Source organism: Pinus tabuliformis, chromosome Q (assembly GCF_031772625.1).
Source record: "Pinus tabuliformis cultivar Carrire ecotype Pingquan chromosome Q, CPIR1, whole genome shotgun sequence".
NCBI lineage: Eukaryota > Viridiplantae > Streptophyta > Pinopsida > Pinales > Pinaceae > Pinus > Pinus tabuliformis.
This window is the reverse complement of record NC_142296.1, coordinates 249,507,652-249,579,740: the sequence shown is the minus strand read 5'-3', so window position 1 is coordinate 249,579,740 and position 72,089 is coordinate 249,507,652.

Genomic DNA, 72,089 nt, shown 5'->3' with positions numbered 1-72,089 from the left:
GGAATTACCCTTTCAGAAATACGGGTCTTGCTTCTAAACTCAAGCACAGTTGTTGCTAATTTGTCTAAGAGGATAGTGGCCCAATCCATAATTACATTGTTGCATGCTGCTTCCATTAGGGGAACCATTTCTATGGTAAAATTAGCAGAGTCATGCAATCCCCACAATCTACACATCATTATTCCAGCATAGCAATAAGGAGAGGCCAGGGAATCAACTGAGTACTTACCAGACGACTCATGTTTGTGCTTGGCTGGATTTTGTGTCCAATCCCGGATGGGTTCGGATTCAACTTCATTTTCGTTTGCGAATTTCTCCAGGAACGCCTTATTATATATCTTCTCTGGCTCGGGCAAATGATAAATTTGCCTTAGATCATCTGCCCTGAATGACTCGAAAATTCTCCCATCTCTCGTGTTGAAGGTTCTATCCAGGATTGGGATTTCTTCAATCGCCCACCGCACTACGTCTCTGTATGGGAGAATTTGCTCCCTGGCTGCTATCCTGTGAAGGAAAGAGTCGGCTAAGTCCTTTAGAGTACTCTCAGATTTCCGAGTTAAATCCACAGTAGCTTCTACTGTTGTCACTGCTGGTTCTTCGGCTTCAATCAGGTTGTAGGTACCTTACCAAGTAACTTTGACGAGACCCGTACATGTAGTATCAGATATCAGTCCCTTCTTTTTGTCCAAGACAGCTTGTCCTGTAGCTGGTGTAGCGGAAGCGCCTGTGGTCTTCTTGGATTTCTTCCCCATTTTGCTTGAGCTTTCTCCTTTGGATGAATTTTGCACAGCGGCGAAAATAAACGTAACACAGAGATATGCCAATGAAAATCCAATATGGGAAGGATATATTGATCAAAGCGTGCTGAGAGATTAACTCTAAAAATGGCCGCGGATACAATCCATGGGAAGATCTTACAATTACATTAAATGGCCGTTTAAAACCTGCGACCCCTTAAATACCCATTATACCATTATTCGGCCGAATGACCCGTTTAAGCGTGCTATAGATGTTTTGGCGGTTGGGCGCAGGTGCATCATTGCTTAGCAGATTAAGCTTTAAATATGATTTGATCATAATATCCCTCCATTTAACGGCTTTTTTGAAATCCACGCTATATCATAATCGGGCGTCGGGAACACTTAAATCCTTATGTTGACAATTTTGAAACCCCGATCGCCGATAGTGATATCGCATCGCATCGGGAGAATTGGTATTATATAAACATATGGATAGCATACCACCGATCGCCGATAGCGAAATCGCATCGCATCGAGGTGAATGGGCATAACAATGTGCATAGATAGTGTATCGCTGATTGCCGATTGCGATATCGCATCGCATCGGGGGTATGACCTGGGCGCCTTATTATTGGGCATAGGATATTTCCGATTGCTGATTGCGATATCCCATCGCATCGGGGTGAAAGGCTTGGGGTGCTTTAAGACTGCGTATAGGATATCGCCGATAGCCGATAGCGATATCGCATCGGCTGGAACCCATATGTCACTTATTTGTGTTTTCTATGTCATTGCGATATGCGATCTTGCGATCGCTTTATCGTAATGATAAAAGATTGTTTTATTTGATCAAAAATGGGTTTTTCAAAAGGTTTTATATAATGTCTTCATTTGGTTTGCGGACCTTTTTCAAATAATGCAATATTGATACCAATTAACTTCTAAAGGGACCCATTTCATATGATAATTTTGTAAATATAAATGATATGAAATGGGGGGTTGTTGTAGGGCACAACAGGTTCATAACATGAATTTGCTTGAGATTTAAATCCATTATTTTCATTTTATTACAAATGAAGATACTAAGATCGATATAGTGAACACCATTAGGTGGTTTATAATGTTTGGAATAAATTATTTTTATATATGGAGTCAAGTGTGAACTAGGTATCTATCCTCTACTATTGTAATTCTTTTGTATGTGTTTGATTTAGGTAGAATTAAATTGATTTTCAAATTCTTGAAATGTAGAAAAATATTATTTCGATAAGTTGATGAAATATATTTTCTATTGGCTTAAGATAAATTAGGTCTAGGAAATGCCATAATAGTCTTCTTAATGATTTATCAATTGCATATTGGTGGAATTCTATTTAACTATATTAATTAGAAAAATTATGAGGATTGAAATCATTTAACTATTGTTAGTTAGCTGATCGAGTCAAAATTCATATTGTTTGCTGACTCGATGAATTGCTTTCTTGGAATTTGATTAACTTGTAAATTGTTAAGAGAATAACATGTCTAGAAGATAAACATTTTTTGTGGTGAGAACTTTGTTTTATTTGAAAATGTATGTGATTAATGAAAAGCTTATTTGAGTTCTTGTTTTACAAGAATATGTGCTTATGATATTTTTTTGAGGGAGAGTGAGATCACATTTTGATGAATTGGAATTCTTGCATGATTTAGAATCCTAAGATGATTGCATTTTATGTGGAATGGAAGAGATTGTTGAAATTAGTAATTTGTGCTTGGATGTATAGTTGTATGAGTAGTTATTAGTACTAAAAAAGGTTGTAATCTTTTGAGAGGGTGGTAATTCTCCTTACAAAAAAAAAAAAAAAAAAGCCTTAGCTTTAGGATAGAAATTTCCTTGTGATAGTCTAAGTCTGATTTAAATTCAACAAGATTGTTCATATTTTGAGAAATGTATGGTTTTCATAGCTTCTTTTGTGTATGTATTAATAGTAAGGAATAAGACCTAAACCAAATTAATTGATTAATTATTGAATATAAATCATGAGTGATTTTATAGTTGGAAAACAAATGGACTTATAGTTATCAAAAGTAGATTCAATAATATAGATATCATAATTATATAATGATGAGAGTTGTTCTTTATTAGAAGCCGCTTTCGAAAAGATATCATTAATTTTCTTTTGGAATGAAGATATTGTAACAAAGTCATTCATAGTTGATTCTCAATAATAATGAATATTACGGGAACAAAGGAATGGTCTATAATACATAAGTGGATCAATGAGGATTGTATAGAACCTTAGCTTGTTAGTTAAAAAAAAAAATGGTGCCTTGAACCTCAAATTGTGATTTTTCCTAAAGAGTAAACACTTAGTAAAAACTATAGGTAGATCCTAAATATTTTTATTGTAACGATGTCTTATGGAATGAGAAGGGGAAACTTGGATAGAGAAGACATAAATTAAGTGGGATGTAACAGTGGGTTTTATATATGACATCAGGTTTTGTTGTGTAGTTTCATTGGCAATTGTATGTGGATGATTTTATGATTCTTGTATGCAAATTTGATTTTGAGATGGGATGGACCCTAATTGTTGTTTATATAATGAGTGTGTGAGCTATTTATAGCTTGTCAAGCTCAACATATTATAGAACCAAGAAGATGACAGATGTAGAATTCATGCAGACTATGAGAAAGAAAAACATCTATAATATCAAATTGTTATAGACAAATTAAGTAGATTACATAAAATAGTATTTTGATATGGTATTATAAATTGTATGGTTGGTTTTGATATAGATTTATTTGGCATTTTGTTTCAAAACATGCCTAATATGGCATGGATATATTCTCTACCTAATTATGAATGGCACGTTTTGGTTTTCATGGAGTTGCTTCCAATTTAGCAAACATTAAACTATGGATTGGCATGAAGAAAAATAAATCAAATAAATATACATAAGGTTAACACCTTATTGATAGGAGAATCGAAAAGAGTTACTAAGTATCTTATGACTGTAGGAAAAACTTCGGGCCAAGTTTAGCCCAAGAGGGGGAGTATGAAGTGTCCCACCTTGGCAAGGTTAGTTTTCCAACACCTAGAGAGGGTGATTTTTGATGTAATGATATAAGATTATACATGAAATACTTATGTACATGCTTATATGCTATAGACCTAATTTGGGTCACGTGGTTTCTATGTGCTTATGATAATATCTATGGTTGTGTGTATAAGAATTGATTTTGGTTAACATCAATTATTGATGTTTTATCTTTTGGTATCCTAATTCGGACATATGTGTATGACATGGACGGTGATCCAAGATCTATACACATAGATCCATCAATGATCATGGTTATGTGGAATATATGGTTAATTATTATTAATGGATGACATATGATTTCTATGATTGTATATGCATAATCTTGTACGGATGTGGCAGGGGGCCTGGTTATTTGTAAACTAGGATGCTAAATTATAAATGATTGTGGAAGTCATGATACATGATTTGTATGATTATATATTCTTAATCTTGTATTGAGAAAGATGTGGCAGGGGACATGGTTATTTGCAAACAAGGATGCTCAAATTATAAATCACTGTGGAAGTCATGATACATGATTTTTATGATTATATATGCTTAATCTTGTATTGAGCAAGACATAACAGGGGACATGGTTATTTGCAAACAATGATGTTCAAATTATAAATGGTTGCAGAATTCATTTCTCCAAAACCAAAGTGACTGTGGAAGTCATGCACAATCTTTGGTAAAATGTGAATAAGTTAATTATGAAATTCATTTGATTCCTTTGAACTATGAGATTCTTATGTGTGCAGGTCTTGGAACAAGGCCTTACCAACAAACCATTAGATGGGTATGAGATCACAATCAGTACCTTAAGGTGAAGCGCAGAGTTTCAAAGTAGAGTAGATGATAATCCATGGAAATTAGGGCGCGGAGTCCTAAATCCATGAAATATAAAGACATGGAGTCTTGGATCTATAATAAAAGGATTAGGGTGTGGAGTCCTAAATCCATGAAAGATAAAGACATGGAGTCTTGGATCTATAATAAAAGGATTGGGATGCAGAGTCCTAAATATTTAAAAGATCAAGGTGTGGAATCTTGGATCCTTGGAGTAGATCAGGGCGCGAAGTCCTCAATCTACTAAGGCACAAAGATGTATGCAATAGGGATGCAAAATCCCTATTCTCCGGAAGAAAAATACCACTCATGGGTAGCTCAGGGATGAATTTCCTTAATAAAATCTCATTTCTGACAATTTTAGAGTGACTTTCTAAAAATAGAAAGTCATGTCTAGCATCTCAAGTATGACTTTCCAAAAATAGTAAATCACCTTCAATCAATGGGTAATCAAGTATAGTTGAAGGAAAATCACTTAACTTATCATTACTTAATCCTAATAGTTCAATCTCGACTTAATCCTCAATATTATTAATATTATTATCTTTTATGAAACTATGATATTATTATTAAAAGGGAATTACAAGTCACCTTCATCTCCTCAATCACTTCACACCTCTCTCCTTGATGACTCTCATGGCTCTATGTAAATCTCTATCCTTTTTTAATAATACATTACACTCTCTTTGATGCACTCATCAAAGAATGGCATATTCCTCTTACACTCATTAAGGACATGTCATAAAAAATCCCTCTTACACTCTCTTTAATGCATATGTTACACTCTCCCTAACTAAGGAATGCATACCTCTCCTTAATGGCATGAGTTACACTCTTGTAAATGGAATACAAGGCATGCATATTACTCATATTTTATGAAAAGAATTTTCTGCTCCTCCTATATATGTGTCTCATGTATTCTCACTTGGGAGAGGTGCATGGTGATACAAAGAGTTTGAGAGATTTGAAGAAGTTTGTGAGATGGAGAGATTTGGAGAGTAGCCAAATGCTAATATAAATTGGGAAGTATCTATACCCAATGGAGTTGAACATGAATGGTATTGAGAGGAAGTAAATCTTATCTTCCTCTGGTTGCCTTGTATATCTCTCTACTGCTATATTTTGGTACTGTTTGTGAGCTCTTACAACTCAAGGGTTCTAGGGGGAGAAATTCTCCCTGGAAATGGTTCGTTTGAAAACTGAAAGTCTCAAATGAGTTGGTAAAGGAATCAGAAATGGATCATATTCTCAGTGCTTGGAGTTGTGCATATGATCAGGTATAAATTTAATTGTCTTGAAATTTTAGTGTTGTAAGAATCTAATTTGGTTTAAGTTTATGTTACTTAGAATATTATTGGAATTATTATTGGTGTAGTTTATGGTACTAACCTTGGTATTGTAGCATTTGAGAAAGGAAAGCCAAATATTGCTAAAGATAATTCAATAAATAATTTACAAATGACTTGGGTAAGAGTTTCATGAGTTATGGTTTTGTTCCATTTTAATTAAAATAGGTAACTAGATACATGTTTTAGAAATGGTTTCAGGATATGTTGCAAAGTGTTTGGAAAAATACGTAAATGAGAAATGCTATAATTTTTATTATATATAAAATTGATTATGCATGAATAAGTGCTAACTTGCAACGTACGAGAGAAGTAAGGAAAGTGACACATACCCAACATATACCTAGAGGAATCATTGGATCAACCCTTAGAATAAAAATGTAAAATAATGACAACCAAGAGTTTCAAGGAAAGTAATTGAGGTAATTTTCTATCATTATGTGCTTACAATCCTTGCAAATGTAGATGACAAGTAAGGATACATAATGCATTAAAATAATCATCACTGGTAAACTCTTATTTTGGAGTGATTCTTAACAATTGAGGATGCTTGTCATGTGCTTGATGGAATGGTTGAATGAAAATAATACTTGATGAATCTGAAAACCCTTCAACTCACTAAAAATAGATGAAATGATTCAGAAAATTATTTTGGAAATACATAAGTAATTATAACTTAATTCTGTGTTACTATTTTTTCCATTCATGGTTGTAGATGCAAGTTTGCATGCCATCTGTTTGACAAAATCTATAAATGCGATTGTAGGAGTTAGAAGATTTGTCAGTTTAAACAATTGCATCCACGGATGTTTTCGTAACAATGAAGGACAACATTAGGGGGTATCCATTCCTTTGGAGCCTGTAACCCATGAATTGATTTCAAAAAAATTATTTCAAAACCCAGATCATAAATCTAGGCGATTTTGTAGATTGTTGCTGCCAACTGTGTGCGCCTGTTGTCAAGTTTCGGGTGAAAGAATAAGATGATTTAGTCCCTGTTTTAATATTTTTCTCATTTGAGAATTAATTTATAAATTTTATGAGATAAATAGGTTGAGGAAGAATCTTATATTCATGTCAAATTGCCTTAAGAGATTATAAATTCCAACTATTTGACAAAATGCCTCAATGGATGTAGATTGCATGCTTGCAAGTGTTTGTCAAAAGGCCTCAATGGTTGTAGATTGCATGCTTGCAAATTGTTTTCCAAAAGGCCTCAATGGTTGTATCTTGTGGATTTTGTGCTTGCAAAGTGTTTTCCAAAACTTCAATGGATGTAGTTTTTGTGCATATGATTGTTAAAGTAAATGCCCTACTTACTATAGCTTTTATGTACTAGAAAATTTATGAATAGATTATTTAATGGATGTAGCTTCCTATGTCTGGAAATTTTTGTATGAATGTGCAAATGAATTTAATAAGTTGTTGGAGTTTGAATAGAGAATAGGATAGTTGTTACTTTTATTATCTAAATATTTTATTTAAAAGAGGGTTGTTGTTGGAAACGATATTATAGTGACTAATTCTATAGTATTTTTTGCAAATAAGCATAATAAGTTTCATCTGAGCTGCATGTATTCATGGGTGCAATATTATGTTTTAATGGTTGTATCAAACAACTAGTGTTCCTAATTTTGGAAAGTCCACTTTTTTATTTGGCACTTTTGAAGAATAATATGCTTATGAATTTGTAACAGTGGTTGCTCTTGCTGCAACATTCATTATATGAGTCTCATGAATGAAGCAAAGTTATTGGGATTTTTTAATTGATGAATCAATAAAAATATCATATTTATTATATTTACTGATGTAGATAGACATATTCCTCATTTAGTTATCTTGTTACAAGTAGGTTAATATTGACACCCTTATAAGTGATAGAAGCATAATATTTTAGGTTCTTGTGGCATACTGTTATGGTTATGATGTCAAGAATAAATAAGTAGAACTTATTTAGCATAATCAAGGAGATCAAATAGGTTGATCTAGCTTAATGATCACACATGGAATTATGGTGGAATTTATTTCTAGTGTTACTTAGAGCTCACATATAAGTATGAAAAGAGCACATGCTTCTTTTAAAATTCGAGGAGAAATGTGTTTTGGAATTGGTTTTAAGGGAAAGATAACCCCGACTTCTTATGTGATATTGTCATATTGAAATAGATGAAGGAACATGATTACATGATAACTAAGTTAGTAATGTTATAAAAAAAATGAGTATTAGGGGTTAATGTGACCTCTATTTCTCTATACATCCGTGAAATTTTGTAAAACTGGGTACTTGTTCAAGACATCTGTATTCTAAACATCCTTACACTTATCACTAGAAATGTGTACTGTGAATAGCTTGTGCCCTTTCCTGCAGCTACACTTTTCTTGCATAGTTTTAACCATCCTAACTAATGTGGCCTTCTTATTACCTTGTAAGAATCTTGGTTCTCCATCGTCATCAACACACTCAATAGCTTTCTCAGAGTAGTCTACCTTGGTTCTATGAAGATACAACCAATCCATACCCAATAAAATATTGTATGGACCCAATGGTAATACATTCAAATGTTTTGTGGTAGGCATACCATTCAAATCAAATGCACAAGCTCTTACCCAATGATGAACTCACTTCTTCGTACCTGGAGCCAACTGTACTAACCAAGATTTTGCATGCAATTTCTTACTCAAGCCACACTTGTCCAGCAAGTCAATACTAACATAGCTATAATTAGATCCAAGGTTAATCAAAATAGAAATAACTTGATCACAAAGCTTACCATCCATCTCAATGATAGATGGCTTATGTTCCACACGTCATTTTTCTATTGCTGCACAGATATGAAAAATACTCTAATCGACATCCCCAATAGTCTGCGCCTCATGTGCATTTTATATCTGAGGTCTACCATCCTGATTCTCTAGACAATATCTCCTGCGACAATCTTTGCCACAAGTCTAACACTCCATAGGCTTCCAACCTCTGTCCTTATTCTTCTCTTCAGATCAAAGTCCTTGTCCTCTATGTGATGCATTGGACCTATTAGGTGGTGTAATACTCTCCTTGTTATCTATACCATGTGGTCTTTCTCTCTTTCTGTCCCATTTTCCTTTGTTCTTTGCATTACCTCTCCAGTTTGGCTCAGTCTTACTTCTATGCTTTGATTATTCATAGCAATGCTTTAGCTTCCAAATGGCCTCCTCCATTGATATAGGCTCATCGAACTCAATCCTATATTTAAATGCAACTAGTAACCCACTAATGAACCTCTGAATATTTTCCTTATCCTCTATGAGGCAAGGCACATACCTCAGTAACTCCAAGAACTTACTAGTGTACTCGTCATCTATTATAGAACCCACCTTTAGTTCATAAAATTCTTTTGCCCTGTCATCAAAGTATCTTTCTAACAAGTAATTCTTCTTAAATAGCCAGTCAAACTAACTCCAAGACAAATCTTCCTCATGAATACATGTGAAATTCTTCACATCTTCCCATCAAATGTCTGCTTTACCTTTGAGACTAAAGGTAGCTACTCTAGCTTTCGTGTTCTATGAATAATCATGCAACATGAAGAAGTTCCTCATGCCAAGCAACCATGCCTTTGCATCCTATGGTTTTTCCATTTCCCTGTCAAAAGTAAGTGGCTTCGCTCTCTTAAATTCATCCGGAAAGTATCGCTATCACTCCTCATGTAAGGATAATACCAATGATGATCATAGTGCCTATCTAAATCATAACTAGAATCATACATGTGTTTGTCCCTTCTCTTCTCTGTAGGGTCCAACAATATGCCATCTTGGATTGTGTCCTCTCCATCTGATCAGTGACCACCATGTGATCTACTGCCATATGTGAAATTATTTTTTCTCCTGCTCATGACTTATCCGAAGTGGCCCCTATCACTGCAAATCTGAGTAGCTCTAAAGTATGACTGCATTTACCTCTGCTAGCTTTTCCTGTGACTATATGATTCTCTCATTATCTGCCTTACAACTCCTTATCTCTTCCTTTAAGATTCTTAGTGTCACTACCAAATCGGAAGAGTTCCCAACACCACACTACTCTTTAGATACATAGAGAGAATCTATGTAGTCAACCATCTTGCTAGCCATTAGATGTTTCTCCCTACAAGGTATATCATGTCATCTAAACCAAATCACAATAAACCAACGTAACTTAGTATAGCGCGTGGAGTATAGCTTATCTGCAATATCAATAGATCAACAAGATACATGTATAACATAATCATAACAAGATATAAAAATAGTACATAAGTATATAACCTTGTAGTTGTCATTCCAGCTAGGGTCCAGTCATCAATGCATGACCTTAACACCACACACACTACAACCTCATGCATGACGACATCCACTACATTAAGGTACACTTGACCACATGAAAACATGAAAATGCATAAGCATTACATAAACACACATAATGCATATAATCAAGCGTAAATGAACAACACTCGTATGTAGAATCATGTAACCCAATACACAAGAATGATACATATGACAAAACATACAACAATGTAACCAAGCAACCACATGATACATGTAAGAGATATATAACAACACATATCCAGTCATATAATCACAACGATGCATCCCAAAAAATCACGCTAAGTTCCTCATGACAACATCACCACAACAATGATCAACATCATGCAATTTCAACAACATATGTAATGCAAGTGTGAGAGACACACGTGCAACTGACATGCATGCATGACCAACACATAACCCATCTAGTCTGAGGGGTGAACCATGCTTTGATATCACATTATAACACCCTCTTTCTCTACCCAAGCAACTGGCTATCTGGGGTAAACATGCGACGAGAGGCCACTATGATATGATTCCACCTCCTAAGAAACGTTAAGGAAGTTGAAATGACGCAAACACACCATACAGATATCCAAAATCATTAACATAACACTCAGAAGACAAGTCAATGACTGAGATAGCCTACCCCTGGGTCCCACTAGTGTTTTAGGTCTCTTAGGCCATAGTCGCTCTCATTGTATGGGAAAGGGAGCGGCGAGCAACTTAAAGTCGCTCTCACAGTTCTGAGCATAGGACTCTCATACTTAGTTGAGGATCACTAAGAACCATTGATGCCTCAACACATAAACTTCCATTCCATCCATTAGGTCATCGATGCATTAATCATTCAATTATAAGTAAAAACATGAGAGCCACACATGGCTGCTGTCACAAAACACATACATAACTAGTATAATAGACACAAAAAATACTCATGAAAGTACAACCATATAGACCACATATAATCCATCAAAATTCTCATAGAAGTACAAGCAGAAACAACCTTTCATTAATGATGCACAATCCAAACTCAGGATGGGACTACTACATTCCACTTGACTATAGAATGGCTGAGACAAATCTCTCTTCATCAATTCACCCCTGTGCCATATTCCAAGCATGAATTTGGGATCTCATAGAACATATCAACCAAACTCATCCAGAGCTTCCAGAGGCCATCCACCTCAACCCATCAAACAGTGATTCCACCTCATGGTCGAAAATCACAAAACCATCATCAGATTGGTCTCCATCCAAGCCTTCCAGGGCTTCCAGAGAGTTTGTTCCAACCAAGGCTTATAGGACTAGTAACTCAACCCATAGTTGTCATATGTCTTCTAGAGCATTTATCCAACCAAGGCTTTGAGGACAAGTAACTCAACCCAAGCTATTACAGGGCTTCTAGGAACTAATAACTCAACCCAAGCTAAGGAACCATCAGAACCAACAAAAACAAAACAAGGAAATAAACTGACAAACTCCATGATTATTCAAGAAATGGCAATGCTAGGAAATCCACTTTCAATCCAGGCAATTTTTCATGCCAATGACAGATCATGACCAAAAATCCACATGCATATGCCATGCATGCTAAAACTAGTGAAGAAATCATACATGCAACTTATTACCTACAAGAAAATCTGATGTAGATGCTGGTCTCGATGCCTCCTTATGCTTTACTGCTTTTCCTTTGCTTTATTGCTCCAAGAATCCAAGTATGCCACACCCTCCAAGAGTGCTCCAAGAAAACTCAAAGTGTCCAAACGTATGAGAGAGAGAATAATGAGAGAAAGCTCCAACACTGAACTAGAAAAATGTTACCAACTGATCCTTAGAAACCTTTTTATGGATGAGGCCTCTATTTTCTTCATTTTCCATTATTTTCCTTCATTTTCCTTCTCCTAATTTCCATTATTTTCATAAATAAATGTGCCAAAAATTCCATTTTCCTTCAGAAAGCCTAAGCCATTGCCTTTGCCAACTTCCTTAGCCATAAAAAACCAAATGAACACCCTTAGGATATCTTGCCCAACATTCAACTTGGAATAAGTTCCCCATCATCTGTGGTTGTTGTTTTTTTTTAACTTTTATTACATGGAATTTTCACCAGGGCTGTTACAGAACCCTCCCCCTTGGGGGACACCGTCCTTAGTGTTCAATCACACATATACCTCAAAAACCTACTGAAAGAAGATATACTGTTCATGGAGCTTTATAACACAATTCAATGCAATATTTACAATGAAAGACGTGCTCAAAATAAAAAATCATGACAACATGACAACATAATGCACAATGGAGCTTTATAACACAACTTGTTATAGTATTTATATCTAGTCACACATGTACATGTAGTAACATCATCAAAATATATGTATACCAGAACATATGCCAAACTCATACACCAAAACATATATCAAAGCATATACTGGACACCATTTCTAACCATGAAACAAAACATCACAAATCATATACTAAACCATCATAAAACATATATCAAACCATCATAAAGTATATATCAACCATCATAAGAAAATACTAAACCAACATAAGCAATTACTAAACCACCATTAGGCATATACCACACCACCATATCAACCTGCTTTGCCTCAACTGGCAAACAAGGAAGGATATATGGCCGGCATCTAATCTGCCATCTCTCATGTAGATTCATCTGGCCCAAAGTGCTTCCATTGCGCTTTAACTTGCTCGATTTCTCGGTTCTGGAGCATGAGCACCTTTTTCTGCAATATACACTAAGGCTCCAACTAGAATTCTCCATGTTGTTCCACCTGTAATACAAACTAGTCAATTACATGATCAACATATTTAACATACTTCTTAAGCAATGAGACATGGAAAACATCATGGACATTCATTATCGAAGGTAGTGCAAGTCAATAGGCTACTCACCCAATCCTCTTAATAATGTTGAAGGGTCTAGAAAACCATGGTGCCATCTTGGCACATGATCCAATCCGCAAGGAGATCTTCTTTAGTTTGATGTGCAAGTACACTTGTTCCCCAACCTGGAATGCCTTTAACAACCTGTTCCTATCAGCATAGCTCTTTTGCCTATCCTGTGCTTCCTTAAGATTTTTCTTGATCTCTTGCCTTTTTTGTTCCATGTCTACCAACATATCTGGTCCAATCAATACTATGCTAACTGGATCACTCAAACTAATGGGAGTGTTACAACTTTTCTCATACAATGCCTCAAAATGACTCATCCTCAATGACTCATGATAATTGTTGTTGTATGTGAACTCTACCAATGGGAGATGCTCTTCCCACTTCCGTTACTGATGCATCACACAAATCCTCAACATGTCCTCTAATATGTTGTTGACCCACTCTATCTATCCATCTGTCTGTAGATGATCAGTTGTGTTGAAGGCCAACTCTATGGTCAAACCTGCAAATAACTCCTTCCAAAACTTGGAAGTGAACTTTTCATCCCTATTTGACACGATATTCTTTGGAACTCCATGTAGTATAACCACATCTCTTATGAATACTTATGCTACATCACTAGCTAAGAATGTAAAATTCACTGGAATAAAGTGTGCAACCTTTGTCAACCTATCCACAATGACCATGATGGAATCATGCTGCTTAACTATCTTTGGCAACCCTGTGGCTAAATCCAATATGGAGATAACCTCTCATTTCCATTCTGGAATCAAAATAGGCTGTAGCAGTCTACGTAGATGTTTACATTATTCTTTCACTCACTAAAAATCGAAACATCTCACCACAAATTCGGCTACATCCTTCTTCAAGTTCGGCCAATAGTCATATCCCTTCACTACTATCAGTGTCTTTTGGCAACCTGGGTGACCTGAATATGGTTTCACATGAAACTCCCTCAAGATCGCCTTCTTGAGATTACTTTCATCTGACACATATATCATATCTTGGAACCTGACCAATCCCTCTACTGTGAGACAATAGTCGATGTCTTGTGCACCTACAACTATACTTGTACCTATAACTGTACCACTACATGTACTTGTACCTACACCTATACTTGTACCTATACCATAACTTGTACCTGTACATGTACTATAATCCTGCCACAACTTGTGCACAATATCCATATATATGACATCCTGTTGACTTGCTTGTAAGATCCTATCTTGTAAGTTCGTCCCATAGTAGCTCATAGCTTGCAAGTGATGTAGCTATACCCGTTTGCTGAGAGCATCTGCCACCATATTTTCCTTACCTTTGATGTCCCTGATCTCGGAATCAAACTCACTGATCATGGCAAACCATCTAATCTACCTAGCATTTAGATTTGGTTGGTGAAACAAATACCTCAACCCAATGTGATCGCTCATAAGCACAACGACATCCCAAGAAGATAGTGCCTCCACAACTTCAATGCATGTATAATCACTGCTGACTCAAGATCATGTTTCAGGTAGTTCTTCTCATTCTTATTTAGTTTCCACGACTCATAACATACCACCTATCCATACTGCATAAGGACTCCACCAAGCCTTCCCTTGCAAGCATCTGTACATACTACAAACTCTTTGTCTGAATATGCAATCTGTAGCACTGGTGCATGTGTCAACAACTTCTTGAGCTGCTCAAAACTAGCCTCACATTCCTTTGTCCATTCAAATTTATTACCTTTTCTTTACAAAGGTGTGATAGGATAAGAAATCAGTGAGAAGTTCTTGATGAACCTTATGTAGTAACTTGCCAAAACCATGAAGGATCTCACCTCATCCATATTCTTGGGAGCTACCCACTCCATGATGGCCCTTATATTTTTTGGATCTACTTCAATGCCTTCCTTGGAGACAACATGCCCCAAGTAATGTACCTCAATGGAAAGAAGCTTCATTTGTTGAGCTTAGCATATAACTGATGCTCTCTAAACAAGCTCAATACTCCTGATAAATGCTTGGCATGATCTTCCTCATTTTTAGAATATACCAGTATATCATCAATGAACACAATAAAAAATGTATCCAAATATGGATGAAACACACTATTCATCAAACACATAAATGTAGCTAGAGCATTATTTAAGCCAAATAGAACTACAACAAACTCATATTGCCCATACTTGGTCCTGAATGAAGTCTTGTAAATTTCCTCGTCTTTGATGCATACTTGATGGTATTAAGATCTCAAATCAATATTATAGAACATTGTTGCTCCCTTCAGCTGATAGAACAAGTCATCAATCCTTAGCAAAGGGTACATGTTCTTGATAGTCATTTTGTTCAACTTCCTATAATCAATGCACAATTTGAGGGTACCATCTTTCATCTTCACAAACAAGACTAGTGTGCCCCATGGTGATGGAGTTGACCTAATGTATCCTCTGCCCAACAATTCCTTCAACTGTAGCATCATTTATACCAACTTAGGTGTGCTCATCCTTTAAGTTTCTTTTGATATTATAGTTGCCCCTGGCACTAACTCAATAGAATAGTCTACCTCCCTGCGAGGTGCCAACTCTAATATGTCCTTAGGAAATACATCCCTGAACTGCTGTAAACCATGTACTATTTCAACACATATGCATTCTCAGCATCCTTACCCTTATCACTAGAAATGTGCACTGCAAATAGGTTGCACCCTTTCTTGCTACTATGCTTTTCTTGCATAGCTATCACCATCCTAAGTGATGTGGACTTCTTCTTACCTTGTAAGAATCTTAGTTCTCCATCATCATCAACACACTCAGTAGCTTTGTCATAGAAGTCTACCTTGGTTTTATGAAGATACAACCAATCCATGCCCAATAAAATATTGTATGAGCCCAATGGTACTACATTCAAATGTGAAGGGGTAGGCATACCATTCAAATCAAATGCATAAGGTCTTACCCAATGATGAACTTGGTTCTTCATACCTGTAGCGTACTGCACTAACCAATATTTTGCATGAAATTCCTTACTCAAACCACACTTGTCCACCAAGTCAAGACTAACATAGTTATAATTAGATCCAAGGTCAATCAAAATAGAAATAACTTGATCACAAAGCTTACCATCCATCTCAATGATACATGTCTGATGTTTTGCCTGTTAGTTTTCCACTATTGCATAGATATGAAAATTACACTAACTTACATCCCCAATAGTATGTGCCTCCTATGCACTGTATATCTAAGGTCTACCATCCTGATTTTGTAGACAATATCTCCTATGATGATCTTTGCCACAAGTCCAACACTTCATAGACTCCCAACCTCCGTTCTTATTCTTCTCTTCAGATCGATGTTCATATCCTCTATATGATGGATTGGACCTCTTAGGTGGTGCAACATTCTCCTTTTATTCTATACCTTATGGCCTTTCTTTCTTTCTGTCCTATTTGCCTTTGTTCTTTGCATTACCTCTCTAGTCTGGCTCTGTCTCAGTTCTACGCATTGATTTTTCATAACAATGCTTTAGCTTCCAAATGGCCTCCTCTAATGATCTAGGCTCATTAAACTCAATCTTGTCTTTAAATGCAACTGGTAACCCACTAAGGAACATCTGAATCTTGGCCTTCTACTCTATGAGGTAAGGCACATACCTTAGTAACTTCGAGAACTTACTAGTGTACTCGTCATTTATCATGGAACCCATCTTTAGTTCATAATTTTTTTTTCCTTGTCATTAAATTTTCTTTCTGACAAGTACTTCTTCTTATATATCCTCTCAAACTCACTCCAAGAAAAATCTTCCTCTCGAATACACCTGAAATTCTTCACATCTTACCACCAAGTGTCTGCTTTACCTTTGACACTGAAGGTAGCTACTCTAGCTTTCATGTTCTCTGAATAATCATGCAATGTGAAGAAGTTCCTCATGCCAAGCAACCATGCCTCTATATCCTATGGCTTCTTCATTTCCCCATCAAAATTATGTGGCTTCTCTTTCTTAAATTCATTCGAAAAGTATCCCCAATCACTCCTCCTGTAAGGATGATACCGATGATGATCATAGTGCCTATCTGAATCAGAACTAGAATCATACCTATGTTTGTCCCTTCTCCTCTCCAGAGTGTCCAACAATCTTCCATCTTGGATTGTGTCCTCTCTATCTGATCGGTGATATCCATGCGATCTACTGCCATATGCCCCACTAGTTTTGTTCTCCTACTCACGACTTATCTGAAGTGCCCCCTGTCACTACAAATATGTCAAGCTCTGAAGTATGACTGCATTTACCTCTGCTAGTGTTTCTTGTGATTGTATGATTCTATCATTATCTACCTTACAACTCCTTATCTCTTCCTTTAAGATTCTCAGTGTCACTACCAAATCAGAAGAGTTCCCAACACCATACTACTCTTTAGATTCATAGGGAGAGCCTATATAGTCAACCATCTTTCTAGCCATTTGAATTTTCTTCCTGCAAGGTATATCATGTCAGCTAAACCAAATCACATTAAACCAATGTACCTTAGTATAGCTCGGAGAGGATACCCTTTCTGCAATATCAACAGATCAACATGATACATGTATAACATAATTATAACAATATATAAAAATAGTACATAAGCATATAACCATGCATCTGTCATTCTAGCTAGGGTCCAGTCATCAATGCATGACCTTAACACCACACACACTACAACCTCATGCGTGGTGACATCCACTACATCAAGGTACACTTGACCACATGTAAACATCAAAATGCATAAGCATTACATAACCACACATAACAAATATAATCAAGCATAAATGAACAACACATGTATGTAGCATCATGTAACCCAATACACAAGAATGATACATATGACAAAACATACAAGCATGTACCCAAGAAACCACATGATACATGTAAGTGATATATAACAACACATAACTAGTCATATACTCACAATGATTCATCCCACAAAATCACGCTAAGTTCCACATGATGACATCACCTCAACAATGATCAACATCATGAAATTGCGACAACATATGGAATCCAAGTGTGAGAGACACACATGCAACTGACATGCATGTATGACCAACACATAGCCCATCTAGTCCGAGGGGTGAACCAAGCTCTGATACCACTGTTTAACACCCTCCTCTCATATCTACCCAAGCAACCGACTAGCTGGGGTAAACATGCAATGCGAGGCCACTATGATATGATTCCACCTCCTAAGTCACATTAACGAAGTGGAGCCAGCGGAAACACACCATAGAGATATCCAACATCATCAACATAACCCTCAAAAGACAATTCAACCTCTGAGACAACCTGCGCCTGGGTCCCACTACTAGTTTAGGTCTCTTAGGCCATAGTTTCTCTCATGCTATGGGCAAGGGAGTGGCCAGCAACCTAAAGTCACTATCACAGGCCTGCCTACCAGTGACTATGGACCAAAGTTTCCAGTGTTGTGCCAGAGACCCTAGGATTTAAGCCACTTCTCCAAGCTTAGAGCCCAAGTCACTGCCTAGAATTGATCCATCTTATCAAATCAGTAAGATAACATGGAAATCATAGTACTACATCAAATACTTGTTCAAGACCTTGATGGACCCCTACTAGCCATGATAGGCATTTTGTCAAACATATTGGAAATGTGTAATCGATGGGTGTAATTCACAGTTTTGAGCATAGGGGTCTCATACATAGCTGAGGATTGCTATGAATCGTTAATGCCTCAACACATAAACTTCCATTCCATCCATCAGGTCATAGATACATTGATCATTTAGTTATAAGTAAAAGCGTGATGAGAGCTACACATGGTTATTGTCATAAAACACATACATAACTAGCATAATAGCAACAAAAAATACTCATGAATGTACAACCATATAGACCACATATAATCCATCCGAATTCTCATTGAAATACAAGCAGAAATAACCTTTCATTAATGATGCAAAATCCAAACCCGGGATGGGACTTCTATGTTCCACCCGACCATAGAATGACTGAGCCAAATATCTCTTCATCCATTCTACCCTGTACCATATTCTAGGCATGAATGTGTGATCTCATAGAACACGTTAATCAAACTCATCCAGGGCTTCGAGAGGCCATCCGCCTCAACCCACCAAACAATGATTCCACCTCAAAGTTGAACATCACAAAAACATCATTGGATTGGTCTCCATCCAATCCTTCCAGGGCTTCCAAAGTGTTTGTTCCAACCAAGGCTTCCAGGACTAGTAACTCAACTCACAATTGTCATAGGTCTTCCATAGAATTTATCCAACCAAGGCTTCCAATACTAGTAACCCAACCCAGCAAGGACTTCCAGACCATTTTTCCAACCAAGTCTTCCAGCTTTAGTAACTCAACCCAAGCTAAGGAAACATGACAACCAACCAAAAAAAAACAAAGAAATAAACTCACAAACACCATGACTATCTAGGAAATGGAAACGCAAGGAAATCCATTGTCAATCCAAGTGTTATGAAACTAGCTCACAAAAGGATAGAAAAGATAGATGAACGCCTTAGAAATAAGCCCTTCGAGGGGGCAACCTCCTTTACATTACACAATTGAACAGTTCTTGGATGATGCAAATGACAAGACTTCCTTTCTATATATAGGAGTCTAACGGGTCATAATATAATCAAAGCTGACATAACAATAGTAATGTAAGGGCACAATAATAACAATAGTGGGCTTCTATGGGGCATAATAATAACAATATGGGGACTACATGGGCAGAACAATATAATAAGGGGGTTGTACTAATAACAATAAGGGGTTACACTAGTAGTATAGGGACCTACATGCCCCTCTCCTTCAAAAAGTGTTGTCCTCAATGCTTGAGTAGTTCTTGATGCTTCTATATAAAATTCTCATCCTTCCATGTGGAATCTTCAGCAGGTAAGTTCTTCCACTTTATGAGATACTCTGAAATTGATCTATTTCATAGTTGTCGACTTCTCAGTTCTGTGAATGCTTCAGGTTCCAATATGGTTTTTCCTTCCTTGTCATGTTCTGGCAATATTGCTTGAACTGGGATCTTCTGCAACTTTTGAATGAGTGGCAACACTTCTTCGTCCTTCTTCCATTCATACCTTGCTTCATTTATCCAATCTGGTTGGATAAAATAAATAGCATAAGACAATGCTTCCACATCCTCATCCTTTCTTGAGAGTGCATATGCAACACCATTTTTCTTCATTTTTTGGTAGATGATTTCAAAGTCATAACCCAACATATTTGTGACCCATTTTTTCTGTTTTTCTAAAGATAATATTTGTTTCAAAAAGTATTTAAGAATATCATGATCCAATTTTTCCTTGAAGTGTCTTCCCATTATGTAAGGTTGCCATTTCTTAAGTGCATGTAGTATTGCCAACATTTCCTTCTCATAAATAGCTTGCTTGAGATGTAGCCATAAAAATACCCAATCACCTACATCAAAACTTCTTTCACTGCGATGTTGATTTGCCTGTTGTTACATTCGATTCTGCACCAAAGTGGAGTTATCCTTTAAAAGTTGGAGAACTTGTTGTTGATGCTCGATGTGATCTTTCACTACTTGAACATTTTTCTTCTTTATATGGACCAAATGTTATGAAACCAGCTCACAAAAATATAGAAAAGATAGATGAACGCATTAGAAATAAGCCTCTTCGAGGGGGAAACCTCCTTTACATTACAAAAATGAACAATTCTTGGATGATACAAATGACAAGACCTCCTTTCTATATATAGGAGTCTAAGGGGTCATAATATAATCATAGCCGACATAACAATAATAATGTAAGGGCACAATAATAACAATATGGGGACTACATGGGCAAAATAATATAATAAGGGGGTTCTACTAATAACAATAAGGGGTTACACTAGTATTATAGGGACCTAACACTAAGCAATCCTCCATGCCAATGACGGATCATGACCAAAAATGCACATGCATATGCCATGCATGCCAAAACTAGTGAATAAATCATACACGCAACTCGGTACCTAGAAGAAAATAAGATGTATCTGCGAATCTCGATTCCTTCTTGTGCTTTACTCCTTTTCCTTTACATTCTTACTCCAAGAATCTAAGTATTCCATACCATCCAAGAGTGCTCCAAGAAAACTCTAAGTGTGAAAACGTATGAGAGAGAGAATAATGAGAGAGAGCCCCAACACTGAACTGACAAAAGGTTACCAACTGATCCTTAGAAGCCTTTTTATGGACGAGGCCTCTATTTTCTTCATTTTCCATTATTTTCCTTAATTTTCCTCCTCACATGCAACCTATGACCTTTCACCACCTTTTTCTCATAATTTCCATTATTTTCATAAATAAATGTACCAAAAATTCCATTTTGCATTTCAAAATCCTTAGCCATTGCCTTTGTCAATTTTCTTAGCCATAAAGTACCAAATGAACACCCCTAGGATGTCTTGCCCAACATTCAGCTTGGAAAAAGTTTCCTATCATTCATGGTTATTGTTTTTGCTAGCTTTTATTACATGGAATTTTCACCAGGGTTATTATAGAGCCCTCCCCATTGGGCAAAAATGTCCTCGGTGTTCAATCACACATATACTTCAACAACCTGTTGAAAGAATATATACTTCTCATGGAGCATTATAACACAATTCAATGTAGTATTTACAATGAAAGACCTGCTCAATATAAAACATCGTGACAACATGACAACATACCACATAGTGGAGCTTTATAACACAACTCGTTACAATATTTACATCCATTCACACATGTACATGTAGTAACATCATCAAAATATATGTATACTAGAACATATGCCAAACTCATACACCAAAACATATATCAAAGCATATACTGTACATAATGTCTAAGCATGAATCAAAACATCATAAAGCATATAGCAACCATCATAAGAAAATACTAAACCAACATAAGAAAATGCTAAACCACCATAACACATATAATAGACCACCATATCAAGCTGCTTTGCCTCAACTGGAAAATGAGGAAGGATACATGTCCCGCATATGATCTGACATCTCCCATGTAGCTCAATCAGGCCCAAAGTGCTTCCATTGCACTTTAACTTGCTCGATTGCTCGGTTCCGGAGCATGAGCACCTTTTTTTGCAATATACACTGAGGCTCCTGCTAGAATTCTCCATCTGGTTCCACCTGCAATACAAACTAGTCAATTACATGATCAACATCTTTAAAATGCTTCTTAAGCAATGAGACATGGAAAACATCATGGACTTTCACTATCGGAGGCAGTGCAAGTCGATAGGCTAATGGCCCAATCCTCTCAATAATGCTGAAGGGTTCACAAAACCATGGTTCCTACTTGGCACATGATCCAATCTGCAAGGAGCTCTTCTTTGGTTTGATGCACAAGTAAACTTTTTCACCAACCTGGAATGACTTGAACAACCTGTTCCTATAAGCATAAATCTTTTGCCTATCCTGTGTTTCCTTAAGATTTTTCTTGATCACTTGCCTTTCTTGTTCCATATCTGCCAACATATCTGATCCAATTAATGGGAGTGTTACAACTTCGCCCATACAATGCCTCAAAATGACTCATCCTCAATTACTCATGATAATCGTTGTTATATGTGAACTCTACCAAAGGGAGATATTTTTCCCACTTCCATTGCTGATGCATCATATACATACTCAGCATGCCCTCTAATATGTTGTTGATCCTCTATATCTATCCATGTGTCTGTAGATGATAAGTTGTGCTAAAGGCCAACTCTGTGCCCAAACCTACAAAGAACTCCTTCCAAAACTTTGAAGTGAACTTTGCATCCCTATCTGACACGATCTTCTTTGGAACTCCATGTAGTCTAACCACATAGCTTAGGAATACATGTGATACATCACTAGCTGAGAATGTAGACTTCACTAGAATAAAGTGTTCAACTTTTGTCAACCTTTCCATAATGACCATGATGGAATCATGCTGCTTCATTGTCTTTGCAAACCCTGTGATGAAATGCATGGAGATGACCTCCCATTTTCATTCTGGAATAGCGATAACCTATAATAGTCCACCCACATGTTTACATTCTTCTTTCACTCATTGACAATTGAAACATCTCGCCACAAAGTCTGCTACATCCCTCTTCAGGTTCAGCCAATAGTAAGATCTCTTCATTGCTGTCAATGTCTTTTGGTAACCTAGGTGACCTGAATATGGTTTCGGATGAAACTCCCTCAAGATCACCTTCTTGAGATTATTGTCATCTGGAACATATATCATGTCTCAGAACCTGACCAATCCCTCTGTTGTGAGACAATAGTCCATGTCTGATGCACCTACGCCTATACTTGTACCTATACCTACAGCACTACCTTTACCTATGCCTGCACCTGTACCATGACTTGTACCTATACCTATACTATCACCTTGCTACAACCTTTGCATAATCTCCATATACCTGACATCCTACTGACCTACCTACAAGATCCTATCTTGTAAGTTCATCCCATAATATCTCATAGCTTCCAAGTGATCTACCTGTACCCATTTTATGATAGCATCTTCCACCCTATTTTCCTTACCTTTGATGTACTTGATCTTGAAATCAAACTCACTAATCATGGCCAACCATCTACCTTTCCTAGCATTTTGATTCGGCCGGTCAAACAAATACTTCAACCCAATGTGATCGCTCATAAGCACAAATGACTTGCCAAGAAGATAGTGCCTCCACAGCTTCAATGCATGTATAATCTCTGAAAACTCAAGATCATGTTTAGGGTAGTTCTACTCATGCTCATTTAGTTTCCACAAATCATATCATACCACCTGTCCATCTTTCATATGGACTCCACCAAGCCCTCTCTTGCAAGCATCTATATATACTAAAGACTCTTTGTCCGAATTTGCAATCTGTAGCACTGGTGCATGTGTCAACAATTGCTTGAGATGCTCAAAACTAGCCTCACATTCCTCTATCCATTCAAATTTCTTACCTTTTCTTTGCAAAGTTGTGATATGATAAGAAATTTGTGAGAAGTTCATGATGAACCTCATGTAGTAACCTACCAAACCCATGAAGGATCTCACCTCATCCACATTCTTAGGAGCTACCCACTCCACGATGGCTCTTATCTTTTCTAGATCTACTACAATGCCTTCCTTGGAGACAACATGCCCCAAGTAATGTAACTCAGTCTGAAAGAAGCTGCATTTCCTGAGCTTAGCATACAATTGATTCTCTCTCAACAACCTAAATACTGCTACTAAGTGGTCGACGTGCTCTTTCTCATTTTTAGAATATACCAGTGTATCTTCAATGAACACAATAACAAATTTATCCAAATATGGATGCAAAACACTATTCATCAAACACATCAATGTAGCTGGAGCATTATTTAAGCCAAATGGAAATACAACAAACTCACAATGCCCATACATGGTTCTGAATGCAGTCTTATAAGTTTCCTCCTCTTTGATGTGTACTTGATGGTATCCGGATCTCAAATCAATCTTAGAGAACAATGTTTCTCCCTTCAGATGATTGAACAAGTCATCAATCCTTGGCAAAGGGTCCTTGTTCTTGATAGTCACTTTGTTCAACTTCCTGTAATCAATGCATAATCTGAGGGTACCATCTTTCTTCTTCACAGAAAATATTAGTGCACCCCATGGTGAAATAGTTGGCCTAATGTATCCTTTGTGCAACATTTTCTTCAGTTGTAGCTTCAGTTCTACCAACTCAGGTGTGCTCCTCCTGCAAGGTGCTTTGGATGGTGGAGTTGTCGTTGGCACTAAATCAATAGAAAATTCTACCTCCCTATGAGATTGCAACTCTGTAATCTCCTCAGGAAATACATCCCTAAAGTGATGTAAAACTCGTTACCTATTCAACACATCTACATTCTCAACATCCTTACCCTTATCACTAGAAATGTGCACTGTGAATAGCTTGCACCCTTTCCTACGGCTACACTTTTCTTGCACAGTTGTCACCTTCCTAACTAATGTGGCCTTCTTCTTACCTTGTAAGAATCTTGGTTCTCCATCTTCATCAGCACATGAAATAGCTTTGTCATAGCAGTCTACCTTGGTTATATGAAGATAAAAGCAATCCATGCCCAATAAAATATTGTATGCGCCTAATGGTAATACATTCAAATGTGTTGCAGTAGGCATACCATTCAAATAAAATACACAAGCTCTTACCCAATGATGAACTCGCTTCTTCATCCTGTAGCTAACTGCACTAACCAAGATTTTGCATGTAATTCCTTACTCAAACCACACTTTTCCACCAAGTCAAGACTAACATAGCTATAATTAGATCCAGGATCAATCAAAATAGAAATAACTTGATCACAAAGCTCACTATCTATCTCAATGATAGATGCCTGATGTTTTGCTCGTCAGCTTTCCACTATTACATAGATATGAAAAATACTCTAACTGACATACCCAATAGTTTATGCCTCTTATGCACTATATATCTTAGGTCTACCATCTGATTCTACAAACAATATCTCCTGCGATGATCTATTCCACAATTCGAACACCACCTAAGAGGTCCAATGCATCCTTATTCTTCTCTTTAGATTGATTTTCCTGTCCTCTATCTGATGCATTGGACCTCTTAGGTTGTGCAACATTCTCCTTGTTATCTATACTCTATGGCCTTGCTCGCTTTCTGTCCCATTTGCCTTTATTGTTTTCATTACCTCTCCAGTCCGGCTCAGTCTCAGTTCTACGCTTTGATTTCTCATAGCAATGCTTTAGCTTCCAAATGGCCTCCTCCAATGATCTAGGCTCATCGAATTCAATCCTGTCTTTAAATGTAACCGATAACCCACTAATGAACCTCTAAATCTTTGCCTTCTCCTCTGTGAGGTAAGTCACATATCTCAATAACTCTAAGAACTTAATAGTGTACTCATCATCTATCATGGAACTCATGTTTAGTTCATAAAATTCTTTTTCCCTATCATCAAATTATTTTTCTCACAAGTACTTCTTATTAAATAGCCGCTCAAACAAACTCCAAGACAAATCTTCCTCATGAATACACCTGACATTCTTCACATCTTCCCACAAAATTTTCGCTTTACCTTTGAGACTGAAGGTAGCTACTCTAGCTTTCATGTTCTCTGAATAATCATGCAATGTGAAGAACTTCCTCATGTCAAGCAACCATGCTTCTGCATCATGTGGTTTCTTCGTTCCCCCATCAAAATTAGGTGGCTTCGCTTTCTTAAATTCATCGGAAAGTATCCCTTATCACTCCTCTGTAAGGATGATACTGATGACGATCATAGTGCCTATATGAATCAAAACTATAATCATACCTATGTCTGTCCCTTCCCCTCTTCGGAGTGTCCAACAATCTATCATCTCGTATTATGTCCTCTCTATATGATTGGTGACCGCCATGCAATCTACTGCCATATGCCACATTAGTTTTGTTCTCCTACTCGTGACTCATTCGTAGCGACCCCTGCTGCTACAAATTTGAGTAGCTTTGATGTATGACTACATTTACCTCTGCTAGCTTTTCCTATGACTCTATGATTCTGTCATTATCTACCTTACAGCTCCTTATCTCTTCCTTTAAGCTTCTTAATATCACTGCCAAATCAGAAGAGTTCCCAACCCCATACTACTCTTAAGATTCATAGGGAGAGTCTCTGTAGTCAGCCATCTTTCTAGCCATTTGATGTTTCTTCCTGCAAGGTATATCATGTCAGCTAAACCAAATCACAATAAACTAATGTACCTTAGTATAGCTCGGGGAGGATACCTTGTCTGCAATATCAACAAATCAATATGACACATGTATAACATAATTATAACAATATATAAAAATAGTACATACGCATATAACCATGCAACTATCATTCTAGCTAGGGTCCAGTCATCAATGCATGAATTTAACACCACACACACTACAACCTCATGCATGACGACATCCACTACATCAAGGTACACTTGACCACATGCAAACATGAAAATGCACAAGCATTACATAACCAGACATAACATATATAATCAATCATAATTGAACAACACTTGTATGTAGCATCATGTAACCCAATACATAAGAATGATATATATGACAAAACATACAAGAATGTAACCAAGCAACCACATGATACATGTAAGCGATATATAAAAACACATAACCAGTCATATACTCACAACGATGCATCCCACAGAATCAAACTAAGTTCGTCATGACGACATCACCACAATAATGCTCAACATCATGCAATTGCAACAACATATGGAATGCAAGTGTGAGAGACACACATGCAACTGACATGCATGCATGACCAACACATAGACCATCTAGCTCGAGGGGTGAACCATGCTCTGATACCACTTTGTAACACCCTCCTCCGATATCTACCCAAGCAACTAGCTAGTTGGGGTAAACATGCAACTAGAGGCCACTATGATATGATTCCAACTCCTAAGTCACATTAAGGAAGTGGATTAACCAATAGAAACACACCATACAGACATCCAACATCATCAACACAACCCTCAAAAGACAAGTCAACCAATGAGACAGCCTGCCCCTTGGTCCCAGTACTGTTTTAGGTCTCTTAGGCCATATTCACTCTCATGCTATGGGAAAGGGAGTGGCTAGCAACCTAAAGTCACTCTCGTAGGCCTACCTGCCAGCGACTATGGACCAAAATTTCCAGTGTTGTGGCAATGACCTTGAGATTTAAGCCACTTCTCCATGCTTAGAGCCCAGGCCACCACCTAGAATTGATTCATCTCTTCAAATTAGTAAGATAACATGAAAATCACAATACTAAAAAAAATACTTGTTCAAGGCCTTGACTGGACCCCTACTATCCATGATAGGCATTTCATCAAAAATATTGCAAATGTGTGATCTACAGGTGTAATTCATAGTTCTGATCATAGGGGTCTCATACTTAGTTGATGATCGCTAAGAAACATTGATTCCTCAACACATCAACTTCCATTCCATCCATTAGGTCATAGATACATTGATAATCTAGTTATAAGTAAAAACGTGATGAGAGCCACACATGGTTGTTGTCACAAAACACATACATAACCAGCATAATAGCAACAAAAAATACTCATGAAAGTATAGCCATATAGACCACATATAATCCATCAAAATTCTCATAGAAATACAAGGAGAAATAAGATTTCATTAATGATGAAAAATCCAAACGCGGGATTGGACTTCTACATTCCACCCGACCATAGAATGGTTGAGCCAAATCTCTCTTTATACATTCACCCTTGTGCTATATTCCAAGTATGAATGTGGGATCTAATAGAACACATCAATCAAACTCATCTAGAGCTTCCAGAGGCCATCCACCTCAACCCATCAAATAGTGATTTCACTTCACGGTTGGACATCACAAAACCATCATCAGATTGGTCTCCATCCAAGCCTTCTAGGGCTTCTAGGACCACTAACTTAACCCACTACTATTGTCATGCTTCCAGAGCTTTTTTCCAAGCAAGGCTTCCAGGACAAGTAATTCAACTCACCAAGGGCTTCCAAACCATTTTTCCAACCAAGCCTTCTAGGACTAGTAAGTCAACCCAAGATGATATAGGGATTCTAGAGCATTTGTCCAACCAGGGCTTCCAGGAACTAATAATTCAACCCAAGCTAAGGAAACATGAGAACCAACAAAACCAAAATAAGGAAATAAACCGACAAACTCCATGGTTATCCAAGGAATGGCAAGTCTAGGCAATTCTCCATGACAATGACAAATCATGACCAAAAATCCACATGCATATGCCATGTATGCCAAAACTAGTGATGAAATCATACATGCAACTCGGTACTTGCAAGAAAATATAATGTAGTTATTTATCTTGATGCCTCCTTGCCCTTTCCTTCTTTTCCTTTCCTTTCTTGCTCCAATAATCCAAGTATGCCACACCCTCCAAGAGTTCTCGAAGAAAACTCTAAGTGTCCAAAAGTATGAGAGAGAAATCCAACACTGAACTGACAAAAGGTTACCAATTGATCCTCAGAAGCCTTTTTATGGATGAGGCCTCTATTTTCTTCATTTTCTGTTATTTCCTTCATTTTCCTCCTCACATGCAACTTGTGACCTTTTACCTCCTTCTTCTCCTAATTTCCATTATTTTCATAAATAAATGTGTCAAAAATGTCATTTTTCCTTTCCAAATCCTTAGCCATTTCCTTTTCCAATTTCCTTAGCCATAGACAATGAAATGAACACCGCCTAGGATGTCTTGCCCAACATTCGACTTGGAATAAGTGTTCCATCATCCGTGGTTATTGTTTTTTTTACTTTTATTACATGGAATTTTCACCAGCATTGTTACATTAGTCAAATCTGACAAGGAATAATTACCAAACAATGATTTAATATTTATTGCTAGAGAAAATTAATAAATAATGATTTATTCAATTATTCTCATAGGGTTTTTTTTAATCATAAAATAATTTAATAAAAATGGTTTACTAAATTATTTCCCATGGTGAAAATGATTTTACTATGGTTAAATTAATCCTCATGGTGTATTTCGATCCACCTAGTTAGAAATGGCTGGGTTACCTGTTTTGGGTGATAACAAGGGATTCTAAGAAACAACCGATCGTCTTCATATCTTCCAAAAAAGAAGTATATGTAGCAGCTACTACAAGAACATGCCTTCCATTATGGCTATGATTACTTTTAAAACAACTTTCACATGTGGAAAAGGAGCGAATTTCTATCTTTCAAGACAATAATTTAGCAATTGTATTCTCAAAGAGCCATGTGTTTAACAAGAAAAGAAAGCACATCAACAAACAAAATCACTTCATTCACTATCTTGTTAATAATGTTGATATATTTCTTCAAATTTATGGATATGGAGATCACATAACAAACATCTTTACCAAACCATTGAGAAGAATTGTGTTTCAATTTTAGAGACAACATTTAGGCAACACTTATGAATGTAATTGTTGAGATTAAGGGAGAGTGTTAAAAACTATCTCTCATGTTAACTAATCTAGTCAGATAGTTAATTGTCAGTCAAAGTTATTTTTAGAAATATATTTTTTAGACATATTTGTTAGTCTAGATATCTTTAAAAAAAAAAATGATATCTCTATAAATGATCAATCTTTAATAATTCTACATTTTTATTTATTTATTGTAAAAACTACTTAATGATGAGAAGAACATGCAATGCTCTATGTGTTTCCAATAGGTTTCATTCCTATCTCTATCTACTTATTTATTAATGGGCAAGATTTATGTCAAATTTTCAATAAACATTGTGTGTTTTGAATTTAACATGAAACTTTAAAAATACAAAATACAAAATTCTTTAATTCAAAATTTTAAAATTAACAATGTGAGAATTAAGTTTTTTTTCTTGATAATTTACAAAAAAATATTAAAAAAAAAGATGACATTAAACTTTGAATTCCAATTCAAATTTAACTTCTTCGTAAGGTCAAAGTGGATTTTAAGAATTATATTAGAACTACGAAAAAATTTATTAGACAAACATTTTATTTTATTTATTGATAATTTTACACACAAAATATTCACCAAAAAAATAATAAGATTTGGCATTAAAGTCCATTCAAACTTTTACTTCTTCCCAATGTCAAGTTGGCTTATTAGAATTCTATCTTAAGAAAAAATTTACTAGACCACGGTTCTTATTAGTCCCTTCCCTCAAAGCTCGCAGGGACTATAGTAATCTGTTCGAGCTTTGCCATTAGTCTCTTGCACAAAAATGATGACCAAAACTTTGTTTTAAGCCAAAGTTTAGTTGATATTTTACCTTTACCGAAGTTTACAATTGACACATTTTATTGATAACAAAAGTTGTTTTAGTTAACCATCTTATTTGGCCTCTTCCCGAGATCTGATAGAAGAGGCCCATATTAGCATTAAGATATGAGAACATTGGCATTAGGAAATGAAAACATATTTAATTACATTTCTTATTTACATCGAGCAAGTGAACTAATGCTAACATTACTTCACTAAAATTTAATGTACGTTATATGTTTGTTATAATTCCTTAATTGATGTTTATTAAACTTCTCTAGCTTGACATCCAAGTCTATGTTGTGTGCCTAGAAACCTATTGCATGTTCTACCTAGCACAACTCTAGCACCCCAACACCCTTTTGTATAGACCTTTCATCTCAGACTCAAAATACACCTTGCATATCTTTAACTACCAATGTTAGCTTCATCTATTCTTCCTTTGTTAATTACTTCACTCCCACTTTGGACATATGGATTCCCCACTAATAAAGAACATGTGTCTATCACTATTCCACTTCAGTTTCTTAGGTAAACACTAGCCGCATAGGTAAGCAAAGGTAGTTGAGACCTAAAACTCATAGCTTTCCACTTAAACAAAATATGAGTTATTAAAAATGAATTTTCAATCTTGAAACCATGCTCAATGTTTAGTTCCAGCAACATTTGGTGCAGTTCATGCATGGCGGGAGACCAAGACCGATGTTTTCACTCTTTCAAGTTTCAATTATTTTTATTACAATAACAATAAAATCCATTGTGGTTCGATCTTTTTTCATGGAAATTTTTTTATTCTATGTTATTACAGTAAAAGGAATTTGGTTTGATAATTTATAACAAAAACATAGATTTCATTTTCCAAATCCATTGCACAGGTTGGCATATTCCCTTCTTAAACTCAAACAATCTTAATTACTAGATATTGTGTTCTTTCCTATAGATATTCACCTACCATTTACCTAGTTACATCGATAAGTCTCATTTCCATTGAAATACAACTAGTTAGAAAGAGAATCAAGTAGAAATTATAACTCTATACCAATAGGAGGAAAAGTTAAATCTTACATTTTTCTTTCTATGGACCCGTAAGTCTCAAGTATAGTAATAGGTGTTGTTTACACTTCTTGGAGGCAGTTGCATCAACAAATTCTTTATTTTCAGACTAAACTAGATCTGGAACACAAACAAGACGACCAGTAGCTAGAGGTGCTTATGGATGCTACTCATGTTGATGATGGTGGATAGAAGCTAATGGTAGTGATAGATCAACTGGTGTTGGTAGTTGACCAAGTGGCAGATGATCTCGATAAATGACTGTATAAACAATTGCTTCATCAACTTATATCGACTTCTCATGGGTTTTATATTCGGCTCAAACACCATAATCTACGACTGGGTCTGCTACTGATGACTCAATGTCCATGTCCTTGTCCCCCTTGCTGGTGATGGGTATCGATCTAGATTTAGTGCATTTTCCTTGGCTACTCAGTAAACTACTAGTCACAGATCAACATAATCGAATTTTTCTTCATCAACCAAAGCAACATCCCCATAATCTATTGTAGCATCTCCGACTTGTTTTTTCTTAATAGATTTCACAAATGACAAGTTACCTTTTAAGCATTTTTAAATTTACCCAAATATTTTCTTTAATACATCATTCAACATTATTTCATTTCAAAGACATGCATCCAAAATTTCTCTATTACAACTAAAGAGTATATTTTTAAAAAGAGAATTGATTCATAATTCTCCCTTAAAATTTAAAGGAGCCTCAAAATAGTCTAGACTACTACAATGAATTACAAATCAACTTGGCATAAAAAATCAAAGACCAACAATATTGAAGAAGTTGCACCTCCTTCAGATGCAAAGGAGATTGCAGGTGAAGAAGAATTACTCGAAGTACAAATTGAATCTCTCCTTACAATTTAATTGCATATGATCGCAAATCACTCTCCCTATAATCATTGGTTTGAATGCTCTGAATTGGAAGCACAAAATGAAATAATGGTACACATTAAAGAGGAAGATAGCTACAAAATTTGTATGCTAATTTCATGGGAAAAGAGAGGTCATAGGATTCGGAAACCTTTCTCTTTGAATTTGAAATTGTTTGTAGATCTTATGGTTACTTATTAAACACTCAAAAATTGATATTGTTTCCAGAAACATTGAAGGATAGAGCTCTTAAATGGTTCATGAGTTTAGGGACTACTTCAAAAAGATCATGGAATGATATGCAAAAGATATTTCTAGAAAAATATAAAGATCATGATCTTAAAGAAGAAATCTTTGGAATGAGTCAAAAAGATGATGAGAGCCTTGAGGATCTAATAGAGAGGTTCATGTATAATGTTAAGAGGGAAAAAATACCTCATTTAAGATCTGACACACTAAAAACCGTCTTACTTAGAACAATTAGGGATGAATCGATTGATCTCCTTGATCTCATGAGTAGAGGTGATGTATACCAATTCTCATTTGAAGAAATTTGTGAAACATGAAAACACATATCAAAACGAAGGGTGAGAGTAAGTCAATCAACATCAAGATCGGTAAGTCAAGCTAAACTTGGAAATTTGCTTGATAAATTTAAAACAAAAATTCTTAGCAATCTAAATGAACAAGTAGAAATGTTAAGAATAAAAAATGAGCAAAAACAAGATGTTGATATTTGTGTCATCCATGTAGAATCACATGATGTTAAATATTGCCCCTCATTACCAAGGTTGAAGGAAGTTTACCAAGAGGAAAATGGAGAAAGTCAATTTCCAATGCAACTATGTTATATAGCTCCAAGAGGACCATGGCAGCCTTGTTGGGCTTCCAATTTGTTTTATTTTCATTCATTTCTCTCATGTTGCTATTTGGTTAAATGATTAACTGTTGCGAATATTTGTTACCTTCCTCATTTTAACATGATAAAAACATTATTAGTTAAGGTTTGTATGTTGCAGGTATAAAAATTAATTCGGTCATGTCTTATGCAACCTTTGAACCTATATTTACCTGCTTACACCATTGCACTTACCTACCTACACCATGCAATGGATTCCTGCACCATTTACCTGCTTGCACTCCAAAGGATTCCTGGACTACAATCACATTCTCTGTGCCTGTACTCAAACCCTCAATGGGGATCGAATTGTATGAGTTGATGAATTGTATAAGGTGTTTGTGCCTTGGCTTGCTATGGCGCATATGAGTTATTACTTTAGTCAGACGTAGATGTTAATTGTTTGTATGCCAATGGTGAAATGGCTGAAGCGCATCGTGGTCACGACTGAGGAACCCAATAAGTGTTATCATTTCAATGAAAACTGTGTTCTTCCTTCTCATTTAGATGCTGATACAACAATAATATCAACATAAACTCTGTCATCACAATGCCCTGCCATCTTGCCAATCGATTATGCTACCACAAAGAACCCATAGAGCCTTTGATATTGGCCTAGGAACTTGCACGATAGCGGAACAATGCCATTGCCTGCAATGTGTCAGATAATGGAGGAGTTGTTCTCACATTTGAAGCCATGGCAGAAGCCGCAAGCTTTACAAATATTTGGGTTCCTTTCTGTCGCAAACATAACATTCAACCCCACAATTTCAGTAGTACATGTGACCTTACCAAGAACAAATTACGTCCAGACATTGTCAAGGACAATAGAAAGGTTAAGAGGGAATATGATGAGATTAATGTGCAAATCAATGAACTTCTTGATCCAATTTGGCGTAGATCAGATGCGTATAACTCTCGAGTTTCAAAAGTGACATGAATGGCTGATGGAGTTCATTGGCCCAGAACTTGGATACTGCCTCATTTAGGACATTCAAGGGGAGATCATGCTAGAATTACAAACCTACCCAAGTGGTTGCCCATTTCTCAATGAGAGGTCCCAGAATATACACTAAAAGCATCGCTAGACAACAATGATGAATATGGAGATTGCTGTTATGGTGATCATTCTGGATTCGGTGCTCATTATGGTTATGATAAGTTCGGGTCAATATGAATCTGATCGAAGGAGATATGCATTGAATCTCTAATTCCAACCTGTAAGCATCTCATGCAAGGAGGAAATTGATTAGGCCAAATTGCACCTCAACAGCCACTCCAGGAAAAGAGAAATGATTCGCCAAAATCGTTTCCTCTTTCAATATTTAGTTGCAAAACTAATTCTTATTCCAAAAAATTATTAAAACTAATAATCTTCTATACTTTAATTGGTTGAATTAAAAGGCCCAGTTTGTAATTTGATGCTATATAAGAGATTATCGGGAGCAAGAACAATTAGTAAATTAATTAAACAGATAGGAATTAGGAAATCAATCGAGCCATAAGCAGTGCGCATGAAGGGAGCATGCAGAAGGGAGGTTGAGTTGTCCCAATGTATCATCACGTGTTTATCACCAGCAGATCACTCCTCTCATCTTACTAGAGTTGAATGTTGTCTTCTTGATGTAAAAGACTGAGTTTTTAGGAATTAATTGAAGCGATTTTCATCCATGCTTTGTCTATTAATTTATTGCATCTAATTATTTTGATTATTGTGTGAACCAGGTTAATCAAGGGTCTAAGATGGCTGGGTTGGCCACTAGACCAACTTGACACCACTCTACAATTCTTAGATTAATTAGCATTTAGATTATTATTTACTGCGAGAGTTTATTTAAACACTTTCAGCCTATTTTCCTTGTTTAAGTTAATGTCATTTAATTCGCTGCAATATTTTATCTTTAGTTTTAAAGTTAATTTGATTTTCTCCAAATTGTTCCTATTTTATTTGTTACATCAAGGGTTGTGCTTAGATATTTCTTCTTATTGCGTCTAGATTGGCTTTGCCTTTATGAGCTCTAATGTTCAACTCAAATTGATCCAGACCCATTTAATTAATATTCCAGAACCTGAGATAGACTTGAGTATTTATGTTTTTGAAAGCCGACATTTATAAAAAGGAAATTTCACTATGTTCGACACTGATAATGTTTAATTTCTATTGTAGTTTCCCCATAAACTTCTGGACAGTTCTACATGATTCATTTTCAGGGACAAGGAAGGTGAGAGATTCGTATTCATTTAATTTCTTTCATAAGTTATTTATGCAGTAGATTTACTTGCTGATGCTTTCAAGTTAATTTCACACAGAATTAGTACAGGAAGAATGATTTTGAATTTATTTTGAATTTCGTCCAGCATTTACAGTCTCTTGATATTGTGTCGACACTGTTTGGTTTCCAGTTATGATTCCCTTTCCTTTTGCTCATACTTAGTGTTATCGGGAAATCTAGTGTCTATGCAAAGCTGCTAGTCCCACTAAGACTAGTAGCTATCTTAGAAACAAACAAACTAAAACTACTTTCATTTTCCTTTGTGAGAAGTATATAAGAGGGGAACAGAGGAGACCAACCTCTGTCTTGCGCTTGGTTCATTGCTTGATTCCTCTCCCTTCTGATAGATCTTTGCCACTCGCTTCCTCGTCTACCTAGCTTCAAAGAGCACTTGTGGAATCAAAGTGGCATAACACTATCCAAGAATAGAGATCTACTATCATAAACAATATAGGACCAGATATATATTGACCACACAAATGCATATATCATCAATCATACAAGAATGTGAAGGAAAACTTGAATAGCTTTATTAATATCAAGAATAGAAAAAAGTATTACAACCAATTATTCTGACCCAGCGTCATCTTCTCAGCAAGAAAGCCCTTCTTCACCTCATGAAAAGCTTAGATCACCCAACACTATGATGTTACACCAAGAAACCAGCAGCACTTCCTTACAAGATACAAATTTCTAGCCTCTGGATCTCTAGGATTAGGGATCCATATATAGATGTTTGCAAGGGGTGTGAGTCAGCTTTTGAGATTTGATTAGTGTCCTCTCTCTGATAGTTCTTGATTCCACTTGGAGATTCATGATCTCTTACTCATCCCTGGGCGAATGCAGAGAGGCAAGTGTCATAGGAGAAGTTTCTGGAAGATTCCATGATCCTCCACCTCATAGATTGACCCTGCCATTTGTCCACTCTCGCCCATCGCACCCCATAGAAGGGCTTTTTAGTATGCATCACACCTCTCGTGTGCATTTAGGTGGGATGCAGTGCACTTTGACCATGGAGCAGGTGAGATGGTCCAATTTTGACCAATTTTGAGTAGTTTTTCATGGAGAACTTTTGGGAGATGATGTAATCAGTTAACCTTGTTCTTTTAGGGATTGGAACAACACTTTTAGGAACTTAGGAGCCCTTGGTTTATGTACATTTATGATTGGGGTTGCAGTGCCCAAAAATGTCTATAACAGTTGCCCCCTAAACCATGAGGTTGTTAATCTTTTGATGTCAAGTGAAATGCTTTATCATGAGGATCCGAAGTTTTTTTGAGATGGAAGGCGACCTGTAATAAGATACAATACAATACATTATCTTCATAATATTTTTATGATCTAGCTGAGGGGGGAATTCCCATGCTCAACTTTATAAATTCATTTTCATGTACATAAGATAGAGAATCGTCTGTGTGCAGACTAATGATTCTGGTAGAGCCATCATCCCTTTGGATGATTATCTGTGCAGTAATGATGTACATTTGATGTCTTTATTTTCCTGAATATATATCACAGCCCGGATGGATGAAACTAGATCTGGGGTCTTCAATCTCGTTCGATCTTCACTCAAAGTACAAGTCGATCCATGTGAGAGATGTTCTGGAGTTGAACATGGAAAGACATCACCTGATTACTAGCCAATGATGTAAGCTGTTAACAGGCGCGAGAGGAATCACCGATAATGATGATGACCCTCAAGGTACTACAATACAATTCACGTGGTGTGAATAAGGGACTTGGCGTCGAACACCATGCAAAATCTTTCGATCAAAGGCCATTGATATAAACCTTTCGCTGGAAGTGAGAAACTTTCCATTGAGGCATGCAAGCTTCAAAGTACTGAAAGGGTTGTTCCTAGATTGACTTCCCGAATAATGAGCTGATGTCGAAAAGAAGTGATCCGTCATAGGAGGGCCTTAGTGAATCCCACATCAATGACAAGGAACGGAGCAAAAGATTTTAATGGAGGTGAAAACGATCTGATGATATAAGGTTCAGGGTGGCGGTCATGAAAGAATGGAGCATAAATGTATTGCAGTGGATGAGACACAGGTGAATTCTCTGAGCGACTTCTCTTGAACATATCGGCGACATTGACATGATGGATTGGTAGCGTTAACCCCAAATATGGATGGTGTGATGGACTAATGGTGATATGACCGGTGAACGGAACAACCCAACCCGACTCGGATGCGGAGTGAAAGTGTCATGTTCAAGAGCGACTTGCTACCAATAAAGTTTTTTCAAGTTTTCTTCCCAATTTTTCCCCAATCATTGTTGACCAGTACCTCTTTATTTTTGTCAAGCTTGAGGAGGATAACATATGCTTGTTCTATAATTTTCCGTTCGGGTAAACCCATTGCTATGTTTTAACAAGCCTAGCGATAATGAAACTCGTTCTTGTCTACATGGACAAGTTTGTCGCTATTCAGTTTTAACGAGTTTAATGACAAAGATAACTCGGTCCTTTTCAATTTTAGAGAGTCTGAAAGGGATGTAAAGAAAACTCCAACGATCCTTTTTCGTCATATAATCCCTCAAGTCTGAAAAAGTATAAAATAATAGAAAAGGGATGGATTTTCAGTAATTTTAACGAGCTGAACAAAACAAGCGCTCGATCTTTTTGTGTAATAATCCCTCAGGTCCAAAAAGATTAAAATCTAAAGGAGGGATAGCACTTCCGATCACTTTAACGAGCTGGAGAGGCCAATTTCTCGGCAATCTTTTCATATTTTACGAGTCAGATGAAAAGGGCTTAAAGGAGACTCATTTTTCGAGGAACAAGTGATAAATTCAGGTAGCAACTAATTCTAGGCAAGGTTTGGAATTTTCCAATCACGGCAGTGTCACAAGGATGGCTAATAGGATCACTCTTCATAGTTGTTCCTCAAAAAGGGTAAACAATCAAATGGAGGTGAATGATCATCCAATATAGAGTGGAGGTGATGATGAGAACATGACCAAGGCTTCAAAGGCTGATGATAATGAATTCACGATGGTTATTTACCAGAAATTGGTTCATTTTTTAATAAATGAGCTTAAACTCTGGGGGAAACATTTGCTCACTGCTTATGTTTAATTTTTAATGAGCTTGAACTCCACATAAAAACTACTCGATCTAGTCGTATAATAAGGATGTCTCATCTAAGATGCCATTTTTTATGGAGCTTGCACCTTACAAAGCTTTGCCTCAGATCCTTTCTTTATGCAAGTTAGGAAACGACCAATCCTACGAGTTCAAATGGTTAGAGGACCTAAAAATTTAAAAAATAAATGGTCGCTCTTCGCTTGCATGCCCCTAGGTATAATGAAAAGTTCCCAGGTTACCAAAGATTGTTCTATCTACACTGCAGAAAAAACACTTCCTCAGCGATGTCTACCGAAATAAACAAAGGTGAGTGGCACAACTGGCTCCACTCACATACTTTGACGAAGGAATCTTATTCCAGTCTAATCTCATAAACTAGTCATATATCCTTCGTGGAAACCTACCCTATACCCAAGGTTTTCCTACCGAAACAGACTAGGGTGCCTGCCCCCTGGGTTTTAGTCGTGTCCTTTGAATCACTCGCGCTCATCAGGTGGATGGACTGGGGATTGATGAGACATTCCTTGAGTGAAAAGACCATTCAAGGATGGTATTTGACTATTTGCTATGTGTGAGCCAGGGAATGAAAGTTGGTCTACAAGCTTGACCACTATTCCATCATGTGGAAAACACATTACTCTAAAGAGTGAGGAGACAATGGCTCCCATGCAATAAATATAGTCACGTCCAAGGAGTAGATTATAATCCAGAGGTACTTGGACTACCATTACGTTCATGTGAATGGTTTTCCTTCTCAATGTTATCGGCACATTGGGAAGGATCCCTAACGGTCGACTAGTTCCTTTGTCAAAGCATGTTAGATTTCTCATCTCAGGCAAAAGCGATGGCGAACCAAGCGCTTTCCAAGCAGTTGATGAAAGGATACTCACAGAAGCCCCTTCATCTATGATGGAACCGGCCATGACCATTTTATATATTTGAGCAATGATTCGAAATGGTACGCTAGCCGGTAAACGGGGTCTACCTAGTAGATTCCAATCAAAGGAAACAACTAGGTTGCTTGGAGGTGGGACCGAATAGATGGCCGAATATGACTCTGACGAACTTCCTTCCTACGGTAAAGGAATGGGTAGACTTCCCCCATGTTCATCGGAGTCTGTGATTACAAAGAGAATTTGAACGATGTCATTCTTGTTCTCTTCAGTGACTGTATCATCTGAAGATGGACCTTCTGAAGGCAAGACCGGGTCAATTTCCACCTTGACCTTTTGACTTTCATCCGGTGTGAATTCAGATGGTTTATCTTCAATGATAGATGCTTTGGCTAACCATAACGGCGTGTCGGTCGGATTTTCAACTAGTGATGGCCTTAGCGAGAGTTTCTTATATCTAGGAGGAAGCCGTAACGGTGAAACCAGATGGTCGTCCAAAACTCTTTTAGCTTCGTCTAGGAAGGGACAACGGTGGGCGACGTGATCGCCTTGACACAGTTTACAAGGGAATTTACTTTTCCTTTTCTGTCCCGAAATTTCGCTTTCACTAGTTGACGGTGTACTTTCAACATGATCATCAGAGGTTGTTGACACCGGATTGTGCAAACGAGGAGACCAGTCCCTTAAGATCCGAGGGATGCAGGGAAAATCTCGATTATAGTGATCTCCTTTGCAAATGACACATGGAGATTTAGGCTTTAACAGTGCAGTGTCTGGATTTTCACTAGATGATGCCTAGTTGCCCCCTGCCACCTTTGGCTCCTTCTTCTTCTTCTCTTTCTTCTTCTTCTCCTTCTTCTTCTTAGTTACTTGACCTTGGGCTTTACCATCTCCATCAAGTGAAGATGAAGGAGGAGAGGGAGAATTTGACGAAGTAGAAGGTTGGGGGGTAGCTTTGGTATCGTCTAGTTGCTTACTTGATTGTTCAGGAATCACGGTGTTCTGAATGACAGAGGTCAAGAAGAGCCATACAGGCAAGCCGATTGTCAATCCTGGAAGCGACAATGTGGCCATATGAGGTGCACCAACATCTCCCCAAGAGGAGAAAGGACTAGGATTTGCCCCAAGGAGAACTCCTTGGTTGGTGGACTCCATTTTTCTCAACCTAAGACCAATGTAGGAAAGGTGATATTTTTTCCGATTAAAATAAATTTTAGACGCTTTTACACAACTTGTTTTTTCAATTTTTAAGAGTCGAGAAAAAACAAAAGATGACTCTAGTCGCCTTCGATTTTTAATGAGCTTGAAGTGACAAGTGCTGAGATGGACCTTTTCCTTTAAGGAGTGTGAAAAGGAATGAAAGAGACTACTCTAGAAATCTAGACAGAGGGATTACCAAACCAACCGCAAAACTGCAGAATACTTTTTATGGTACGGCAGTTAATCTTCCCGAATGTTGTGTTCAGTGCATTGTGATCGATAGGGCGGCAGACACGGCTTCCTATGGATAAAGGATAAAGCCTATTGTGGTCTCCCAATATATACTCGATGGTACGTGGGAGCATAAGTCTGTACTGGCACTTATTGTCTCAAAGTGGAGGAATCACCCAACCAGCAATGAAAACAACAGTTACAAAGCTTTACAACGCCAGAATATGTCTCTAGCCTAGACTTCTAAATGTTGTGCGTTAGGTTCCAAAGCATTTTTAGATTCATTAAATTTATTTTACAGTTGATCTTACTTAAGAAATTTTCCTTTCAGGTTCACCGCATGATGTAGATATACAATTCCTAAAATGCAATCTAAGATGATAAACAATCGTTTAATCTTCTTTTTGCAATGAAAATCCTAGCTACTAAAGAAAGAGAGATGATATTCTTTCAACATAGAGCAGAGAGCACACACTATATGCACTGTCCCAAATCAAACCAAAAAATAGTGTAAATGCAAATGCACATGCATGTATTTGTTTTCAGCCTTCTTAATGTGTGAATGATAAAAAGAAAGCTAAGCACAAATCTGAATTATTTTTCAAAGTGACATTACTAACAAGTTTCTTTTCAAGACAAAATGAAGACAATGACGACACTTTGTTATTTGGAATTGAAAAATTTCTTTCGACACTTGAAAAACTACTAATTCAAATCAAATACAAGAGTAACAATGTAATCGACTATCAAGAACAATTGGATTCTCTTCTATGACTGAAAACGACACTTGCGACACTTCCAAATCAAGAAAGGATAGTTCAATTACGCTACGTCTTTGTAAAAGAGAACTGAAAATGGATCACAATACATAGAAACATTTACAGTTCTTTGCACAATGGAGGCGGAATAATGGCAAGGAAGGGGGTTTCCAACAGAGGTATACTGACTACAGACAGCGAAACTCCTGAATAGAGCTGAAAAGAATGAAGAAAAACCAAAGTCTGGAGGCAAAATTAGCCTCTTCTGATTAGTGCCCCTGTTACACAGGGATTCCAGTATGCATCCCACCTATAGCACACGGGAAGTGCAATGCATACTGATATCCTTGAAGAGAGGGTGCGATGGTACAGTGGGAGACTTTTGATCCAGTTCTTGATCACAGTTTGCAGCATAGTTCAGGGATTTAGGCCAAGCAAGTGGTAATCAGTAAATAAATCACAAGGGTAGATCTAAGGAGGTTACTAGAGCCACCACAAGGGCAATTAGAGAGTTTGTAAATCGATTGTTCAGTTTATAAACAAAACCCGGAGATAGACTGAAGCAGCATTGATCTACTTTGCACTTGCATAACAAATGCAGTTCGAAGGCTAGTTGGCTTGACTTCAGGCTCCGTCTGTAAGTTTATAAAGCAAACAAATATAGACAAACAAACAATCTATTCGCTCCCCAGTGGAGTTGCCATTTTGTTGTCGGGAAATCTAGTGTCTATGCAAAGCTGCTAGTCCCACTAAGGCTGGTAGCTACCTTAGAAAAAAAAAACTAAAACTACTTTTATTTTCCTTTATGAGAAGTAGATAAGAGGGGAACAAAGGATACCAACCTCTATCTTGCACTTGGTTCCTTGCTTGATACCTCTCCCTTCTGATAGATCTTTGCCACTCGCTTCCTCATCTACCCAGCTTCAAAGAGCACCTGTGGAATCAAAGTAGCATAACACTATCCAAGAACAGAGATCTACTATCATAAACAATATAGGACCAGATATATATTGACCACACAAATGCATATATCATCAATCATACAAGAATGTGGAGGAAAACTTGAATAGCTTTATTAATATCAAGAATAGCAAAGAGGATTAAAACCAATTATTTTGACCCAACATCATCCTCTCAGCAAGAAAGCCCTTCTTCACCTCATGAAAAGCTTAGATCACCCAACACTATGATGTTACACCAAGAAACCAGCAGCACTTCCTTACAAGATACAAAATTCTAGCCTTGGATCTCTGGGATGAGGGATCCATATATAGATGTTTGCAAGGGGGGTGAGTCAGCTTTTGATATTTGATTAGTGTCCTCTCTCTGATAGTTCTTGATTCCACTTGGAGATTCATGATCTCTTACTCATCCCTAGGCGAATGCAGAGAGGCAAGTGTCACAGGAGAAGTTTCTGGAAGATTCCATGATCCTCCATCTCACAAATTGACCCTGCCATTTGTACACTCTCGCCCATCGTACCCCATAGAAGGGATTTTCAGTATGCACCGCACCTCCTGTGTGTATTTAGGTGGGATGCAGCACACTTTGACCATGGAGCAGGTGAGATGGTCCAATTTTGACCAGTTCTGAGTAGTTTTTCATGGAGAACTTCTGGAAGATGATGTAATCAGTTGACCTTGTTCTTTTAGGGGTTGGAACAACACTTTTAGGGACTTAGGAGCCCTTGGTTTATGGACATTTATGATTGGGGTTGCAGTGCCCAAAAATGTATAACACTTAGAATTTCCTTTCGCATTGGTTTGCTTTTCATTTCTTGCATGATTTAATTGTTTGGATTGGTGTTTCTCGAATTCTCTATTAGTGCAGGATTTCATTTATTGATGAGATTAATACGCAAGATAGACTAGCATTTGTTTTGTGGGTTTCCAGGGGCTTTCTCTGGCATTTCTAGTGCTTTGTCTTGAAGTTCACGAACTATCCGGATTGACAAATAAAATTTTGGTACATTTATAGACCCTATACTACACCCAACATTTTGGTGCCATTGCTGGGGAGGTGATCAGGGATTGACCTTGGTGGTTTGCCGTATTTTTTTTCCTTTGCCTAGTTTCTCTTGCAATTTTACGTTCTCCGAATTTATTTCTTTCCTGCACTATTTCTTTAAGGTTTCTCATTTTCTATGATGTTGAAAGATATATATATATATATATATATCTATATCTATATCTATATCTATATATATATATATATATATATATATATATATATATATATATATATATATATACACCATTCATGTGCTAACGAATGTACTAGTTGGCTTGTTAAAAACAGGAAAATGGTGTTTTGGGGAATCATCTAATGAGGAATTGTTATGTTGCTACAGAGACATACAATTCATCCAATTAAGAATTAACAATTGAAAATTTTAATATTTTGATTGAACATAAAAATGATATTATTAAATCTTTTATTTCGAAATTGGATGATTTTCAGGAAGAGTGGAAGCAGGATGAAACCCACTGCTTATCTTTTGTGCCAATTGTAGAAAGAAACAGCTCCTTGGAAAGTGTACACTTAGTAGGCTGAAAATTTGCAAAATTTGTGAAGAGGATCATCCAACAAAACTTTGTCCATCACTACCAAGATTACTGCAGGTACTCAGGAAATCAACCAAGGAATCAAATCGACTACCAGGTATAACTCAAAATCCATTATCATTTGATACTTGGAATAATGCTTATTTTCCTGAGGAGGCTCATCAGCATGGTTATAATCTTGTAGTTTCATGACAAACTTTTAATCCTCCTCCAATCGAATATCCTACTTCATGGTCGTAGTGGCCCTCTCCATGGCCCTCATCCTCGAGCCAAATATCACCATGGCCTCAAGAATCATTTGGATCCCTATCTCTAGGGAAATCACCCATGTGAATTCAATCATATGAGCACTAACAACAACCACAATTTCTTTCCAATGCACCATTAAGTTATCCTCCTCCATGGTCCCAACCGGATGTGCAACCTTACCCTAGCCTTAATCCATACCCTATCCCTTATCCTAATCCTTACCCTACTCCTTATCCTTACCCATACCCTAGTTCTCATTCAAACCCTAATGCATACACTAGTCCTATTCCATACCCTATACCTAACCCTAGCCCAAAGCCTAATCCCAATCCAAATCCAAACCTTACTCCAAGCATTGAACAAAACCCTAACCCAAACCATATCAAAAACCCTAATCTAAACCATTAGGTTACACACCAGTTTCAAACACCTATTCTTCCCATTGAACAAAATGCTACATCTTCCATATTTGGAAAGGGAATGAATTTGGAAACTTCCCCCATTACTATACAGCATTCACCGCAGGAAGATATAATTCAAAGACCACTAGAGGAGAAATATTTCATTGGAACTTGTTCTAAAAATGTTGTTGAAACTCGAAACCCTAGAATCTCTCTCAACCATTCTTGTCAATCTAAAAATCAAATATTTGAGCCTGAATTTGAGGGATTCATCTTTTGTCTTTCACCAGTTTCTTTGTGCCTCCAAGAAAGTGACTATCAAACTGTGGAAGACTTGCATTAGTTGGAGAATCATACATATGTGGATTCCATTGAATCCTCGTTTCAAGCAGTCATCAAGCCATCTTATTTCCTCATCATTCAGAAACTCTTGGTACCATATCAATTGAAGCAACTGGTTTCTCATGGTTTGGTATGTCTTGAAGTCTATTCTTTAAAACTAAGTGTGAGTATAATTAGCATTTTGTTACACACATGGATTCAGTGGAAGTATTCCTTCACTTAAAGGTGATATTTTTTTCTTTAAAAATAGGGTTGGATAATAGGAGAATAATGAATAAAGATGCATAACAACACCCTTGAACTTGTGATTCCCTAAAAGCACAACTTTTAAAATTTATATTATCATGCACTCTCATGGTAAGACTTGTCAAAAAAAATTTACAATTAATACCTCATATTTTAAAGTGACTTTGATTATGGATTAACATGTTGAAGTCAAGGATATTGTTATAAGTTACATGTAATACTTTTCTCCCATCCTTAGAAACTATTATTGATCTGATATTCACCCTATGAGTGACATCAGTTGAATATTTTATTAAACAAAGGTATTACAGACTCATGTACTGGTGTGTGTTCTGTGTTATTGAAGCAACGGATCGATCAGATTGCCAATACACAGACAATTAAATGGAAAGACAACAGAGAAATATAGTAAGCAAATACAAGAACTCAAAAAATTAATAAGGATTTCACCCTATTCTCCAGGGCTACATCTCTGGTCCAGCTTTCAATGGTGGCCTTGTTTTATTGTGTCTTAAGCAGAGAATTACAATGCAGGGACTCAAAGTGAGTTCTCCTAAATCAGATTTGCTTGCAGGGTGGCTTCTTGGATTCCCCAAGCCACTGGAGTACACAGACTCTATTTTGCCTACCAGCTCTGTGACCTTTTGGTCTACAATGGCAAGAGCCTAATTTGGTACTCAGCCCGAACAGATCCTCTCTAGGATGGCTCGGATCTCTCAAGCCTCTAGTGATCGACGCTGCCTCTAGTCAGCTTATCCCTTTGTCCTCTTTCTGCTTTGCTTTACTGCCTTTCTTTCTCTATTTTCTGTCTCTCTGTGTTCAGTCCTCCTCTCGGGGTTCTTTGACTGACTAACTTTGTTGTGTATTCTATCTTTGTTCATGGCTTTTAGCCATCCGTTCCCAAAACTATTTGGTTCCTCTTCTACCTCTGTCGATTCAGCTTCTGCGGCTGTGCTTGGAGTTCCCTGGCTCAACGTCATCATCAATGCTCAAGGAGTGGCCACATGTCCTCCTCTAAACAGTGCCAGCCTGCTTCGTCGATTCGTTTCTTCAGTTACGTCATGGATGAAGTCTTCATCCACTGTGGTAGTCAAATGGATTCCAAATCCTTCTAAATCGTGGCTCATTCCTTCATCTATCCCACTTCCTCCATCGGGTGTGATCTCATCCATCTGATCTGGGGCCTTGAGATCCAACGCCATACGCACATTTTGCATGGTTGACTTGCTCGACCTTTAGCATGCGATCAATGGCGGTTTTCTCTCACCTCTACTTGCCACGCGTCGATCGTTGAGTGGGATTGCTCCGCTTCCATCCAAAACCGCTTAGCATTTGAGGGTACCCTGATCAATACTGCGCTGTTTCTAGAGCACGGGTCCTGCCTTTATCCTTTAGCACTTTTTCCTTTTCGCCTATGGTTCTCTAGTTCCCCATGGGTCCGTGTGCTAGGGCTTCCTCCATTTTGGCCGTGTTCGCCCAGCAAGCACTAATCGCACATCAAAAACCTTCTTATTTTCCCGATTCGGGGCTCCCAGGGGCTACTTTGACCTCCCGCACAGTCTGCATGGGCCTTGGTCAGTGCGCTTTGACCGAGGTCCTCGTCATTCCATGTTGGCTACCATTGCCCCTGGTTCAGGGTGTTTTGAACGCTATTTTGGAATTCTTTAGAGATTTGTCTTGACTTGATACAATCATGGTTCTTTTACTGTTCTTTATGGATCTAATTTGGATCACGGCCTTCCCACTGAAAAAGCTTTTGGACCACCAAAAGTTGGTTTTTAAAGCATCAACTAAGTGAGGGTACTGTTTTCTCACTTGCCCAATCTCAATCCACTTTGCACTGCTTGGCTTCAAACCTTTGAGCCCAATCCTAAAGTACTAAACATCTCCCCCATGCATTGTCCTCAACTTCCTATCTAGCACTGTGTCTTCCTGCAACTCATTAAGATATTTAGGTAGCATGTCATCAATAGAAGGCAATTGACTCTACTCCTCAAGGTCCTCAATCATTGAAGGTTCAAAAAATCTAAAGCAATCTGCATTTACGACTGAGTAGATGTGCATGTAAGCTGGTAAATCAAGGCAAAAAGCATTTTCACCAATCTTCTCAAGTATCCTAAAGGGTCCATACCTGATAGGCTTTAGCTTTTTACCTTCACCTTGCATCCTGTCCTTGCTGATGTACAGCCAGACTTGGTCTTCAACTTGAAAACTATGCTCCGTCTAATGCTTATCATGCCTAGCCTTGTACTTGGCTTGGCTCTTTTCCAGCTATTCCTGTACTGCTTGGTGGATCTCTTGGATCTGTTCAATGAACCTAGTTGCCTTGTCCACATCACTGTGTCCATCAACCATGGTATCTTTACCAAAGACAAAATCCAGAGGAGACCTTGGTTTGAAGCCAAAACAGGTCTCAAAAGGAGATCTCTATGTAGAAGAGTGTTTGGCTCTATTGTAAGCATGCTGCACATAACACAAGTGTTCATCCCAAAGCTTAGGATGTTTGCTGCAATAACCTCTCAGTAACTGGATCACTGTCTTGTTTACTACTTCTGTCTAGCCATCTGTTTGTGGATGAAAACCTGTGCTTTTCTTTAGTTTGGTGTCCATCAATTCCCACAAACTAGACCAAAACTTCCCCACAAATCTGGTCTCTCAATTAGATAAAATTGAAGTAGGTAATCCAAAATGAACCCATACATGTTCAAAGAATGATTTTTCAGTCTGTTCAGCTGTAATATGTTTACTACAAGGTATCATAATACACATTTTGTTGAATCTATCGACAACAACATATAAATAATCATGACCTTTCCTAGATTTAGGCAGTCCTCCAACAAAATCCATGGAAGCACTTTCCCAAGGGTGAGAAGGAACTGGCAATGGAGTGTACAAGCCTAGTTTTTTGTTACTGGGCTTGCTTTTAGCACACATGGCACACCCTCTTACATATCTAGAAACTGTCTCATTCATTTTTGGCCAATAGCAGAACCTTTGCAGCTATGAAACTGTTTTACTTACCCCAAAGTAACCTGATATCAGAGAAGTGTGTGCTTCCCTAATTATCTTTACTCTCTTAGTTTGTCGAATGCAGAGCTTCCCATAATGATATAAGAGCCAGTCCTTCACATGATAGTCCAATTCTTCTACTCTTTTGCCTTGACTCAAAGTTGAATATACATCTTTAAAGTCCATATCCTGAGCATATTGTTCAATGTAGCTTTCATGTAGCACTGAATTATGCTTAAGTATGGTAGATGAATTTATAATGGGCCTAGATAACATGTCTACAACCTTGTTATGTATGCCATTTTTATATCTAATGACTAAATGAAACTATTGTAGAAAACCCATCCATCTGTAATGTCTTGATTGCTGCAACTTAGTTTGGGAGTGTAGATATTGAAGTGGTTGGTGATTAGTATGTATTACTGTCTCTTTGCCCATTAAATAATGTTTCCACTTTTTCACACTCTGAACTAATGCATACAATTCTGTATCATATGTAGGATAGTTAACTACTACATGATTAAAAGTCTCAGAATGATAACATATGGGTTTACCGTGCTGTGTTAACACTACTCCCATGGCATAGTCACTAGCATCAGTTTGGATCTCAAATGTTCTTTGTAGATCTGGCAGTGCTAATACAGGTGTTGTACTAATATTTTCTTTCAAGGTGTCGAAGGCTTTCGGATGTTTGCCTCCCCAATGAAACACCTTATTCAATCCTGTTAAAGAATGTAAGGGAGCTACAATCAAGGAAAAGTTAGCAATGAACTTCCTCCAATATTGTGTTGCTCCTAAGAAGCTTCTCACTTCTGTAGTAGACCTGGGTTTAGGCCAGTTCACAATGACTGCCACTTTAGAGGGATCTATCTTCAATTCACCTACCCCTACTATATGACCCGAGTAGTTTAGATATGTTTTGCCAAATTCACATTTTGAGATTTTAACATAAATTTTTTCTCTTTTCAAAACATCTAATGTCTGCTTAACATGCTTTAAATGTTCTTCCCACATTTTACTAAAAATCAGAATGTCATCCAAGTACACAATAACAAAATCATCAAGAAAAGGTTTGAGTACGTCATTCATTAATCTCATGAAAGTAGCAGGAGCATTAGTTAAGACAAAAGTCATAACCAACCATTCATACAATCCCTGCTTTGTTTTGAAAGTAGTCTTCCATGCATCTTGCTCTGCAACTCTGACCTGATGGTATCCACTATGCAAATCCAGCTTGGTGAAATAAACAGCTTCCTTTAATTGATCTAGAAGATATTCTATGCGAGGAAGGGGATAATGATTTTTTATTCTTATCTTATTCAGTGCTCGGTAATTAATGGACATTCTCCACAAGCCATCTTTCTTTATCACCAAAACGATTGGTGACCCACATGGTGATGTGCTAGGCCTGATGAAACCTTTCTCGAGCAACTCCTGCACCTACTTCTTGATTTTAGCATTCTCTAAAGCAGACAACCTGTACATCCCAATGTTAGGCAATGGAACATCTTGCTGCAAAATAATATCATGTACTATTCCCTTTTTGGGTGGCAGATCTTTAGGTTCTTGAAATAAGACATCATACTCTGAAACAACCTTTTCTATATCAGCTTGTTTTTCAGCATTACAGCTCTCAAATACATTGGTTTTATCAAGTTTCTTTTCCTTTACAACCATCAGTAAGAATTGTTTGCATGAATTTATCATTCTTTTCATCTGCCCTGAGTTTATGAGAGTATAATTATTCTTGAGCTTATGAGCTCTTACAAAGTATTCGATTCCATCTTGAACAAGTAGTTACTTGTTCTCATCTCTATAGAAAATAGCCTTTCTATCATACAAGTAAGGACTTACTAAAACAATTCCACATATATCCAAAGGATGTATGTCTAACTCAACCTCATCTACAAATACTGACCCAAAAGAAAACCTAATTTTGCACTGTCTAGTCACCTGTAGTTGTGCTTTATCATTCAACCATCCTAATGGGTATGGTTTCTTATGAGGTGTAGTTGCCAATCCCAATTTCTTTACAATTTCTTCAAAAATTAGATTTACTTGTGAGCCACTATCAAACAAAGTATCAATCTTTTTATTTTTGGAAATAACTCAAATATGGAAAAGCTCATGTCTTTTTCTCTCATTTTCTTCATCAATAACAGATTGAGTAGAATTACTAGTAGATGCTTCAGAATTCTTACCTTTTATACCTGTGGCTGCCATAGTTGTTTCATCTCCTGAGTCTGATCCCAAATCTTTCTGAATAGCTGCAGCAGTCTTCTTCTTCTTGCCCTCAGACTTCTTAGGTCTCAGCTCTGGATGCAGAATCCAACAATGCTCATCATCATGCACATCCTTTTTACAGTGAGTGCATGAAGCTTTGTTTTCTATGCAGTGTTAGCCTTCCTTGCTTTCCACTTCTACTTTCTTTTCTCCTTGTTCTTGCTTACAGTGGGTTGGGATGGTCCCCCAACTTCTAGATTTCCATTCTTTCCTCTAGTTTCTAGATGAGTAGCTTGTACAGATACCTCATCTATACTAGTGGGATTAAACATGAGGATTGTATGCCTCATGTAGCTGTGTAGACCACCAATGTACTTCAAAAGAGTCTCTGGTGAGTCTAATGAGATACCCAATATCAATGCTCTCTTTCTAAATTCTTGAGTATACCCTTGCACACTTTGCCCTTTCAACTGCAAAGAGTTTTCCAACTCATCATGGCTTGTTGGATGTAGGCCAATGGATAAAACTGCTTTTTGATTGCAGCAACAAATTCACTCTAGACAGAGATGGTCTTACCATGTCTTTTCATATCAGCTTGGGTTCTTCCTTCCCACCAAACCAAGGCAGTGCCTCCAGGGCATAGGCTTGCTAGCTGAATCTTACACTTGTCTGAGTCTATGTTCTGTACCCTGCAATACACATCAATTTATCTGATCCAATTGTCCAACTTTTCAACATTTAGCTCTCCATCATATATAAGCAAATCAAATTTAACATCTAACTTAATCAAAGATGCTTTCTTATTATGCACAGGGCTATTAGGAAGTGTGAGAAAGCTTTCCTCCTTCCCCTTTCCTTTGGAGTGGTCATGGAAGCGAGACTCATCTTCTTCTTTATCTTACTTAGAACCTGAGGAGTCTTCATTCCTATGCTTTCTAATGTCCCTATACATTTATTCTACCATAGACTTTATAGCTAGGAAACTTTCTATGAATTGAGGGTTTGGCCCCACAAAACCTTCCTCTGACATTGTCTTCTGAGGATAGACTCTCCCACTTTCAGGATTAGTTTCCACCAACTCTCCTTCTCCTAATTTGAGCTTTGATCTAGTGAGCATTCACAGCTAAACCAACACAAGCTTGTCTAACCTTACAGCCTAGAGATCTGACACCACTTGATTTGATATTCACCCTATGAGTGACATCAGTTGAAGATTTTATTAAACAAAGGTATTACAGACTCATGTGCTGGTGTGTGTTCCGTGTTATTGAAGCAACGAATCAATCAGATTGCAAATACACAGACAATTAAATGGAAAGACAACAAAGAAATACAGTAACAAAATACAAGAACACAAAATGTTAATAAGGAGTTCACCCTATTCTCCAGGGCTACATCTCCGGTCCAACTTTCAGTGGTGGCCTTGTTTTATTGTGTCTTAAGCAGAGAATTACAATGCAGGGACTCAAAGTGAGTTCTCCTGAAGTAGATTTACTTGGCAGGTGGTTTCTTGGTTTCCCCAAGCCACTGGAGTACATAGACTTTGTTTTGCCTACCAGCTCTGCAACCTTTTGGTCTACAATGGCAAGAGCCCAATGTGGTGCTCAGCCTGGATAGATCCTCTCTGGGATGGCTCAGATCTCTCAAGCCTCTGGTGCTTAATGTTGCCTTTGGTCAGCTCAGCCCTCTATCCTCTTTCTACTTTGCTTTACTGCCTTCTTTCTCTGTTTTCTGTCTCTCTGTGTTCAGTCCTCCTCTCGGGGTTCTCTGACTGACTGACTTCACTGTGTATTCTATCTCTGTTCATGGCTTTTAGCCATCTATTCCTAAGACTGTTCGGTTCCTTTTCCGCCTCTTTCGATTCACCTTCTGTGGCTACAATTGGAGTTCCCTGGCTCAGCGTCATCATCAGCGCTCAGGGAGTGGCCACAAGTCCTCCTCTAAATGGTGCCAGCCTGCTTCGTTGGTTTGTTTCTTCAGTTATGTCATGGATGAAGTCTTTCTCCACCATGGCAGTCAAATGGATTCCAAATCCTTCTAAATCACGGCTCATTCCTTTGTCGATTTCGCTTCCTCCATCAGGTGTGATCTCAGCTGTCTGATCTAGGCTTCTAGATCTGATGCCATACGCACATTTCACACATTTGACTTGCTCGACCTTTAGCGCGCGATCAACGATGGTTTTCTCTCACCTTTGCTTGCCACAGGTTGATTGTTGAGTGGGATCGCTCTGCTTCCGTCCAAAACCGCTTACCGTTTGAGGGCACCCTGATCAATACGCAGGTCTCGCCTTTGTCCTTTAGTGCTTTTTCCTTTTTGCCCACGGTTCTCTGGTTCCCCATGCATCCGTGTGCTCGAGCTTCCTCCATTTTGGCCCTGTTCACCCAGCGATGCACGATTAGCGCATCAAAAACCTCCTTATTTTCCCTATCTGGGGCTCCCAAGGGCTACTTTGACCTCCCGCATAGTCTCCATGGGCCTCAGTTAGTGCGCTTTGACTTAGGTCGTCATCGTTCAATGCTAGCCGCCATTGCCACTCGTTCAGGGTGTTTTTGATCATTGTTTTGGAATTCCTTAGAGATTTGTCCCGACCTGATATAGTCATGGCTCTTTGACAGTTCTTTATGGATCCGATTCGGATAAATTATTTAGAACATCTTTTTAAGTTCTCTTTGAAGGGATCAATGAAAAACCTCCCATGATGGACCACACCTACAAAACTATAATAAGCTTCCATAAAGAACACTGGCATGATATCCTCAAGGAATATTTTTGTTCATTATCTGAGATGTTTTTTAAATAAGTTCTTAGGGTAGCATGGCCAACCAGTAAAGAATAGTAATTAAAAACATTTCATGCCATCCTACACTCTTAAGGAGGTGATTTGCTTCCCCACCTATTAAGTAACCCATCTAAGGTTAATGATAATCATATTTTTTTTTCTAAAAACTTAAACAAATTAATTCAGGGATAAGAGGTCTCATTGTGAGGCGACCTACTATGATCATGGGTCCTAAGGAGAATGACATTACCACACTGGTCGCCAAGCCAGGGTAATGGATTTCAGTTGAAAAGATGGAAGACGAGAGGTCTCATCACGAGCTGGCTTGTTCATTCTTGTTAGTTCTCGTGAATGGCATTGTCGATAGCTAGTTACCAAGACAAGACAACGACCTTCAATTAACTTCTAAAAAGAGAAAAAGTAAAATGTTCTTAAATGAATCTGAATCTATATCTAATAAGTGGGACAAAATCATTTCATAAGGTTAAAAGGTACCCCTGTCGAGGCTATAGACACCTGCTGGCAGCAGGGCCATGCCTGTGGTTTTAAAGTAATTTTACACTATGATTTACTTGGTTGTTTTTGCCTTTCCCTAAACTCACTATTAATCTCTTTCAGAATGGCTTTAACATTCTTCTATTGTTATGCCTTGGATTTCTATCTTTTTGGAATGATTTTTATGGAAGTGGGACCCTTAGTGCAGGTAGCTCATTATGCCCAGACAAGAGAGCTTTACTTATACATGGATAATGGTAAGATAATCACTTGTTACTATGTCCAATTTTAACACTATGGATTTTTTTAAAAATCAGGTCACTCATATTTACAACGAGGATATTAAAAGTGAAACTTCTGATCAGGGATGCCTACGAGATATTCTTTTGGAAAATTTAAAAGTTAGTTATTTTATTCAAGTAATAACACCATCCATGAAATTTAGTTTTTTATGGTAGTTTTCATTTTAGGTTTTCTTGAAATTAGTCTAAGCAAATAAAGAGTCTAGCAGACACTCTGTTTTTAGAGCAAGCTTTAACTAGCGTGGGAAGTGTGATCACGCAAAATTGTAGGAACATCATTTTGAATACATATAAATGTTTCTAATTTTGCTTTTTGCGAGGAAGTGACAGTGCCAGATTTCCTTGCATGAGGACATGCAAGATGGTCAGCATGGGGGGATGTTGGGCTTCCAATTTGTCTTATTTTCATTCATTTCTCTCATGTTGTTGTTTGGTTAAATGATTAACTATTGCGAATATTTGTTACCTTCCTCATTTTAACATGATTAAAACATTATTAATTAAGGTTTGTATGTTGTAGGTATAAACATTAATTCGATCATGTCTTATACAACCTTTGAACCTGTATTTACCTACCTACAACATTTCACTTACTTGCTTGCACGATGCAATGGATTCCTGCACCATTTACCTGCTTGCACTCCGAAGGATTCCTGGACAACACTCACATTCTCTATGCCTATACTCGAACCCTCCATGGGGATCGAATTGTGTGATCTATTGACTTGTATAAGGATTTTTTGCCTTGGCTTGCTATGGCGCATATGGGTTATTACTTTAGTCAGATGCAAATTTTAATTGTTTGGATACCAATGGTGAAATGTTTGAAGCGCATCGTGGTCATGACTAAGGAATCCGATAAGTATTATCATTTCAATGAAAATAGTGTTCTTCCTTCTCATGTCGATGTTGATACAACAATAAGCTCAACATAAACTCTGTCATCACAATTCCCTACCATCTTGCCAATCGATTTTGATACCACAAAGAACCCATTGAGCCTTTGATATTGGCCCAGGCATTTGAATGATAGTGGAAAAATGCCATTGCCTGCTATGTGTCAGATAATGGAGGATCTCTTCCCACATTCGAATTCATGGCAGAAGCTGCAGGCTTTGCAGATATTTGGGTTCCTTTCTGTCGCAAGCATAACATTGAATCTTGCAATTTTAGTAGTACACATGACCTTGCCAAGAACAAATTGCGTCCAGACATTGTCAAGGACTGTAGAAAGGTTAAGAGGGAATACGATGAGTTTAATGTGTGAATCAATGAACTTCTTGATCCAATTCGGTGTAGATCAGATGTGTATAATGCTTGGGTTTCAAAAGCCACTTGAATGGTTGATGGCATTCATTGGCCTGGAACTTGGAAAGCACCCAGTCTAGAACATTAAAGGGGAGATAATGCTAGAATTAGAAACCTGCGCGAGTGGTTGCCCATTTCTTGATGGGAGGTCCTGGAATATACACTAAAAGCATTGCCAGCCAGAAGTGATGAATATGGAGATCATTGTTATGGTGATCACTCTAGATTCGGTGCTCGTTATGGTTATGATAAGTTTGAGTCAATATGAATCTGATCGAAGGAGATATTTGTCGAATCTCTGATGCCAACCTGTGAACAGCTTACACAAGGAGGAAATTGATTAAGCCAAATCGTACCTCAACAGCCACTCCAGGAAAAGAGGAAAGATTCACCAGAATTGTTCCCTCTTTCAATATTTAGTTGCAAAACTAATTCTTATTCTAGCAAATTCTTAAAACTAATAATCTTCTATATTTTAATTTGCTGAAATTAAAGGCCCAGTTTGTAATTCAGTGCTATATAAGAGATTGTCGAGAGAAAGAACAATTAGTCAATTAATTAGACAGATAGGAATTAGGAAATCGATTGAGATGAGGAAGTTTGATGGAAATCTCAAAAACCATGTTACCGGATTTGTAAAATACCATGGACCGAAAACCATCGCGCCCAAAAACATGTGCGAAATCCATGCACAAAACCATAGGCAGGTCCACTCACCTAATATAGGGTCCAAAAAAAAATTCCCGAGGCCCTACCCCAGACCCCGTCGAGGGGGGCTACTGCCCCCCTCAAACACTTGGATGGGGGGTCTGCCCTCTCCCCTATGACCCCATACTTGAACACAATCTCTGCAACCAAACTACTTCCTTTCTTGCATGAGTGGTTGCTAGGTATTCTGCCTCTATAGTTGACAGTGCCACTGCAAATTGTCTCTTGCTCATCCAACTGACTGCACCTCCAAATAGGTTAAATACATACCCACTTGTAGATCTTCTCTAATCTAGATCTCCAGCGCAGTCTGCATCAACAAAGCCAAGTATGTCCAAAACTATGTCCAATCTTGGTCTTCCTTGGTAGCACAAACCATAATTGCTAGTGCCATGCAAATACCTGAAAACCTGCTTCACTGTTGTCCAATGCTCCTTCCCTGGTTTTGACATAAACATGCTCAATACTCTCACTGCATGTGCAATGTTTGGTCTAGTATAGACCATTGCATACATCAAACTATCGACTACACTTGCACATGGAACATAGAACATGTCCTCTTCCTCTTCTTGTGTCTTGGGACACTGTTCAAAAGATAACTTTAGACCTATAGGAATAAGAACCTTGACTGGTTTATTATCCTGCATATTAAACCTCTATAGTATTGTCTCAACATACTTCCTCTGGTTTAACCAGAGCTTCCACTTTTCCCAATTTCACTTAATTTCCATGCCCAAAATATTGTTTGCAACACTATGATCTTTCATGTCGAATTTGGAGGACAATTCGGTCGTCAAATCATGGATAATTTATTTTTCATTTCCAACCAGCAACATATCATCCACATACAAGACCAGATAAATAACACAGTCACCAATTAATTTAAAATACACACAATGATCTTCTTTTCTTCTGGTGAAACCAAATCTCCATATAAATGTACAAAATTTATGATACCACATCCTTGGTGATTGTTTTAACCCATACAAATACTTTTTTAACTTGCATACCAATTATTTCTTACCCTTCATTGCAAAGACTTCAAGTTGCTTCATGTAGATCTGTTCTTCCAGATCCTTGTGAATAAATGTTATATTCACATCCATCTGTTCTACCTCTAAATCAAAAGCAACAACAACAGATAAAAGTAATCTAATAGAATATACCTTGGCAATAGGAGAAAAAATATCACCAAAATCAATTCCCAACACCTAGGAATAACCTTTTTCTATCAACCGAACTTTGTATTTCTCCACCTTTCCTTCTACATTCATCTTTTTCTTGAACACCCATTGTTTGTCAAGTGTTTCCTTCCAGCCAGAAACTCCACCAGATCCCAAGCCTCATTTTTGTGCAAAGATGCCATTTCATCAACCAAGTCCTCTTTCCTGAGTTTGTCATCCTCTGAATCTACTGCTTCCTTCATAGTTATGGGATCATCATCAATAATAGATAAAGAAAAATTTGAATAGAAAGTAGATGGACTATACCTTTCTGGCTACCTTCTTTCTCGAGCTGATCTTCTCACAACCTGAATTTGTGGCTCTTCATCTTCTGATTCATCTTCTGATATAGAGTCTGATTCTTCCTCCTTTAGCTCAAACTCTATCTTCTCAGGTTCCTTTGGTAGGACTTCATGTTTAATAACACATTTCACCTCTCTAAACACCACATCTCAGTTGTACACCCTTCCTTGTTACTGGGTTCCAAATCTTATAACCTTTTAAACCATTCTTATACCCAATAAAGATGCACTTTTCAAATTTAGTATCCAACTTTGTTCTTTTCTCCTTTAGAACATGTACATATGCATCACATCCAAATACCCTCAGATGTGAAAGAGAGGGTTTCTTACTAGTCCATACCTCTTGTGGAGTCTTATCCACTACTATTGATGAAGGTGATCTATTGACCAGGTAACATGTAGTCTCCACTGCCTCTGCCCAGAATTCTTGTCTTAACCCGACACCACTGAGCATGTTTCTTGCCCTTTCCATCAATGCCATGTTCATTCTTTCTGCAACTCCATTTTTATTAAGTGTGTATGGAGTAGTCTTATTTCGTGCTATATGACACTTCTTATAGAACTCTTCAAATTCCTTCTTGCAAAACTCTCCACCATTATCTGTTCTCAGCACCTTTATCATCTTCTCTGTTTGGTTTTCCACCAGTGCCTTAAATTCTTTAAACCTGTCAAAGACTTCATATTTCTTCTTGAGGAAATATATCCATGTATTCCTCGAGAAGTCATCTATAAATGATACTTAGTACACAGGCTTACCTAGTGATGGAACCGACACAACTCCAAAAACATCATTGTGCACAAGCTCTAATATCTATTTCGTCCTCTTACCACTAGAGGGGAAACTCACCCGATTCGGTTTCCCATATACACAATCTTCATAGAAATCAAAAATTCTACCATACCTTTACCATGAAGTATTTGAAGGCCCTTCTCTCCAATATGTCCAAGCCTTTGATGCCATAGCAAGGTATTTTCTCCAGAGACCACTAGATTTTCTAGTCCATTTTCAGGAACCACAAAAATGTTGCACCCATCAATAATAGTGCTACCTTATAGCTTGTACAAATTTCCAATCCAAACTCCCGACATCAATACCAGTGCTCCTCGAACCATCTTGCAGGTATCTTTCTCGAACACTATTTTTACTCTTGCAGCATCCAGCTTGCTTACAGAAATCAGATTTCTGGCTAATGCAGGAATATGTTAAACACCCAGAAGTGTTATAATCCTTCCACCTTGCAACTTCAACTTGACTTTTCCACTACCAACTATTCTAGCCTTTCTGTTATCCTCGAAGAAGACATCACCACCATTATATTTCTCATACTTGTAGAACCACTCTCTATGGGGAGTGAAGTGAAAGGATGGACTTGAGTCAATCAACGATGCCTCATGATCTACATGTGCACTTGAAGAAGAAGCCAAGTACACATCCCCACCTTCATCTGAGGTGGTTTTCACCTCTGTGTAAGGACCATCATCAAATCCATTTCCTTTCTTAGGAGCTTTAGATTTACAATCCCTTTTGTAGTGCCCTTCCTTTCCGCATTTCCATCAAATCTTCACAAGTTTTCCCGGATATTTAGATCTCCCTCTAGATTTAGATCTCCCAGTCAAGGACTTATTTTTGTTTCTATTCTGGGACTGTCCTCGTATAGACAAGGAATCACCATTCTGGCTCTCCATATTTTTCTGTCTCATCTCCTCTATAGCAAGGATGAGAGTATTTCATCAAACTACAAGGCAGATGCATTGCTACCTATTGCAACAACTAGACTATCCCATGAATCTGGTAGAGAACACAACAAATTGATGCACTTATCTTCATCTGAAATTTTAATATCAATAGATAATAACTAGCTTACCACAGTATTAAATGCGTTTAGATTCTCTGTCACCGAGTCTCCATCTTTCATCCTCGGGTTATAAAGCTTTTTCCGTAGGAACGGTTTATTCACCAGAGACGTAGATTGGTACAAAGTCCCTAACTTATTGCACAAATCCTTTGTCATCGCTTCCCCTGATACATTCAACAATACTGAATCTAAGAGACACAATTCTATTATGCCTTTTGCCCTCCAATCCAACTTGTTCCAATCTTCATCGAACATTGTCGTTGGTTTAGTACTCGAATCTACTGCGATCCACTAATATTTATCTGCCAACACATCCTCCATCTTGAGTTTCCACAACTCAAACCTCTGACCATTAAATTTATCGATCTCTATCTTTCCACTGCTTGCCATCTTCTTTCACCACAATAATCGATCCCATAGATCTCCCACTAAACAGGGTCTACCACAGGCTTGAGCAAAACCCCTCAGTAGCAAAGGTGTCCCCTTGAAGCCAAAACAACTTTGATACCAAATGTAGGTTTTAACACTGTAAAGGAATTACCTGCATATGAATTCTAAAAAACAGAAAATGAAAAATGGTGAGAGCATAACACATAAAACAAATATACACAGAGATTTTCCCCTGGATCCCAAAACCGGGACTACCAGATTGATTTTTCATTATGTTCCTTTCGATGTTACAATACATATATATACATGCCAAAGCATCCATAAACCCCAATCCATTAACCCTATATTTAAACATAATCGTAGTTCCCTTGACCAGATCTGCAAAATACCATGGAACGAAAAGCATCGTGCCCAAAACCATGTGCGAAATCCATGCACAAAACCATAGGTAGGTCCACCCACCTAATATAGGGTCCAAAGCTACTAGGGCTAGTCGTGGAAAGAATATAACACAACCCAAAAAATCTTAGGTGAAAACCTCCTTTGAGGTGCTTGAGATTGGCTCATTGATTGAAAACCTCCACGAGGTAGTCAAAGTGTTGGAAAAAAGAGAAAAGAAAGAGAAAAAGAAAATATCCTAGGTGAAAACCTCCTTTCAGGTGCCTAGGCAGACCTACTAGTTGAAAACCTCATTGAGGCAACTAGTAGGCCTAGAAGAAAAAAAGAAGAAAAAGAAAATATTTGCTCCATGTATCTCTCTCTCATGAATGCAGGTGCTCTCCAACCTCTGCAAGCAACAAAAAAAAGTTAGCCACCAAAAGAAAATTTGATCACAAGCCTAGTCAAAAGAAGTCAAATTTTGAATTTCTCATCCTTTTCTCAAATTCTCCAACATAGCCAAGGCCATGCCAATCCATCACCCTTATCTATTTCCACCATCCACTCATCATGCCCAAGATTTTACCACTCATTTTCCTTGTTGTCCTGAAATACTATAGGAAGATCTTGTAATTACTACAAGAAACAAAAATAAATAGAGTAGAAAATTACATTTGTCATATCTTGAAAACTATGCATCCGTTTGCGAAGTTGTTTAAGGGAGATATGAATATGGATGATAGTAACACACCCAAGAAATTTTAGCAAATTCTAGTGCACATTTTTTTAGAAATAGACCTCTGTCAATTACAACCATTTTTGAATTTTATCAATATTCGTGCATCCATTAGAAAAAATGTGTCATGGGGTGATGCATATGGATGATGATAACATGCCCAATAAATTTCAACAAATTCCAGTGCACAACTTTTGAGAAATTGACCTCTATCACCTATATGATTTTTATTTTTTGCTGAGATTTGTGCATCCATTAGCAAATTTTGTTTATGGGAAGGTGCATAAGGATGATGGAAACATGCTCAGACAATTTCACATCAATCTAGTATACCGTTTGGGAGATATGGGTTTAAACATGCTGCTACAGGGTTTCCTTTAGTTACTACAGGATGTCTCAGTTTTCTACAGGAAACTAGCTGAAAGCTATAGGAATGTAGGGAAGGTGAAATGAAGTGTTAGTAAGGGGTATGACAGTTTTGAAAAGTGTCAGGAAGGTGAACATCACCCATGGCCTAGCCCAACACTACAAGAAGGCTAGATTTGACTAAGATAGCTTACTCACGGTAACTGGAAGATAGAGGTTTTGAATCCCCAAGCTATGAAGACCTGTGCAGAAGCAAACAAATGAAATAATTACCTCTAGAGGACCATGGATCAATCATCAACTCATCAGCAACATGCATGCATCTCCCAAAACCATCAAGTAGGTACAGGTATGAAATATTCTTGATGTTATGAAACTAGCTCACAATAAGAGAGAAAAGAGAGATAAACACCTTAGAATTCAACCTCTTTGAGGGGGAAACCTCCTTTACATTTCATAAATGAACAATTCTTGGATGTTCAAATGACAAAACCTCATTTCTATATATAGGAGAATAAGGGGTCACAATATAACCAAAGCCGACCTAACAATAATAATATAAGGGCACAAAAATAATAATAGTGGGCTTCTATGGGGCACAATAATAACAATATGGGGACAATAGGGACACAACAATCACAATAAGGGATACAATGACAATAGTAATGGGGGAATCACTAGTATTATAGGGACCTAACATGTGCATGTCCTTCAAAAAGTGTTGTCCTCAATCTTGAGTAGTTCTGGATGCTTCTGTATAAAATTCTCATCCTCCCATGTGGAATCTTCAATGGGTAAGTTCTTCCACTTGATGAGATACTCTGAAATTGATCGATTTCATAGCTGTCAAGTTCTTGTTTCTTTAATCGCTTCAGGTTCCAATATGATTTTTCCTTCCTCATCAAGTTCTTGAAATATTGTTTGAACTGGGAGCTTGTCACCTATAACCTTCTTTAAGCATGAAACATGGAAAACTGGGTGCACTCGGGAAGTTACAAGAAGCTCCAATTTCTATGCCATAGTACCTATGTTTTGCAACACCTTATATAGACCATAATACTTTGGTGATAATTTATTATCCTTCTTAGCTTGCTTGAGGGACATTTGTTGATATGGCTGTAGCCATAGGAATACCCAATCACCTACATCAAAACTTATTTCGTTGCAATGTTGATCTTCCTGTTGTTTCATTCTATTCTGCACCAAGGTGAGGCTATCCTTTAAGAGTTGGAGAACTTGTTGTTGATTCTCGATGAGATCTTCCACGGCTTGAACCTTAGAGTTTTCTCTTAAATATGATGTGACAGATGGTGGATGATATCCATAAAGTGCCATAAATGGGGTCATTTTTGTTACAGTATGGAAGGAAGTGTTATACCACCATTCAGCTAGAAGCAACCATCTAGCCCATTGTGTCTATTTATCAGATACAAAGAAACAAAGATATCCTTCCAAACATTTGTTTACTATCTCAGTTTTCCCATCAGATTGAGGATGATACGATGACCTATGAGCTAACAGAGTACCAAGACAAGAAAGTAATTTTGTCCAAAAATTTCTTGTGAAAATGTGATCTCTATCACTTACAATAATCTTTGGGTTTCCATGTAGCTTTTGAATTGTTTCCATAAATGCAGTAGAAACTGTACTCGCTTTCAATGGATGAGATAATGCACAAAAGTGTTCATACTTGGGTAAGTTTGTCAACTACCACCATGATAACACTCTTTCCTTCGAACTTGGGTAAACTTGTGATAAAATCCATTGAAACCTCTTCTCAACGTTGGATTGGAATGGATAAAGGTTGTAATAGACCCGAGGTCTTAATTCTTTCAAATTTATTTTGTTGGCAAACCAAACATTCTGACACAAACTTTTGAATATCTGATTTAAGACCATCCCAAAAAAATTCCTTCTTAACCCTATGGTATGTTTTTAGCAATCCTGAGTGCCCTCCTAAGCGAGAGGTGTCCAATTCCCTAAGAATATTTATTTTTAGTTGGGAATTATTACATAGGTGTAACTGATCTTTGTACCATAACGAATCATTTTTCCAGTTAAATGTATCAGATGTATTGGGATCTTGTTGTATCTTTTGAATGCGTGCCCACACTTCTTCGTCATTCTTCCATTCATCCCTTGCTTCGTTTATCCAATATAGTTGGATAATAGAAATGGCGCAAAGAAACGCTTCCACATCCTCATCCTTTCTTGAGAGTACATCTGCCAAAAAATTTTGGTTCCAATTTTTGTAGATGATTTCAAAGCCATAACACAACATATTTGTGACCCATTTTTGCTACTCTTCTTAAGATAATCTTTGTTCTAAAAAGTATTCAAGACTATCATGATCTTCTTTTACCTTTAAGTGTCTTCCCATTAGGTAGGGTCACCATTTCTTAAGTGCATGTAGTATTGCCAACATTTCCTTCTCATAAATAGCTTTGTGTAAATACTTTCCTTTGATTGCATGACTTTCGAAAGAAATGGGTCTTTCTTCATGCATTAAAACAACACCAATTCCATTTCCTAAGGCATTACATTCCACAATAAAGGTTTTTGTGAAGTCCGGTGTAACTAAGACCGGTGCTTGGCACATTTCCTCTTTAAGATGTTCAAAGGCCTTCATTGGTTCTAGAGTTCATGTAAATGCATCTTTCTTTAATAATGTTGTTAGAGGTGCTGCTATTCTCCCATAATTCTTAACAAAATTGCGATAATGTTATACACATTTTTGGGCACTGCAACCCCAATCATAAATGTCCATAAACCAAGGGCTCTTGAGTCCCTAAAAGTGTTGTTTCATGCCCTAAAGGAGCAAGGTCAGCTGATTACATCATCTCCCAGAAGTTCTCCATAGGAAACTGCTCAGAACTCGTCAAAACTAGACCATACAGGTTGCTCAGTGCTAAGGGTGCGATGCATCTCACCTGCCCAGTGTAAAAGGTGTGATGCATACTAAAAAGCCCTTCTGTAGGGTGCGATGGACGAGAGTGGACAAATGGAAAAGACAGTTTGCGAGGTGGATGATCATAGAATCTTCCAGAAACTTCTCCTGTGACACTTACCTCTCTAAATTCACCCAGGGATGAGTAAGAGATCATCAATCTCCAAGTGGAATCAAGAACTATCAGAGAGAAGACACTAATCAAATTCCCAGAAGCTGACTCACCTCCCTGCAATCATCTATATATGGATACCTCATCCCAGGGATCCAGAGGCTGGAATTTTGTATCTTGTAAGGAAGTGTTGTTGGTTTCCTGGTGGAATATCATAGTGTTGGGTGATCTAAGCTTTTCATGAGGTGAAGAAGGGCTTTCATGCTGGGAGGATGATGCTGGGTCAAAACAATGGGTTGTAATCCTCTCTTCTAATCTTCATATTAATAAAGCTATTCAAGTTTTCCTCCACATTCTTGTATGCTTGATAATATATGCATTTGTGTGGTCAATATATATCTGGTCCTATATTGTTTATGATTGTAGATCTCTACACTTTCAAGGTATTATGTTGCTTTGACTTTACAGGTACTCTTTGAAGTGGAGTGGTCAAGGGAGAAGCGGCAAAGACTGGTTGGTGAGGAGAAGGAACAAGCAAAGAACCGAGCGAAGGATTGAGGTTGGTATTCTTTTATCTTCTCCTATCTACTTCTCATAAAGGAAAGTGAAAGTAACTTTAATCTGTTTGTTTCTAAGATAGCTACCCATCTTAGTGGGACTAGTAGCTCTGCATAAACACTAGATTTCTCGATAACAAAATGGCCACTGCACTGGGGAGCGAATAGATTGTTTGCTTGTCTATATTTGTTTGCTTTATAAACTTACAGATGGAGCCTGAAGTTAAGCCAGCTAGCCTTCGAACTGCATTTGCTATGCAAGTGCAAAGTAGATCAATGCTGCTTCAGTCTATCTCCGAGTTTTGTTTATAAACTGAACAATCGATTTACAAACACCCTAATTTCCCTAGTGGTGGCTCCGGTAACCTCATTAGATCAGCCCCTGTGATTTCTATTTACTGACTATCAGTAGCTTGGCCTAAATCCCTGAACTAAGCTATAAACTGTGACCAAGAACCAAGTTGAAGTCTTTTCCTTGGACCATCGCACTTTCTCCTCTTGGGAATCTAGATGCATCCCACCTCTCGTGTGCAGTAGGTGCGCTGCATTGCACTTTCCCTGTGTTGCAGGTGCATTGATCAGATAAGACCTCTTCTGCTCTCATATTTTGGTTTTGTGTTCACTCTCTTTAGCTTTATTCAGGAGTTTCACTCTCTGTGATCAGTATACCACTGTGGAAACTCCCTTCCTTTGCATGATTCCACCTCCATAGTACAAATAATTGTGAATGTTTTTATGTATTGTGCGCCATTTACAGTTCTCCTTTACAAAAAGTAACTTAATCAAACTGTTGTCTTTTAATTGGAAGTGTCGCAAGTGTCGTTTTCAGTCAAAGAAAAGAATTATATTATTTGTGATGGTCAATTATTCAGTTACTCTCGTATTTGATTTGAATTAGTAGTTTTTCAAGTGTCGAAAGTAGTTTTCAATTCAAAATAGCAAAGTGTCGTCATTATCTTCCTTTCATTTTTGAAGAGAAATTTGTTAGTACTATCGCTTTGAAAAGATAATTCAGATTTGTACTTAGCATTCTTCTTGTCATTCACACATTAAGAAAGCTGAAAACAAATACATGCATGTGAATTTGCATTTAGACTGCTTGTTGGTTTGATTTAGGACAGTGCATCTAGTGTGTGCTCTCTGCTCTATGTTGAAAGAATATCATCTCTCTTTCTTTAGTAGCTAGGATTTTCATTGCAAAATGAAGATTAAACGATCGTTTATCATCTTAGATTGCATTTTAGGAATTGTATATCTACATCGCATGGTCAACCTAAAAGGAAAATTTCTTAAGAAAGATCAACTGTAAAATAAATTCAATGAACATAAAACCGCTTTGGAACCTAACGCACAACACCTAGAAGTCTAGGCTAGAGACGTATTCCGGCATTGTAAAGCCTGGTAACTATCGCTTTCATTGTTGGTTGGGTGATTCCTCCTCTTTGAGATGACAAGTGCCAGTACGGACTTGTACTCCCATGTACCGTCGAGTATAGATTGGGAGACCATAATAGGCTATATCCTTTATCCATAGGAAGCCGTGTCTACACCCTATTGATCGCAATGCACTGAACACAACATTCGGGAAGATTGACTACTGTACCGTAAAAAGTATTTTGCAGTTTTGTGATTGGTTTGGTAATCCCTTTGTCTAGATTTCCAGTGTAGTCTCTTTCATTCCTTTTCAGACTCCTTAAAGGAAAAGGTCCATCTGAGCACTTGTCACTTCAGGCTCATTAAAAATTGAAGGTGACTAGAGTCATCTTTTGTTTTTTCTCGACTCTTAAAAATTGAAAAAACAAGTTGTGTCAAAGCGTCTAAAATTTATTTTAATCGGAATAATATCACTATTCCCACGTTGGTCTTAGGTTTAGGAAAATGGAGTCCACCAACCAAGGATTTCCCCTTGGAGGAAATCCTAGTCCTTTCTCCTGTTGGGGAGATGTTGGTGCACCTCATATGGCCACATTGTCACTTCCAGGATTGATGATTGGCTTGCCCATATGGCTCTTCTCGACCTCCGTCGTTCAGAACACCGTGATTCCTGAAAAATCGAGTTAGCAACTAGATGATACTAAAGTTACCCCCCAACCTTCTACTTCGTCTGATTCTCCTTCTCCTCCTTCCTCTTCACTTGATGAAGCTGGTAAAGACAAAACGCAAGTAACTAAGAACGAGAAGAAGGGGAAGGAGAAGAAATATAAGAAGAAGAAGGAGCCAAAGGCAAAAAGGGGTAATCGGGCATCGTCTAGTGAAAATCCACACACTGCGCCATCCAAGCCTAAATCTCCATGTGTCATTTGCAAAGAATACCACTATCATTGAGATTGTCCTTGCATCCCTCGAATCTTAAGGGACTGGTCTCCTTGTTTGCAGAATCCAGTGTTAGCAACCTCTGAAGATCATGTTGAAAGTACACCATCAACTAATGAAAGCGAAGCATTTGGACAGAGAAGGAAATGTAAATTTCCTTGTAAACTGTGTGAAGGAGATCATGTCATCCACCGTTGTCCCTTCCTAGACAAAGCTAAAATAGTCTTGGATAATCGTCTTGCTTCACCGCTGCGGCTTCCTCCTGGATACAAGAAACTCTTGCCGAGTCCATCACTAGTTGAAAATCTGATGGACACGCCATTGTGGTCGGTTGAAGCATCTATCATTGAAGATAAACCCGTTGAATCCATACCAGATGAAAGTCAAAAGGTTGAGGCAAAAGTCGACCCGATCTTGTCTTCGGAAGGTACATCTTCAGATGATAAAATCACCGAAGAGAATGAGAACGACACCATTCAAATTCTTTTCGTAAACACAGACACCGATGAACATTTGGGAAATCTACCCATTCCTTTACTGCAGGAAGGAATTTCGTCAGAGTCGTATCCGGCCGTCTATTTGGTCCAACCTCCAAGCAATCTAGTTGTTTCCTTCGATTGGAATCTACTAGGCAGACCCCATTTACCAGCTAGTGTACTATTCCGAATCATTGTACAAGCTTACAGAATGGTCATGGTTGGTACCATCATAGATGAAGGGGCTTCTGTGAGTATCCTTTCCTCGACTGCTTGGAAAGCGATGGCTTGGCTCGCCATTGCTTCTGTCTGAGATGAGAAATCTGACAAGCTTTGATAAAGGAACCAGTTGACCGTTAGGGATCCTTCTCACTGTGCCTATAACATTGAGAAGGAAAACCGTTTATATGAATGTAATGGTAGTCCAAGGACCTCTAGACTATAACCTACTCCTTGGGCGCGACTATATTTATTGCATAGGAGCCATTGTCTCCTCACTCTTTCGAGTAATGTGTTTTCCGCATGAAGGCAGAATGGTCCAGCTCATAGACTAGCTTTTCCTCCCCAGCTCACACATAGAAAATAGTCAAATGCCATCCCTAAATGGTCTTTTCATGCAAGGAATGTCTCATCAATCTCCAGTCCATCCACCCGAAGAATGCAAGTAATTCGGGGGACATGACTGAAACCCAGGGGGCATGCACCCTGGTCTACTTCAGCAGGGAAACTTCAGGTATAGGGTAGGTTTCTGCGAAGGATATATGACTGGTCTGATGCCCGTCCGTATAGGAAGAGGGAGTTAGACTGGAATAAGATGCCTCCGTTAAAAGGTAGGCCTTTCCCGATAGAACAAATGTTTTGTCTGCAAATTGAAGGGTAACCTGGAAACTCTACTTCGCTATACTTGGGGGCATGCAAACCTCTTGTGCCCGAGTGAGAAGCGACCAACATAACTCTAACTCTATGGTTCTGCTGACTTCAACCGCCTAAGTCGGGTGAGTGGTAAAATCGACCGTTCGTCTTCGCAGGGGCCAAATGGCACTGGCAAAGTAAAGGAAAAATTTTCCTACCTAACCTTGGTAGTGATCTTGGTAGTTAAGTAGAGGAGCATAGTTGGTCGTTCCTAGCTTGCATACAAGAGGCAACGGAGCAAAGCTTCGAAAGGTGAAAGCTCCATAAAAATGGAATCTATCGATGAGATGTCCTTATTATATGACTGGCACGAGCAGTTTTTAAGCGAAGTTCAAGCTCGTTAAAAATTAAACCTAGGCAATGAGCAAATGTTCCCCCCAAAGTTTAAGCTCATTAAAAAATGAACTCATCTTCGGTAAATAACCATTGTGAATGTGTTATCATCAGCTTTTTGAGCCTTGGTCGTGTTCTCATCATCACCTCCACTCTGTTTTAGCCGATCATATGCCTCCATTTGATTGTTTACCCTTTTGAGGAACATCTGCGATGAGTAATTCTGTTAGTCATCCTTGTGACACTGCCATTATTAGAAATTCCAAACCTTACCTGGAATCAGCTGCTACCTGAAATTATCACTCGTTCCTCAAGAAAGGAGTCTCCTTTAAGCTCTTTTCGTCTAACTCGTAAAATATGAAAATATTGCTGAGCGGTTGGCCTCTCCAACTCGTTAAAGCTACCGGGAGTGCTATCCCTCCTCTAGATTATAATCTTTTTGGACCTGAGGGATTATTACACAAAAAGATCGAGTGCTTGTTTTGTTCGTCTCATTAAAATTATCGAAGATTCATCCCTTTCGTATTATTTTATACTTTTTCAGACTTAAGGGATTATATGATGAAAAAGGATTATTGGAGTTTCCTTTATGTCCCTTTCAAACTCTCTAAAATTGAAAAGGACCGAGTTATCTTTGTCATTAAACTCGTTAAAACTAATAGCGACAAACTTGTCCATATAGACAACAACGATTTTCACTGTCACTAGGCTCATTAAAACATAGCGACGGGTTTGCCCGAATGGCAAATTATAGAACAAGCATATGTTATCCTCCTCAAGCTTGATAAAAATAAAGAGGTACTGGTCAGCAATGATTGGGGAAAAATTGGGAAGAAAACTTGAAAAAACTTTATTGGTGGCAAAGTTGCTCTTGAACATGACACTTTCACTGCATGTCTAAGTCGGGTTGGGTTATTCCGTTCACCGGTCATATTACCATTGGTCCACTGTACCATCGATCTTTGGGGTTAATTCTACCAACCCATTTCAAGTGTCACTGACATGTTCAAGAGAAGTCGATCAGACAATTCACCAACCCATCTTGTGTCTCATCCACTGCAATACCTTTATGCTTCATTCTTTCATGACCGCCACCCTGAACCCTGTATCATCAAATTGTTTTCACCTCCAAAAGTCATTTGCTCCATTCTGTGTCATAGATGTGGGATTCATTAAGGGCCCCCTATGATGGGTCACTTCTTGTTGACATCAGCTCATTATCCAAGAAGTCAACCTAGGAACAACCCTTTCAGTACTTTGAAGCTTGCATGCCTCAATGGTAAGTTTCTCACTTTCGGTGACAGGTTTACATCAATGGCCTTCGACCGAGAGACTTTGCGCGGTGTTCGATGCCAAGTCCCATTTTCACACCACACGAATTGTACTGCCATACCTTGAGGATCATCATCATTATCGGTGATTCCTCTCGCGCTTGTTAACAACTTACATCATTGGCTGGTAATCAGGCGATGTCTTTCCATGTTCGACTCCAAAACATTTTTCACATGGATCGACTTGTACTTCGGATGAAGATTGGATGAGGTTGAAGACCCCAGATCTAGTTTCATCCATCCAGGCTACAATATATTCAGGAAAATAAAGACATCAAATGTACATCATTGCTGCACAAATGATCATCTGAATCAAAGGATGATGGCTCTATCAGAATCATCAGTCTGCTACACAGACGGTTGTCTGTCCTATGTACATGAAAATGAATTTATAAAGTTGAGCATGGGAATGCCCGCTTCAATTAGATCACGAAAATATTATGAAGATAATGTATTGTATTGTATCTTATTACAGGTCGCCTTCCAGTTCGAAAAACCTCGGATCCTCATGATAAAGCATTTCACCCGACATCAAAAGATTAATGACCTCATTCTTTAGGGGGCAACTGTTATAGACATTTTTGGGCACTGCAACCCAAATCATATATGTCCATAAACCAAGGTCTCTTGAGTCCCTAAAAGTGTTGTTTCATGCCCTAAAGGAACAAGGTCAGCTGATTACATCATCTCCCACAAGTTCTCCACAGGAAACTGCTCAGAAATGGTCAAAACTGGGCCATACAGGTTGCTCAGTGCTAAGGGTGTGATGCATCTCACCTGCCCAGTGTAAAAGGTGTGATGCATACTTAAAAGCCCTTCTGTAGGGTGCGATGGGCAAGAGTGGACAAATGGTAGAGACAATTTGCGAGGTGGATGATCATAGAATCTTCCAGAAACTTCTCCTGTGACACTTGCCTCTCTGAGTTCGCCCAGGAATGAGTAAGAGATCATCA